Here is a 72,089-nt window from a genome sequence, read left to right on the forward strand (position 1 = left end):
GCGGAGGGAGATGATGGTCACAGGGTGTGTGAAGGAGGGGCAGAGCTGTGTGTCCGACACAAACATGTACACAAGTGGGAGAAAGAGAGACCAAGCTGTCCCTGTGAGTCCTTCCTGGGGCCAAGGACACAGGGCAGTGGACACCTGTGGAGCTTCAAGGTTCTCTGTGAGGCTTTGGGCACTCGGCGGCTCTCAGATGGTGATAGTGTTCCTGCGCTCTGCCCCTCAGCTCTCAGGCGAAGGCATCCGTCCACCCACCTAAAGTTTGCTGCGTGCACTCAAGGAAAAACACCCAGCGAAGCGCAAGGCTCCAGTCTGTCTGCACTGCCGATGACACATCTCTGAACCAGGACTCCCACAGGAAGTGACTCCCTGACCACTGGCCCTCAGTCATTACAAAGGCTGGGCTGCAAAGGCCACACCAGGAATTCAACATGCATACACACAGTGTTACACGTTTTCACATATACCATACAAACAGAGGAGGTTTGAGTGCTGTGAGTCAATCATCACTTGGCCGTGGGTAGTTTTGACAGTGTGGTGTGGTAACAGTCGTGAATCTGACACCACACACACACACACACACACACACACACACACACACACACCCCTCCCTGTTTCTTACTAGCCTCTCCACACACCTGCACACAGGTGTGATCATTATCAAGCAAACAGGAAGAGCCTGACTGGGAACTGGAAACTAATCCCACAGCTGCAAGGAGATGGAACGTGTGTGTGTGTGTGTGTGTGTGTGAGAGAGAGAGTGATGTGATGTGATGCTCACTTCTCATTATCAAATTCCTCCCTGCTTTTTTTTTTAATCGTGTATCTCAATAATCACACTGAAGTCAAATCCTGCATCTAAGAAACCATGTATTCATCTCCGCCATCACTGTGCTTTGGTCACTTTCATGTTTCAGGAAGTAGTACGAGAAGTTCTCATTGTTCCCCACAGCAATAATAACAGCGGCCAAAGTGTGAAAGCATTGCTGGAATGTCTGATTTCCTCCTGCACCAACTTTTCCCCTCGCAGCTTCCTGTAGTATGCTTTTGTGGATCTATTTTCCACAGCGATAGAGAGGGTGTGTGTTAGCTAATCCGTTTCCCTTCCACCGAATGGAACAATTTATCCTGAAAATGCTACGGGGAAGTGGTTTGAATCCAAGATACATGATGTCCTGAAAGACAGAGACAGCAGCAGCAGCAGCAGCAGCAGCAGCAGCGTGTCTGTGTGTAAATGCAACACCACTGAGTGACAATGGACTGTAAAATGAATGACGGTGGGAAGAGGAGCTGTAAGTGGAGAGGGCACTGCCACTCTGTCAGTTAAAATCAGGAGCTAATATGTTTCACTTTTCTTTCCCCTCCTCTGCCTCATCCCTCTGTCTCTCCCCTCTCTCTCTCTGTCTCTCCCCTCTCTCTCTCTCCCCTCGCCTTGATGTGCTGTAAACAGGCTAAAAAGGGCCCAGCTGTGTGGAGTTATTGTTGGTGTCAGTAGGAAGTGCTGATAGCTTTTGCAGCTGAACAAAAGCTGGATGAGGGGAGTGGAGGGGCGCTCCAGACACTGTGGCTCCAGCCTAGATTCTCTCCCACAATCCCTGCACCGCACTCCCATTGTTCTAACCACCCGGCCCTCCCTCCGCCCTCCCTCCGCCCTGTCAGCTGCGACCTAGGACAGAGGGCAAAAAAAGAAAAGTTTTTTTCTGAAGAAAAAAAGTTTTTATGGGCTACTGCAAAAGCCGGGGGAAACAGTCCCAGTGGTAGTGAAGTGGACGGCAGCGCTGACGCTGTCTTTGGTCTGGTGTCACATCTGTGCACAGACGAGCTGCGGCTCTTTAAACACACTTTACATTCCAATCTCAACTTTAACTTTCCTTCATGATCACGTGCATGCAATTGAAAAGCTATCACTGTCATAAACACCAGGTTATTCAGATATTCTAAATACATTTACTCCAATAGTGACGTTATACACCTTTAACCTACGACCACTTTAACTGAATAGGATTCTATTTTCTTATTTCACAGACAGAAAACAGCTGTATTTATTTCACAGCCACAGATAATAATCACGCTCCACATTCTGAATAAGAACAACTATATATTTGTAAGATGTGATGGCTGTAGAATTAACTTTGTTTTTTTTTTTTTTTTTTTAAAGTAGGTTTTTGAATACAAGTGTTATAGGAAAACTTTTTCTTCTTTCTTTCAAATTTCAAATTAAGGGACGAAGTCGTCTCTGAAAAGCAGAAAACCGACCAAAGCAGACGAGAATGTGCAGTTTTGTCGCGCGCTGTCGTGTTTGCTGTTCTCGGAGTGACCGAGTGTCTCTGACCACAACAATCCGTCCTCAGGTGTTTTTACACCTGGACTTAAAGTGGTCAGGCGCTATACGACTGCAATTCCATCACAGAAAATGCGTTTGAATGCCAGGTGTGTGTCCGGGTCTTTTTCTTGTGTCTGTGCTGTTTACAGTCAGGTGGTTTCACACAAAGACACTAAAGCCTAAAACTATCCCTTTAACATGGATTTGTATTTTAAAATGTAAATAAGTAGTAAAGTAGTCAATAGGTAAATCATTATTAAACCCTAATGAGTAAATTATTTTATTTCTGTTCTTGTTGTTTTATTTAATCTTTAACTTAAATTCAGTTTCATTTGTAAAGAACTTTCCAGGAGAGCAGTGAAGGCGCGCTGTGTGTAGGAATGCAGCAGTTACTTTAGTTCAGTGTAAACAACATCCTCCTCCTCCTCCTCCTCCTCCTCCTCCTGTGTGTGTGTGTGTGTGTGCGTGTGTGTGTGTGACAGTGGCTGCTCCACAGGTGCGCTGGGCGGTGACCTTAACCCGCTGCGGTCACGTGATAAATGAAGCACGAGAAGCACCGGAGCCGGTTTGTTCTCAGGACTCCGCTGCGCCGCGCAGGTGAAGAGCGTCGGAGTGCGAGCTCTCTTGTTTGACGTCTCCATGGAGACCGCCCGAGCGGCGCCAGGCTGACAGGCGTCAAGGCTCGCATGAATGGGTGACGTCACCGCGCTGGCGCCTGCCAGTCTGCTTAGGCTTGTTTGGACAATCTGGGGGGAAGATTCAGAGCGGAGCGCGCGCGCGCACACACACACACGCACGCACGCGCGCGGGGCTGAGCACACACTGCTGCAGAAACATGTGAAGGAATCCGTGAAGCTGCTGCTGCTGCTGCTGCTGCTGCTGCACAGAGAAACATTGAGAGAGAGAAACTGTGTGTGTGTGTGTGTGTGAGAGAGTTACAAAGCAGGAAGCTGTGGTGATGAAAAGATTCAACAGTCTGTTCTCACATGAACATGTCATCAGTGTGATCATGTGATAAACACAATAACCTGCTTATCCCTCCAACTCTATACCATACTATATGGGGAACTGGGGGTGCCCATGAGCAAGGCATCCTCTACTGCTGTGTGTCCAAATATACTTCATTGTAATTCTAGAAATAATTACTCCATTAAAGTTCAACTATTATTATTATTATTAGTGATAAAGGGAAATTATTCAGACAATTTTTTTATTTCTAGAAACAATGACATTATATTATCACTTCTCCACGTTTGATAGCAATATTACAAACGTGAGTCTCTAGCGATACTGAGATGAGTCATTTTAGACATTTTAAACTATGAACACGCTAACAACACATTTGTTAGTCACAAGCTATTTTAAAGACATCATTCTCCAAATGTGAAACAAATATTATTCTCCCATAAAGAAGAAATAAACAGCCAACAACATGACTCAGCTAAAAATGCTGTTGACACTTTAATAGTTTGTGCATATTGAGAAGCATGTGATATACAGGATTTATGGATTGTATCACATTTAACATTTTTCTCTCTCTCGTAGCTGATACTGAGTATAGTATCAGCTCATCCCTACTAAAATAGAAGCAGGCTTACTTACTTACTTAAGAAACATTTGGATGTATAAGTATGAGAATTTCACCTCCAACACGTTTTTTTCATTTAATATTAAGTTGCTTCCCTGTTTTCCCTCCATGAAATGTCTTTGTTCACCACTTCACAAGTTCATACACAGTGAAACTTTTCCCACACGTGTTTGGGTTTGGTTTCCCGTGTGTGTGTGTGTGTGATCAATTGATTTACTTTACTGTCTCCATCCACATCTGCAGTGTCATCAACAATGAGAGGCAAATCTAGGCCACTGTGTGAGCCTCATTATCATCAGCCATTCATCCTTTTATTCCTGTTCCATCATCCCACACACATTCTCACAGTTGACACTCAGGCAGCCATTCACTGTCCCCAGGCAATCTACACCTGCAGAGTCCCCAAGCCATGGACAGCTGGATTCCCACATATCAGCCATAAAAGACACACATTTGTTTCCATTTGTAACGCCATCCCTCAAACAGATTGTAAATCCCGATAACCGGGCGAGTCCTGTCATTGGCTGAGAGCGCAGCTGTGGACCCGCCCATTAAGACAAACGCAGCCGTGTCAGTGGCCCAGCGGTTTCAAACAGGAGGGCTCGGACACGCCCCCTGCGCCTGCTCTGCTATAAACAGGCCGAGGTTACTCCATGCGGTTGTTGCGAACTGTCAACATTGACTTACTCACACCTGAGAGAGGAGTAGGAGTAAACGCCTGATCACTGAAACATCCTCCTTCACGTCTATTTCTTGGAAACTACTCGACACACTAATCAACATGAAGGTTCACGGATCTACCTGCGCCCTGAAGAGCAAAGTCGGCGATGACGACATGGTGCGCTGCCTGTCCGAACAGAGCCTCGCCATCTCCAAGTGCAAGATCCCGCTGCTGGACGAGCAGATGAACGTGTTCCTGCAGGACATGAACAGCTGCTACAGCAAGCTCAAAGAGCTGGTGCCCACGCTGCCCACCAACAAGAAGGCCAGCAAGGTGGAGATCCTGCAGCACGTCATCGACTACATCTGGGACCTGCAGGTCGAGCTGGACGAGCCTGAGAAGAGCCGCCAGCATTCCGTCAGCGGCGGCGCCCGCACACCGCTGACCACACTGAACGCAGAACTGGCCGGCATCACAGTAGAGGTAATTATCTTCAATCCTATCATATGACATAATATGTCTCTGTGTTACTGAGGTGCACGCACTTTAATAACGTACGCTCTGATTGTGAAAACACGTGCGTAAAAGCTGTCAGCTCCGTGCGTAATAGCTGATTTTACGCAACGGTTTGCATGCGATCACTGTGTGTGTGTGTGTGATTCTAGTGTATTAATCCTCCTCTTGTCTTGTGTTTTACAGAACGGGTGCTCAGATGACAGGATAATGTGTCGTTAAGAACTCGGGGAGCATCGCTCCGTGATTCTACTGTGAGCAGCACCAAGAACGAACAAGGCTTCCTGATGTGACTTCTCCACCACATCGACAGAACAACCTTGAACTGTGTAGGGACGTTTCAAACTCCCAAATGCTAGAATTAAAAAAAGCGCTGCGTGGATGTTTGTCCTGTAGCGAGGATCTCTCTGCCATCAACGGCTCTCGATTCATCCGAGGGTCCAGAGAGAAGAGGAGCGCGCGGCGGTGTCCAGACAGAGACAGGGTTAGTCAGGGGGACCAAGACAAAGTTCAGTGCAGCCAGCGTCCGCTTGTTGCTTCTAGAGTTTCTAAAAGAAAGTGAAAGTTTCTGTTAACACTCTTGTGTCTTGTGTTTAAAAAACCTTGTAGAATATTCAGAATTTTTGTATGAAAAGACGAAAAAGTAAAAATTCTCAGATTCCTGAGCAACAAACTGTATTGTATATTACAATGAGTCATTATGTGAAGATATTGTTTTCTTACAATGTACCATGTGTATGTGTTTTTTATTAAAACAAGACAATTATTTTTGAACAGTGTGTCACTGAGTATCTGTCTGACAATGAAACATTGAGTCTTAAAAATCACGTGTGTGTGTGTGTGTGTGTGTGTGTGTGGGGGGGGGGGGGGGGGTCACTTATGGGATGTAGTGTTATCACAGTTCCTCTGTGACCAGGTTACCGTGAGTGTGAAGTGGCTGAGAAGCTGTAAAGTTGTTCAGGTAACATAAAACCAAAGCTGCTGTCCAACACATTTGGAGCCTGTTAAACTGCTCATTTGCTTCTGTGTGGATCATTAACAGATCATGTTACCAAAGGTCACCAACTCTTAACATCTTGACAAGTAAAAATCTCAAATAAAGTTTACAAACTTCTTTTATTTTTTAACTTCAGATGATGTTTTTTTGTGATGAGAAAACTCACTGACAAAGAAAAAGGTGAAAAAAAAGGGAAATGAGGAAAAACAATAACAATGAAATAAATAAGATAAAAGTTAGTTTCACTCCATAAAAGCTGCATTTAAAAGTGCTGTTTCAATATGTTCTGTTGTAAATCAGCCGTGCTGCAGTGTCCTCCGGCACCGCAGGGGTTAAATTGCTTTGGCGAAGCGATTCGTTAGAAGATTTATTCTGTCTCCCTGGTGCAATGTTTTTCCCAATTCCCTGCGGTGCGATGCGCACAGCTGCAGCCCCGGCGTGGCCAGTGTGTGATTGTGTTTGTGTGATAGCTTTGTGCCAAGGGCAGGGGAGGGCGGCGGGGCCCAGACTGAGCGGCGCCTCGGCACACCTGGGGAAGTTCAGGTTAAATAGCTCCACATTCCTCAACACACAGCTGATTGAAACATTAACAAACAGTAATCCACGGGCCAGGCCGCAGATGGGCCGGGAAACAAGCCAACTCTCTCTCTCTCTCTCTCTGTGTGTCGAACAGAGGGAGGGAGGGAGAGAGAAAGAGGGAGGGAGGGAGAGAGAGCTGCTCACTGTTACCCATTCTCACAGTACACTCTCATATATATGTATCTATGTACTGTATGTGTATGTATATATCTATATATATATATATATAGATAAATACATACAGTATACATATATATATACAATAACATTTTTTTTTTACAAAAACAGAGTTTCCGAAATGCTTTCACAGACCAGATTAATGAAAGACAAACACAACAAGAAATATATATCAATATCAATAATATTAAAAAAATAAAACAAAAAAAACAAAAATATATTAGCGTAAATGGAACAATTACAAATAAATGTTTAGCCGTGTAAAAATCATAATTAATTTCACTCATTACAAGTATTTATTCAGTCTCTGGTGTTTTCCTCATGGCTCATTGTTGAGGTGCATTATGGGATGTTATATATATATACATACACACATATATACACACACACACACACACACACACACAGTGGAGTGTGTTCTCCTTTTATCATCTATTGTTCTGTCCATCACTATAACACACAATCAGAGCTGCATCTCGTCGTTAATGTTCATCATTCCATAGAACTGATGCTATTTGAATCCATCAGTGCTACTCACTTGTGCTGAGTGCGCCCTCCAGTGTCCGTGACGTACACTGCAGCACTTTGGGTGGGAGGCAAGTGAGAGAGAAGGCATAAGCGGACAACAGCGCCCCGCTGTGGTAACAACGACAGTGAGCTACAGCATGAACGCGTTCAGACGGTCTAACCAAAGCCTAATCCCCGAACTAAACCATAACCAGTAACTTCAGCACTAGTCAAATCTTAGCCCAGAAGTGAGGTTCTGTCTCATTAAGACCAGGTTTTGCTCTCCATGAAGACTTATGTGACCACATTTCTTTACTGATTTTACACACGATCATCTAAACAAAAAAATAAAAAGTCTGCAGCAGTTATATCCAATAACAGGATTTAAGCACATGCTGTAATAAATGCTTCAGAATCTACACTCACTGAAACGTGTCATTGGCAGAAATCTGCATTTTACTTGCATCAACTGTGAATACTGAAGGATTTTTTATTTAATTTTTAATTTTTTAACCTGTCCTGCCCAGTACCTAGGACATGTAATATGGTCGACTGCATGCCTTGTGGTGTCGGACAGGTATGCTATGCGCAGGGCGAGTCTGTGATACTCGGAACTGCAGTATTTTTATTTATTTATTTATTTAATGATTATGTGGTGTGGGCAGCCGGACCGGACAAGGGGACAGGGAGTGGACAAACAAGGGGAGTAAGAGGGAGAGAGGGATAGTAATAGTTATTATGGGTTAGTAACAGTAAACAATTGAAATTATATGAAATAGACAGAAGATACTGGACAAAACAAAACATAAACAGTATTAGACTGACATTAGTGTGTTAGTAACAGGTTAATAACATTAAACAGTTGAAATCATTTAGCACACACTGAACATGCTTGGTAAAACAAAACATAGACAATGTCATTCAGGTACAGTTTCTATAGTAAATGACCACATCAAGAGAGGGTGTCTGGGCTTACAACAGCTATATCAGTTTACTCTATCTTAAGCACACATATCAGTGTATATGTGCAGGGAATGTCATTAGATGTGGTTGGAATCTGGGTAGGGGACTGGGCCAATGCCGGGCCAATGCCGATCCACGCGCCTCGGGCCATTTTTAGGAAAAGGATGACGGACTTTGCATAAGAACTTTCTTTTAGATTAGAATACTAGACAGGGAGCAATATTACTGTGTGATATTATTCAGTGACAAGAATATTCCGTCTAAACATGTATATGATCAGTCTTTCATTCATTAATAAACTAATAAACGGAGGAGTGTGCTACACAGGCTTATATTCACAGTTTGCATGCATCACTGCTCATAACCAGGGTCAGTGTATATTCAGAGAAGCGGAGGCAGGAGTGTTTAAATATAAATTTGTATTTACATTAATATCAACAACAAAGAGAAAAATCTGTAATATACATCCTGTAAAACGACAGCTTATCTTACCTTCACACAGAGAAAAACTCAAACAAACCAAAACCATCTCATCCCTCATGTTGTGCTTCATTCAAACTGTACAAAGTTCCTTTTTCCCCAAAGTAACAAAATCTGCTCATTAAATGGAGTCGTTTACAGAAAAATAGAAGCGATATTGATATGTTTTTAAGTGGATTTCATTCTCTTGCACAGCAAAAACATGCGTTGTTTTCTCCTCTGATGTAAAAACGTGTCTGCTGTGGAGTTGGAACCTTCCACTTCTCCTTTTACTGCACTGCTCACACACATACACGTACAGTCCACCGTATGCAATTACACATCCATATGTACCCATTTACCATCCGAATAATATAAATGCATATCATAAAAAATTTACACTCAAACTATACAGAGAGGTGGAAAAATATCTTTGGATTGCGCGTTTTGAAAAGGTAGATTCAGCGAGTGGAGATTATGTGAAGAACGGACAAAACTGAGGGGAGAGAGAAATCTGTCAGGAGCAGGTTTGTCACTGAAGTGAAACACACACACACACACACACACACACACACACACACACACACGTCCATGACTTCAGATAGCCATTATGTCAACTACCCCAAACCCTTAAACATAGCGTCACTTTAAAATGTAATCTTTACATAATGGGGACTTGCTTTTTCCTCATAATGTAACACACACACATTTCATCCAATTATCAATTTAACATCATGGACAGACCAGTAAGAATTCATCTCCATCACTTTTCCTATGATAGTTTTGACAGTGTGAGGGCTCAAACCTTTAAGTCATAAAAAGTGCCTTACTAAAACATGACTCTTCAGGAAATAAAAAACAAAAACAAAAAAAAACAACAGCATTGAGAAAATGACTGAGAAGGGAAGGAAAACCCAAACATGCCCGAAACATCTGCCAAAAAGGCAAAAACTAACAAACAGAACCGAACACATCTGTCATGACCTGTGGAACACAAACACACTGTGTGCAAAAACAGGCCTTTGAGAGCACGTCTGATATACGTCGTAGATTTACAGTTCATGTTCACAGAGGACACTGGAGACGTCTAATACTGCACAGTACCGTGTGTTTGCTGATAACAGGGTGACAGACACTCAAAAATATCCACGCAATAATTATTGCTCCAATCTGCATGACATAGAAAACTGTGCCGAGCTTCTAATGACTTCAAGAATGAGGCGCATCCGAAAAAAAGAAAAGAAAAAAAAAAACTTTTTGTGAAGGCATTGAATCTCTAGTAAAGGGTTGATGACGAAGAAATATTGCATCAATCTTGATTTTCCACACAGGAGCCTCTGGGTAAAGTGCGGTCACAGCCTGTTGTACCATCATCCCAAACTGCAGCCGGACTGTGACACTGAATACTGTTGGACAGCTGCGGCTCAGTCATGTCTCTCACTCACACACTCACACACTCACACACACACACACTCACTTTGTGTTTGTGCATAATCATAATCGACTTGTGACGTTTCAGTTGGAGATGAAACCTGATGCATGCGTGTCCTCACAGCCCACTTCCTTCTGGATGAGCAGTACATTTGAGTCTCTTGCACCGCTTGTGTGTGTGTGTGTGTGTGTGTGTGTAGTCCCAGCTGTTCTGCTACAGTTGAAAGGCGTCACTTCCTGCCACAGGTCCTCTCCTCAACAATACTTCTGCAGAGACAGAACAACAGTAGAAATGTAACATTTTCCTTTAAAATGTACAGCGTGAAACATGTAGCAAGGGTTTATGAGCAGAAATGAAGTATGTTTGTTGAACAGTAACCCTGATTTAAAATAAACAAGGGTCATGCTCTATATGCAGGCCACCATCTTGTGCTACCGTGTTTCTACAGCAGCAAATGTGTCCGGTGCCTCCTCAGCATCCACCTTCACATCTTTCTCGCACTAATTGAAACGCATCACCTGACCGATCATGTACCGCACAAGCCTGAGCTCGAGCCCGGCCCGAGCCTGTGTAAAATGATAGAAATTCAGATTAAGAAGATTTCTAGTGGGACTGTGCTTAATGAAAAGCTTCTCTAGCTCCCGGAGTTATGCCCAAATTAGTTGGTTTCACAGCCGACTGTAATTATCCTGCTTGTGTTTCATATTTTAAGTTTAAACTGTTGTTTTTTTGTTGTTTTTTTCCCTTTTATTGTTTGGGCTGACCCGGTTCTGGAGAGACTGCAATTTCGATCCCAACTCATGTCCTAATGTGTGTTGGAATGACAATAAAGAATCTTGAATCAGAATCACTCCCAGGTCAAATCACTCTGCAATGCATTTGGGTTTTTATTGGATTCAACTGTGACATGACCTGGGTCAACGTGCTCATTTCTTTTTCATTTTGGCAGGTATTCAAATTCTTCCTTCATTTCTGGTGCAACACTCTGAGGCACATACAGTATATCTACCAGTTATTGTAATTCATTTTCCTGTAAATGGCTTTATATTCACTAAGGTTTTGATAGAATAGGTGTTTGCCATTTCCACACACCATTGTACAGAGTTAAGATGAGGTTGAGATCAGGTTTCTCAGCTCTTTTCTGACAGAAGGTGCAAAGAGCATGTGTTGCTGTATCCTAATGCACCGCCATCTCGTGGAATAAGGTGTCAAAGTACTACCAACCTGATCAGGTCCCATTGGCATTCTACCCATTCCCATGGGGTTCATGCCCATGTGGCCCTGCATCTGTCCTGGCATTTGTCCCATCTGTCCTGCGGCGGCCCCACTGACTGGACCCAGCCCACCCATGGGGCTGTTCATCATCATGGGTCCAAACTGGCCCTGGTTGCCTTGCTGAGGGTACTGCTGCTGCGAGTATGAACTGGAAGACGGGAACAAATGAAAGTAGAAATGGTCAAGTTTTGAGTATTTTGCTAAACTGGTGCCAAGTTGTTTCTCAGAGAGGTTTGATGGTGGTTACTTGTTGCGTGGCATTCCTCCTTGCGGCCAGGCCTTCGTGTCTCCGCTCGAGTACATGGGTCCTCCCTGTGGGTTTCCTTGCATCATGGTGTTCTGAGGAGGGCCACCCATTCGTCCTTGCATCATATTTCCTGGTGGGCTGCTACCTGGAGCCATGAATGATGGGTCCCCCTGCTGGCTCATCCCTGCAAGTACAACAACAAGTACAGCCTTTGTGTTTAGTGTAGTTTAGCAAGGAAATGTCTAAAATCTCTGTGTGGTGTATTTAGCGACAGCACTGCTGAAAGCCGGCAATCGCTGGCGGCGGGCCGAATGCAATCATTCTTTTTGGCACAAGCTCGGGTCGGGTGGTTGTGTGATTCTTGCCGCTCTTCTGTCTCACACACACACACACACACACTCTCCTATGTTCTGCGCCGCACTCACTCAGCGCCACTGCTTTTAAACTCTCAACTGCAGAGGGGCTTCCACCTCCACTGAGTCGCATCACGTCAAAGGTGCTTCGTATCGGATCATTTATTTGCGGCGTGAATCGAGATTTTTTTTTAACGATTTATCATGCAACCACAATTTCAATCATGTAAAAAAAAAATACGAAAATGAAATATTCAAGTCTTTACTTCATAAATAGTGTGTCCCTGAATGAGTGTACACTTTACACAGCAGAGGACCAATATTTTCAATTCACAAATCTGCTCTGTAGTACTAATTTAAACTCCTGCTAGATTATGTTGGCAAGCTAAAGATACGTTAGTCAAAAGTAATGGGACAAAAAAATGGTGATTAAAAAGCACTTCCAATAAGTTAATTAGTCAATCTATATTATCGTTTCATGTGAGTGACTTGAAAACTTGAAATCTAGATCACCAACATAAAGTCCTTGTGATTTACCTTTTAATGTGCCACAGTGGGGAGCTGCACCTTTCACTTATTATGATCTAATTTGTACTGAATTATTTTTCACAAACAAAATCTGTATCCTAAAGTGGTGGGCCAGAGACAACATGGTACGATATTGTCACGACATTTATGTAGCAGCAGTCAGTCACTGTGACCTGAGAGCAGTTATAGTGGAACACACTAACTGGTAGCTGATTTGTCTTTACTGTGTGAAGCAATGACACAGGAAACGAGCTCTGTTTCAGTCAACTCACCATAGTTGCCTCCATAGTTGAAGCCCTGCTGCCCAGGTTGGTTTAAGACAGGACTGACCATGGGGCTGTCCATGCCTCCCGGTGCAGTGACGTTTGGAGGAGGGCTGAAGGCTCCTGCTGCTCCCTGCCCCTGCTGCTGCTGCTGCTGCTGCTGCTGTTGTTGTTGCTGCTGCTGCATCAGCATCATCATCCGCTGCCTCTTCATCTGCATGGTCATCATCTCTCGGCTGCGCTGAGCCATCATCTGGGCGTTCAGGAAACCAGGCTGTGGAAAAACATCAATATTTTGACCTTGACACTGCAGTTGCTAAATGTGACAAGTAAATGCACACTATAGTGGACGTGAAGAAGTGCTCTCTACACACCTGAGTCCCCATGCCTGCAGGCTGCATGCCAGGCTGAATGCCAGGCTGCATGCCAGGCTGCATGCCAGGCTGCAAACCAGGCTGCATGCCAGGCTGCATGCCAGGCTGCATGCCAGGCTGCAAGCCTGGACGCATGGGAGGATTTCCTCCAGGGGCATTTTCCATCTTTATGCCTTGTCGGGTTTGGTTCATAAACTGCCAGATACGAGAAGACAATGTGTTATTTTGATGTTTATTACTGAAATCGAAATTCTATCAAACCATAAGGTGTTTGGTGATCACCTGCTGCCCTTGCAGTCTCTGCTGTAGCTGCAGTCGGAGGGGATTTGCAGCCATCATACGCGGTCTCATCATGTTTGCACGGGGGTTGCCCATACCCCCCATGCCAGGGAAGGCCCCTGTTTGACCCATCTGATTCATCATAGGGTTGAAGCCTCCTGGAGACTGGCCTTGCATTGCGTTGTTGCTGTACCCAGCTTGCATGCCCATGGAAGGGGGACCTGGGGGACCTGGGGGTCCGGGGTAACCCTGGCCATACATAGATTTTGGGTCCATGGCTATGGAGGACTCCGGCCGTGGGAAAGGCTCCGAGGATGGGCGCTGACTCTGTCTTTGCTCCTGGCCCCGCGGTTGACCTTCTGGTCCCTGGTTGTGGAGTACAGTTAGGTTGCATGTAATGCTAGTTTGAACAGAGTAAACCCTTAATGTAACAATAACACTCAGATCAAGTTTTTTGAAATGTGGTTATGTGATCCCATACTGATCCCCCTGCACACAGAACCACAGACTGCTGTACTGTAAACCCACTCACTGTCTATACAGAAAAACAGTGGTTTAACCCACGGGAAGCTAAAACAGCTAGTTGGTGTCACTCCACAGTAATTACACAAAAATAACACATCTGAACTTAAATGACAGAGAAAGCGGTGGATGAACAACTTATATGTGCCACAATGTAAAAATATAATATTACAATATTCTTTATGGACTTGGGAGCAGAAAGTCACTCGTTCAAAAAGGAAAAAGTAAGAAAAAAATGGTGAACATATTGTAAACATTAGGAGACAAGCTTTTTAATTAGAGGCTAAAATCTGGTTTTCCTTGAGTTGCCACTGACAGCCATGTTTTCACTGTGTCTCAAGCTGATTTACGTTCCAGGGATTCTGTGGAGATTCTCCTGCCAGCTCCCTTGTCTAATATGTGATTAATGTGTAAATGTAGCAGGACCTCCTAAACCTGGACTGTTGTGAACACCTCGAAACCACAAACTCCTGAGAATGTCTGGACATGTCTGAAAATGTCTTATGTATATTACCCCATTTCAAAGAACTAGACTTTAATGATAATAATAATAAACTTAAATTTGTACACCACCTTTCACAATAAAAAGGAAAATAAAATTAAAGTCCATGTAATGTAGTCCAAGTAATGTAAATTCATGCAGTGATTTTAGATCATTATAAGGGCTTCTGCTCATTTTGCCTTTCTTATTCCTCACCGACTATTCAAGCAGAAAATAAATAACCAACTTACGTCATACTATTCTGATTTTACACTGTAAAAAGCAGTCACTTAAGTCGCTGTGGACCCTTGGCTCTAACACCAGTGTACCAGTACCTGGCTTACTATTTCAGCGATGCCCAGGGCTCGGTCAATCTCCTGCAGAGCAATGACATCAGCGGTGTTCAGCAGAGAATCCAGTTGGTCCAAAAGCGCTCGCTCATCAGGTGGGCCCTCACTGTTGGCCACAGAGCCCAGTAAATCATCCAGGGGGTGTACAAACGGGTCCCTAAACCAACATAGGACAAACGTGTTGAGTCACGCAGTTCAGATCTGGAATTAACATCAATCCTATGACTATATCAGCACAAGAACACAAATAGCTGAGTGAATCAAAGCTCTACTCGTGCTGCTGTAACATAAAATAAACATTCAAAAAAGAAACCATGTGTTATTACTGTGGCTACACATTAACTACTGTATGGAAGTAAAAAGTGAAACTGCAGCAAGAGAGAGAGATCTTCTGAATGTGTTTTTGTGATCAGAGCAGAAGAAACATTCAGGTGCATTCTAACCAGAAGTTCAATGATAGGACCACTCTGCAGAGGGTCTCCAGGGACATGAGACTATGATTAAACAATAACAATGTCAACTTCTAAATTCAGTCTTAGGTCTAGAGTAGGTTAGAACCAGTAGTTTACATGTTAGAGTTGCTTTGTGGTCTGTCCATTCCCATTGCAGAGTCTGGCCAGGATGGGGACTGTGGTGGTGGTCCGTGTCCACCAAACGGGCTCATCCTCATATTGGATTCATTGGTACCTGCAGATGATTTCACAGAAATTAGATGTATATCTTTTTTTTTCTATTTTGGTCAACACATGTAAGACAATGAAACGACAGGGAACAGTAAGATAAATGGAGATAAATGGAAACAAAACAAAACAACAAACAAGTTATAGACAGAAAAAGTGTAGAAGCACGAGCTTAATACACCCTACCCTTTACATACAAAAAGAAGAATCGGCAGCACTAGGCACACAGAATACAGCTTCATTTGTTCTGGTTTTAATAGTATTTTGTACAGAATGACTTTGTGATTCCAGAACAACCAAACACAGCCTCTTGACATTATGTTAAAATCCCACAACAGACAATGAAAACAAAATAAAACTAAACTAATTTTGAATAATTTCTTTTTAATTTCATTTGGAGTTTCTTTTAAGTTTCTTTTTTAATCAAAGATGTTCATAAATCTAGTTTGGTGTGAGAAAATCAAAGTTTCGTGTGTAGTATGAGACAAAATACTTGGCTTCATCATATTATGCAACAACCATGTTAAGGCAGCAAGCATTCACTAGTTTCAGGTACAACAGAAACATATATGTCACATACCCATATCCATGAGCTGCTGCTGCAACATAGACCTGGTGTTTCCAGGAACACTGTTGGAGCGGTTGATCACCGGTCCTCCCATTGGGCCAGAGCGAGCCATGCCTGGGTGTCCTGGTCCGGCCACAGGGCTGTTCCTCCGCATCCCCCACTCCCCTATTCCTGCCACGGGAGGGCGCTGGGGCATTCCCATACCTCGGCCCATACCTCCTGAATGAAACAAAGATCATTAACATTAAGCATTTGTTGGAGTTTCAGGGCAGATATCAATACCAATAATGACTTTCTAATGAGGCTAATAACAGATATTGACATTAAAAATGTCTGCCAACACTTCGAATTTTACAAACTCCAACACAAAACTTTGTTTAAATGGCTTTAAGGTTCATCCATAATACCAGTTGGTGCAGCAGCTTGAAAGCAGATTGCTACAGCAGAACTTTTTTATTAATATATCAATCAATCAATCAATCAATCAATAATATTGGTGATGGTTAAAATAAAATGCCAATATTGATAATCTGCAAAATGCCTAATCTGCCTGGTCGACCTCTACTGCTTAATGACACAGTGGAAACTGTAATGTGAGCTTATTAAAAGTGGTGAGTTTAATTAATCATCTCAAAAAATATCTAATGTAAAAAAACAAAAACATGCCATCTATTCTATTAAAATCAGATCTATACAGAACGACACTTTGTTAGACGTAACAAAAATAAGAGTTTACTTGGATTTCCCCGTGGTGGACCAACACCGATGCCTCCAGGAAAGCCATTGGATACACCACCAGGTCGGATTGGCACATCCATTTTTTCCTGTTTGACCAACGTGGGACATGGGACGTTCCTTCTCACAGAAAGGCCTCCTCCTCCTCCTACTGCTGCTGCTGCGGCAGCGGCGGCGGCGGCGGCGGCGGCTGCTGCTGCTGCTGCTGCTGCTGCTGCTCCCTCTCCAGCCATGGGTTTGGCATCCATGGACAAGGTTCTTTGATAGACACCATGCTGGCCTAGTGGCACAGGACCTTTCTCTCCTCCTGACAAAAACAAGGTAACAGTGTTTTTGAAGTGTTTTAGGTCTTAATATTTTCTGTTCTGTTACATCAGCAATTTCTTCCTGTTAAAATGGAGTTTATTTTTCTCTCCACCGAGTGAGTGAGTGCTATATAGATTAGATTAAATTGAATAGTAAACAAAGAGACACCAATGTCAATGGCATGACTTATTATTATATTTATATTTTGCTGTATAATTCTTTATTTGACATTTTCCTTACCAATGAAAGTGTCAGGCATATTTCCTTGTTTCCTTCCCACTTCCTTCCCTGCTCTGGAGTCTGGGTCCGGGTAGAAGCCAGAGCTGTTCCTTGGGACACCAAGAATGGTCTCCAGGGTCTCAGTCTGAACAACAGAGAAATAAAAGTGACTGAAAAAGAATGTTTTGAGTATTTTTTTTACTAAATCTAACATCATTTCAGGTGGAAAAACATACCTCATCAGATGGCTCCAGTTTGACCTTTCCATCAATATCTGAGTTAGTGACCCCTGCCCCCTGAGCTGCCCTCCCTTCCAACTCTTCCAGCTTTGGCTTGATATCCCTACTTTCTTTAGAATCATCCTTATTGAGGAGGTAGTGAAGGAGCGCATGAGGCTTCTCTTTCTTAGGGCTGTGCTGCTCTTGTTTTGATTCCGATCCCCTAACTCCGCCAGGGGCCGCAGATCCAGAGTCTGAATTGAAGGTGCTCTTCCCAGTGGCCTCGGCTGTGATGCGAGCCACCTCGTCGGGAGTGTTCCCATTCTGAAGGAGCTTGTGGAGGATCTTGTGCTTTTCCTGAAGTGACTGATTTGATAGATGACCCGTGCCACCAGAGGACGACACAGCACCATGGTTTCCACCTGTAGAGGAGGATACTCCTGTGGAAGAAAAAGGGCTGGTGACGCCCAGTGTTCCGTCTTTATTCTCGGGTGTGGAGGTGGATCCAGAGCTTGGTGTTTGATTGGGGGGTGCCGACTCGTCTGTAGGGGAGGTGAGAAGCTGCAGAAGTTTCTTGTGACATCTGCTATCAGGGACCCTTCGAGTGGATTCGCCCCCTGCTGGGCCCATCTCTCTGCTCACCTGGCTGTCCAGTTTGTCAGGAGGGCCCTCGCTGATAGGGGTGCGAGGGTGCTGCTGCAAGTGCTGATCTCCACCAGCCCCCAAAGAGGTGCCTGGACTCTTGGTGTCAGAGTAGGCCGGGAGGCCTGGTTTGCATGGTCCCCCTGCTGACTGGTTGGTGGAGTTGATGCTTGGGGAGCTGTCAGGTTTGTGTTGTGGGGGAGATGTGAGTGGGGTAGGCATAGGATTGCCAACTCCCTCACTGATGGCTTGGAGGGCGTTCAAAGAACTGCTTGAGAAGGTGGTTCCTCCTCCACCCACTCCAGAGTTACCAGGGTGACTGGAGCTAATGGGGGAGTTCATACCTGCAAACAGACAAACCAAAGTAATGTGAGCAACTCATGAATAAAACAAAAATGAGCAAACATTTGTTTTTGATCTAGTTTTCCTATATGTCAAAATATTTGGTTCATACCACCAGGGGAGAAGGGGCTTGTACCCATCTTGGGGCTTCCTCTGACTCTAGGGGAACCCATGACATTGTGTGGGGGGCCGTTAATCCCTGGACTGGCCTGGGGAGGACTGGTCATTCCCATTCCATACCCTGCACCTCCTGGTCCTCCTCCATGGAACTGACCCATCTGTTGTTGATGTGGGTGCTGCTGGTGATGCATGCTGCGGTGACCCATCTGATTCACTGGACCCATTTGGTTCATTGAGTTCATGGGGTAGTTCACTGAATGCATGGAACTCATTTGATTCATTTGACCCGTGTTGTTCATTTGCTGCATGGGATTCATTTGGTTCATCTGGTTAACGGGGTTCATGCAGTTGCCGCCTACATACGGAGGCATTCCTCTGTGTGGCATGCCGCCCTGTTCAGCCATGCCATAGCCCCGGTTCATACCCATGCCTCCTCCAGGGCCCATGTTCATCTGTTGATTGGGGTTGTTTTGAGGCCTCATGCCTCCACCTTGGTTTCCACGATAATTATTTTGCTCTCTTCAAGAAAATATAAAAAAACAACAATTAAAAACAGAGCAATAGAACGGCTGCACAACTGATTTAAATGATATTCTTGTTGGCTTTAATTGTGAGAGCATTTCTACCTTTGAAGCAAGTGTGTGGACACAAAAGAGTGTGGTTCATTGGGGTTAGGATTTCTGGAGAGGTCACTCCTGGTCTGAGCTGTGACTAGGGTACCATCAGGAAGCGAGAAACGATAGAGTGGAGTTTCTGCATGGCCATTATGGAACGCTAAAGTGAAAAAAATGAAAATAAATCAAACCTCCAAATACAAAAAAGCTGCAGAATATTTCCTAGAGCTGCAACTAACGATGATTTTTTCAACCAATCAAGTAATAGTTTGGTCCATAAAATGACCAGAAAACGTTGAAATTTGTTGGCCAGTGTTTCTCAAACCTCAAAATGAAGATGTTGGGTTTTGACCATTCACTGAAATGATTCAGTTGTAATAATTTATTTAATAATATGGAGCAAAAGAAAAAAAAAATTCACTTTTAAGAAGCTGAAAAATCTGAAAACAAAACACTCAAAAAAATTCATCAATTCATTTAGTAATCAATTAATTACGAATAATCATTGCAGCCCTAGTATTCATTAAGGGTTCGAGCCTTTCATTCACCTAGAAACAACATCTGAACCAACTAAAAAACAAACTAAAAAATGCATCAAATGAGTTGCCCCACCTACTATGTAACCAGTGCAGATGGTTACACAGTAGATTGTAGAGACATACAACATTACATACCTTCTTGATAGTGACGTTTGTAGGACCATGGTTGTCCCTCACTGTGATGGAGGAACATTTGCATGCAGCGCTTTACCAGATCTTCCCAACCTGGGCGCATGGTGGTATGAAGAGAGCTCTGATGTTCAATTTCAATCAGTTTACCTGCAACAGAAGATGCACACAATTCCCTCAGTTTAGTTATATCTTCGTCTGCCGGCTTGTTTTTCAAAATGTATGCATTTGTGTTAACGTTACACTGTTGATACAAACTCAGGGATTATGTTTTACTATAATGGGTCTAAAGGCTTGCACATCCAAACAACGTCAACACTAGTTACAGGGCAGGATCAGATAAAAGATGAAAAACAAAGTGTGCAAATTGTTATTGTTGTACCCACAAAATAAGCTCCGCCTTATTAGCAGCTATCGTCTCTATTCGTCCTAATATAAAAATAAATAAAATAATTTCGAAATGTATTTCCTTAAATAAAATCCAGAAATGAAAAGTAATAACAGTATTCAAAGAATATAATACAGATCATAAACAGCAGATTTTTTTATTTTAGAGTCTATTTACAGTGTATTGTCACTCTCCTTTGAGAATGACAAACAGCCCAAAAGAAAACTCTTCATGCCTCCAGAGAAACAACCTGCGTGCAGCTTTATATCCCAATATATTATTATACTGTATTTCATATATATATTGATTGATTTATTTATTTTAAATCAAATGTCACCAGAGGGGCTCTGTGCAGCCCTATATGTTGCAAAGTGGAAACTTACCAGACAGTTCGTGGCGAGTGCTAAACCTCTCAGTTCTTTCTACTGCAGTAATACGTCGTGCCACACAAATCATACATGACTGCAAATCTGAGGAAAGAGACGATGACATTTTAAATCCACATTGACGAAAAACAAAATACAGCAGCCAAACAAGACATCATGTGTAAACCAATCTTACTTATAGCAGAAATGCTGATCAAATCATAACATCTGCTTTGTTCAATGTAAATGTAGACTGTTGACAACTGTTGTATTCTCTAATTTGACTGAAAATGCTGATAAAAGTGACTTTTACCTTCTCCCTCCTCCATCATTGCCCGGGGCTGAGTCAGAGCAAAACACTGCATGGTCTCATAGCGTTGGCCCCCAGGTCTCTCATCGGACAACCCATTACTCTGACCATGACCAAAGTTCACCAGCATGCGACAGTTGAAGGTGTGACTCTTCTGCCGAGGTGCTTCTCCACCCCACGATGCCCCATTTGGTGCTATTAAAAAAGTAACGTAAAAAATTATTTTGAATGTGTCTGCACCAAGTACCTGTATTCCTCATTATTGAGCGGAACCAAACTAAGGAATTATTTGGAAAAAAGTGATATTGGTGCATGCAGACGTGTCTCACCAATGGACTTGGGTAGATTCTTGTGAAACTCCTCCCTGTCGTCATCATGGATGATCTTGTACACACTGGTGTTGATCAGCTCCTCCTGTTTGTACTGCAGGTACTGGGTCACATTGTCTGACACGAATATGATGCTGCCCTCTCGGTTCACCACAAACAGAAAGCCATCCAAGGCCTACGAACAACAGGGGAATAGAAGAATGCATCTATCACACAGCAAAGCACTGATCCAGCCAATAAAAGAGAAATGAATTGGTGTTGGTCTTTTGCAGATCAGAGATTGTCCCAAAGCTGACCTGCAGGAGCAGCGGTCCCAGATGGTCCTTGTCAATGACCCCTTGACCAGTGGAGGACACATCGGCCTTCTGGACATCATCATCACTACACGAGCTTTTTCCTAATGACAGATGAAGCAAATTGCACTGCTGATGAAGAAAGTTATCATTTTACACGAGTGAAACATGGATTTTACACACTCTATGACTCACTGTGAAAACCTTCTTCCAAACTCCAGGGTTCACACATTTTTACCAGTTCATTTTAAGTTTAACAAAAGTTAGCTACTGTTGTAATTAAAGGACCCAGTAACGAGGCTCTGACTTTAATGCTCTACAGTGTAATATCGTACTTCTTCCGACCACCAGGTGTCAGCACAAGGCATGGAAGCATGGTCAGCATGCCTTTCTATTTTTAAAATAAGCATGTGCTTGATGATTAGTTAAGATACCACTCTGTCTCTACAGCAGGGCCATCTGTGGTGCGAGACTCACAGCAAGATGGCAAATATGTCATAAGGTGGATTTCATTGCATTTCAACACACAACACAATCAAACACTGGAGAAAGACTGGCAAAAAAAAGACAAACAACAAACTGATAACAAAAAAGTGAGGATAAACAAACAAGAAGGGGAAAGCTGTGTTAAATGGACAACAAACAAGACGGAGGGGGGAAAAAACAGTCCCTCCATCATTCCTGTCCTGTAACTATAGCAACCGGGCAGCACAATGCTGTGCCCAGCAATAGCCAGCTGGGACCCTCAGGGGTAGATTTCAGTATGATTGCTCACTCTCTTTTCCTGATCCACTTACCTTCACAGATCTCATCTCAAACAATATCTTCTTTCTAAATATCTAATCACGTCAAATCTGCAATTATTATGAACAGCCTCGGGACACAAGTGTCTCTGATTTTGGAGTCACCAGTGTCAGTCTCCCAGCATACCATAACCACCAAAGATTGGTTTCAATAAATGGCTTTCTTTTTCGCCCAGTAAAAAACAACAAGGCAAAGTGACTGTTGGTCTGAGGCTACATAAAAACCAACGCACATATCATACAAACATACATACAAAAGTTTTCTTGAGATGTTTGAGCTTCTCAAAGGAGAGTGACAATACACTGAAAATATACTCTAAAGATATCAAATCTGTGTACTGTAGATATAATATCGACACTACACTAGGCATGTGTGTGCTGGTGTAAATAGGAAGCCCATTCTCTTCTCTGCAGTTTCCAAAAAAAATACTATCAGTACTAGATCTCGAAGACCCACAGACAACTCGAAGTCTGTGGGTTCGGTTCCCAGCTCCTCTGGTCTACATGCCGATGTGTCCTTGGGCAAGACACTTAACTCCACATTGATCCTGACAGCTGTGCATGGCTGCACATAGATGAGAGTGTGAGTCGATGGCAATACTGCAGTGTAAAGCAGCTTTGACCGGTCATCAAGACTAGAGAAGTATAAATTATAAAAGTACAAAAAAGACCATTTACAAATAATACAAAATGGTGTGAATGCAGATCACTGCATCAAAGTTTTCTTATGTCTCAGTTTCTGCCGTCGACACCAAATGTAGCTGCAGAGCTTTTAATGAAATACAGAGCCAGCATCATTTTTCAAATGTCCGTTTTTAGGGCTCCAAAACACCAGGGCAGTGAGGATGCCAAACATATCTGGAGCAGAATCTGTTTGTCTTTAATCAGAAAATGTAATGTAACAGTGGATGTAGCCTGAATAATGTAGTGGATTCATGTGTCCTGCAGAAGGCTCACTGACATGATTATGCCCAACTCTATTCAATAAGAACATTTTTGGTAAGTAAAGTATGTAACATTGAACATTGAAACCAAACAATGTTCAAACTACATCTTTTCATTTGATGTTTTGCTGCTCATGACCAGGAGTTTACAGTTTGTGTGTGATGTGTAGAGTGGTACTACCTTGCTCTTTGATTTGTCTGATCTGCCTCACAGTCTCCTTGAGGATGGCACATTTGTCAGGCTTGACATTGAAGCTGTCAATGTTGGAGAGGTTGGCAGAGATGAGCTCGGCCAGCTCCTCGATGTACTTGCTCTCCTGTTCCCTCCGACGCTTGTCACACCTGCAGGGGCGCCAAGGGGATTAGATATGTTGCCGTGGCAACCTCACCTCTCTATGCCCCATCCCCATGCAGGCTCTACGGCCGGGTCTCGGAGGCTTCAAGTTGTTTTGCTACCCACAGACGCACGTTTGGAACAGGGAGGTAAGGATATTTACACAGAGCCAGGAAGAAGGAAGAGACCTGATAAACTCACTGACACCAAAAGAGCAGAGGCTGCCAAATGTGGACTGATAACTGCACAATGCATGACAGAATTTACAGCACTTACCCTAAGCCTGGAGTGTCACAGGTGGACAGTTTACGTTTGCGGTCAGAGCACAGCGGCTCCAGCGAGTTGTCTCCTATACCACTCATTTTCAGCACATATCAGCACCTGGAAGAACAAAGCATCATGTCATATATACACACATTAGGTAAAGGTGGTTCAACATGAGGGAATAAACAAAATGGTGTGTTTTTCTATGCTTGCACAGCGTGTGGACAGTAAGGTAGGACTGGGTGATATGGGGAAAAAAAAACATATCATGATGAACGTTTTTATATCATTCAATATCAATATATATAATCGCGATATAAATTAAATCAACCAGGTTGTTTTGTCTGAGCTCATGAAAACTTTTCTTTTGAGATGTTTGAGCTTCTCAAAGGAGAGTGACAATACACTGTAAATAAATAAATGTCAAATAAAAAACAGCTTATTTTTTTAAAGCTTATTTACAAATCCAAAATCTAAGACCATATCTTGTCTCATGAAACATCGATGTAGTTCCCAGCCGTAGCTGTCAGTTATTGATACCAGCACTCTGAAACGTTACGTTTTAATTGTTACAAATAAACACTAAAATAAAAGTCAACAAAATCCCTGACCTCCTGCTGAAGTGTATTATGATGCGCCTAGTGTGTTTGTATTGTGTTTTTATTTGTATTTTTTTGCACTATAAGGAGAAGAAAACCATTTGAAATGTTCCGTCTCATTGTATTTTGTTTTGTACAAAAACATGTTCTATTCAGACAAGATGACCCAGAAAAACTCTTTTTTGCTTTTTATAAATTCAGCCAGCAGTGGCATTACATGCAAATAAGAAAGACACAAATTTTTTTATGGTTTCATACCAAACAAAATACTTCCAGTGTGTATACATTTGTCACAATACACTGTGCATTCTGTCTTTACTTGAACTGTGTATGAAATTGCAAAACTGCTAATCCCCTCAAATCTTTGGCTATTTTTTTGTCCACGGACCGAGCCCAGCTCCTTCCTCATTTCTGCCAGGGAAATGCCCGGGTGATGCCGGCGTAAATGGGCATTCATTTTAGATGTGTTACCGTGAGCAGACTTGACTCGCGTTAAACCGTGCTTGCAGACAGTCTGCGTTTCATTGACAACCTTCGCTCCTTCACTGCCACAGTTGACGATAATAGAGCCACACGGTGGATTTAAAAAGACGACAGTCCCTTGAACATTAGATTTTCCCTGCCACTCGCGATTCTCTGCTGACACCAACGCTGTATTGACGTGTCATTCCTATCATGACAGTTAATTGGGCAGCTGGTGCTGCCTTCATGAACATGGGAAGTCGCATAAAAACACAGTAGTGGACACAATCCAATCAGAATCTATTCATGGAGAACATATATACATTTAATGTACCAAAATATTGCAGTCTACGCCCCCAAACCGAACTGTTTTTTTGCAGTGGAAGAGATGAGCGTTCACTTCTAAATCTAATTATTACAGATTTAGAAGTGTACACTATCCAGTTAGTAAAGCAGCCTTGGTTCCTCCTGAGTGCTTGACAGAAGTGAACGCTCATCTCTTCCACTGCAAGAAGCGACTGATCATGAAGTAGTGATTTGGAGCCTCGGGGGAAATGGGTCATCCTGCGTTCAGTAAGCCTGCCTGACTAGAATGGTACCACACTCTGCCAACAGCAGTGACAACACTCATACACGCTGCATATACAAACAGTTTTGAGTGCACTTTCATGTTCAGACATGTCGCAGTACAATCTGTAAGAGAGACCAGCGAGAGAAGCCATGGCCCAAGGAAGGCACATATTCACCAGTCTGGCTCTTTGTCTGCCTGTGACTGCATAAGCAAAAGAATACACAGTGCTCAAGCTCAGAAGCTATTCAGACAAATCTCCACAGCATTTCTCAGGGACTGGTAAGAATTCTCCCTCTCACACATTCTCTATACTCTGCATTCTCCATTCTGGCCTACATCCATACTTTCTTCCAATAATTTTAACTGCTGTTTCCGCCATACCATGCTCAGACAACCCCTCTCTCTTCTCTCCCCCTCTATCCCAGGGTGTAGCAGAGTGGGGCTAGGGATCCTGCCCTTGTTTTCCTTCTCTGGCACTGCCCTGTGTCTGACCCTCTCAGAGTTCATGATAGAGGAAACCTCTGCAGTCAGTCTCTAAGGTCACGGCTTGTTCCTATTTCCACCCACAAACACACAGACACAAAGCTGTAGCGTGCGGCTGTTTGACCAGATTGTTCTACTACAACTCTGTCCTGGACTTTGGGTCTACGTGTGTGTCTGCGTGTGTGTGTCTGCGTGTGTGTGTGTGTGTGTGTGTGTGTGTGTGAGTACACATGAGTGCTTTTAAACACAGAGTGAGCTCATTCCAGGGTGGAAAACTGTAGAACGGATGAGAACCATTATGCAACCTCCTGCTCCAAAACAGCAGGCTAGGACATGCAGTCCAGTCACCCACCATCACCAATACTACTACTACTACTACTATTAGAAGTGCACTAGGGCTGCAACTAATGACTATTTCAATAGTCGACTAGTTAGATTATGAACTGCACAAAAAAAACAAGAGCTAATTATCGTACCAGTCGAGGTGCGTCTGAATCATCCAAAACCTGTTTCCTCTATAAATGTTCATGCATTGCTGAAGTGGCACCATGGCACACGAGGCTCAGCTTACATTAGGGCTGTCCCTTTTTCCCAAAATGAGTTTGAAAGAATATATAATGACGCAGAAAATATTAGAATTTTAATATTACCCCCCACCACCATCACCCCAATACTCGTGTAACGTCACGGTTTTCTTTCCTTTACAAACAGTTTTAATAATAGTTACATTATTAACAGTGCTGCTAGTCTTAAGGATATTAATCAGTCAGTAGAGAATGATGAAAGAAACACTCTTGACTTGTCGTTCTTTATCTAAAATGTAATAATGTTAGATCCTGTAATGAAACTAATTTTGCTGTCAACTATTAGACAACTAGTCTACTAACAGTTGACAGCTAAAGAGCCCTAAAGAGTACCTAATCTCAGACACACACACACACACACCACACACACAGCAACATAATTCTGCATCGCGTACTTCATGTCAGTCTACATTTCCACACCCCTTTCTAAATCTACCTGTCCCTGTTCGAGCTGATTTTGCCTGCCAGTATAGCCCCCTTCCTTCCTTCCTTCCCTCCCTCCTTCTTGGTTTCTGTCCTAAGGCTCACCTCTGCAGCAGTGGAGAAAGATGACATCAGCCCTCAGTCAGCTTCACATCTTGAAACAGACAAACAGCAGAGCTGGGGGCTGCTGGGACCCAGCTATGCACAGCAAGGTATTATGGTCTCTACACTGGTGAATGTGAGGCAATGTTGAAAACCAGAGTAAATGAGAAAAATGAGTTTTCAACTGTAGGTTTTCATGGATAGATATTAAGAAAACATTTAACAACACAATCTGGTGCGACAGTGTTCTTTAAGGGGCTCACAGACCAATTTTGTGCCCTTAATTGCAGCAGTAGCAAGACAGTCAAACGAGACACAGGTGATTTTCTTCAGAGCTTGTGTTGTTATTAGTCATCATTAAACACCTCTGTGTGAAACACTGGATGGAATCCAATTCCCCTCATTAGTTTGGATATGGTGAAAAACAAAAACAAAAAAAACAACAACTTTGTGCAAAAAAAGAAAACCTGTCCCTGAGGCCTGACTCTAAATGAACCTAAATCAGCTTCATTTAAAAATGCGAAAACAAGCTCACTCCACAAACGGGGTTCACAAACCATCAGGTTCATAAACAACAGCTGCTTATGTGAGGGATTTTACATCTCCAAGTGACACGGACTGAATATTTGGTTGATATGGATTCTCAACTTGGACTGGATCTCTGCAAGTGTTTGTGTGTGTGTGTGTGTGTGTGTGTTACTACATAATACTACATGCTCACCTTGGCCAGTACAAGCCCCAGTCAAGCTCCATTTAGGATGTGGTCTTGTTTTAATGTCGTAACATCTCCTAAAAAACAGAAAGAATAAGTTCATGAACTGTTGCATCCTCTGAATATCTTAACATGACTTGACTTTCTAGCAATCTTACTAAGTGGCATTTTCATGCTTATAAATATTTGCTTTCTCAGAATCTTATGGGAAAAAGGTGATTTCTAAAACTGCACAGGAAGTCACAGCATCCTGTTTGTGTCCTCCCTTCAGCTCATTCCACTGCGTCATCACTTCCCTTTCCTGGATATGTGACCAATAATCCAACCCATTTTTATATACGAAACATCCAGCTAAGTGAAAGTAGAAGAAGTGAGTCATCCATCACAAAACCGAACTGCATTCCACAGTCTTAAATGTTAAACTCGTTTTTTTTAGGCTGGGTTGTTCATGGTTCATAAACCATGTTTATGGTACATAAACATGATTTTGATGACTTTTTCCTCCATCCATTAATCTTCGACCACTTTATCCTTCACATGAGGGTCGATAGGCGGGGTCACACCCTGGACAGATCACCAGTCCATCACACGATATTCATGTGGGTGCCAACTTGGCTCTGACAGAACAGGACAGTGTGAAAATATCCGAACGTTCCAGCAAAAATGAATCAACAGACATTTTATAAAGCTTCGAATAAGTTCGCAAATTATTTAAAATACATCGACAATAGGGTTAGTATAATCTTGAGATTTTGATTGTAATTCAGAGGGCAAATGGACTGGACAGTAACAATCATCAATGCATTTTGATGAAAACATAGTTTAATTAATAATCCGTGATAATAGAACAACGTTTTTCTTAGGTAAAGAGACTGTCTCTAACAGCAGTGTTTAATACAATAATTATTTCAGTTGAATAGTAAATAAAGTAAAAAAAAGTAAAGAAATGTTCCAACTCCTGACAAGGAAAGAAATATGTCTCCATCTAGATTTAACCTCATTATGTCTAAATATAAATCACACCAACAAATAGTCTGTAATTAATTACAAGCCTGCTACATACTCTGCCAGTGTTGGTGTGTGTGAGAGAGATCCTCCAACACAGACCAAGTGCTGAACACAGGGCTGCTACAGAGCTAATGCTGCAGCTGAATTATTTAACACAGAGAAAGAGAGAAAAGTACTCAGTTTCTGTCCAACACAGCTTAGCTTAGCTTAACTCCAAGTTAACTTTTTCCAAAACCAAAACAAATAATTAAGAATCCACAGAATTCACCAAGTACATTTTTCTCATGCTTAAGTTAATTTTCAACCATGAACTCTCAGCTAATATTAAAATATAAATTCCTGTCATTCTGTGCTTGTTTACTGAAACAGACCAGTACAAAACACACACATCACACAAGCGCAGGTCAATTGTGGAAGTGACATGCAATCCAGACGCATTTTTGGTGAATACAGACCACAGGAGGTGGAGGAGGAGTCATGGCAGTAGAATAAAGAGGGCGAGGAGGAGGAGCAGGGAGGGGGAGGGGAAGAGAGTAGCAACACAGTGTAGAAGTGCAGGCTATCATTCAATAAAAATGTTATAAAGTACATTCTAACACAGCTTGTGATTTGACAAGATACAATTTTGTATTTAATTAGTCTAGACATAATAGTATACAGTTGAACAGTGCTTCCCAAACATTCTATAGGGGGGCCCATTGTTATCAAAGATAGAAAACCAAAGTTATGCATGCAACTCCGGTTCCATGAACCCTGGATGAAGCTGTCATTTAAGCACTGGATATTCCATCTCATGCATGTGTAGGTCAAGTAACAAACGTCACATGTGACCATGGTGGACTGGAGAGAAGGCTTATCTTCTGGTGTCACCACAGGATCAGTTCCTTCAGAATCTTCTCGCAAGAATACGAGACTGGATGACCAGAAATTAAGTGTTCAGTGATGTCCATGAGGCTGCAGCGCATATGTGCTCCAGTGGTATGCCCTTCAGGGCTGCTTGTGGAGACGCCCCTGGTAGAGTGGCCAGTGGCCGATTTTCAGCTGTGGCACTGACATATGACCTAAGGGCCGTGACTCTGGCCATCCTCTGGTAAAGGTAACATACTGAGCCAGTTGAATAGGCTGGTTGAGGTGCCAGCATGACGGAACATTTGGGATTGGGCCAGAGTCAACCCTTAGCCAACACAGTTCCATCTAGGAAACTAGTGCCTTGTGTAAATGCCAGTGGTCAGTGTTCCTGACCACATCCCTGTAACTATTCTGGAGTGGCTCTGGCCCTATAGATGTCCCAACTGGGACAGGAGATCCTCCCTGTTAGGAAAGGGCCTCTGGGATCTGCGCATCCTCGCAGGCCTGAAGGGGGCCACTAACAAGAGACCTGTCGGAAGACCCTTTGTAGTGTAGGAACTATCACAGGAGTAGGAAGGAATGCATACAGCAGGGTCTCTGGCCAGGCGTGTGCTAACGGATCATGGCCTAGAGGGCTGTATTTCTCCATTAGGGAGAACCACAGGGGACTATGGGTGGATTCTGCTGAGGCAAAGAGATCCACTGCTGCCCTGCCAAAGAGGGGTTTGCAACCTGGTTCCTCCTCCCCTGTGGATATATTTCCCTTAGGCTGGTCAAGCAGGGGGCTGACCAAGCGAGAGGCTGCCCATGTCAGTAGATCGCGGGAGACCTGCAGTAGCTGCACCTACTTAGTGCCTCCTTGATGGTTGAAATGATAGAGCCGAGGTGCTGTCTGACCGAACGAGAACACAATTTTACCTCTAAATGGGTTGGAAGTACCGCAGAGCTTCTTGTTCAGCACGTAGCTCGAGGACATTGACATGCTCCCTTGCTTCTAGAACAGGCAATTGACCATGGACTGTCCTGTTCTGCCAGTGTTCCCCACCCAGAGGTGCAAGCGTCTGTTGTGTCAGTATCCCAGCATGATGGAATGATGCCCATGCAGACGATCTCAAATAGGCCCTTTCTCTCCACTGGGCCAGGGCCTGAAGACACCACTGACACAACTTGAGCTTCATGTGCCTGTGCCGCATGGGGTCCAAGTGAAAGCTGTTCAGCCATTGCTGAAGAGGTCACAATGACAGCAGGCCCAGAAGGACAGCAGCTGAAGCAGCTATCACTGTGCCCAAAAGGTGAAGATACTTCACATATTGCCGAGATATGCCTTTTCTTAAAAGGCAGAGGAGGGTGAGAATGAATGAAGGACAAGCCCTCATTGTGACTGCGTTCAGAGTTATGCTGAGAAAAACTTTGATGGAGAGTAAGTTAGCTGTTCTCGGAGTTCACCCTGAGACCCAGCTGGACCACATGCATAAGGAGAAGAGCTGTGGCCTGAGATACTTGGATACTTGGACCTGGATGAGGTGCAAACAAGACAGTCATCCAAATAGGGTGGTATCTTAATTATCTGCGACTGCAGTGTCAGCAGGGCCACTCCCACGCATCTGGTGAACACAAATCTTAAATAAAAGATGGGGGAAATTCGACAATTTGTCTACAGCTAGGAGATTGCAGTTTTTAACATCTGTATAACACTCAGGTGCTTGTGTGTGTGTGAGTGAGTGAGTTTATATGTGGTTAAAATGAAGTAAAGTAAACATATCCACATGCTCTGAACTCAGACTTGTCCTGCATTTTGATGCAATATTTCCCACTGCAATATTTTATCACTCTGACCGTGTGGAGGTTTAACAAATAGACTGCAAATGAAGAAGCACTAGCACTAACAATAATGGCTAACTAGCTGCTCTTTTCAGGCCGTCGCTTCTTCCCTCGTCGCCGTTTGTTTTGTCCTACTCCATTCTTGCAATAGGTGCAGCCTTCTCTCTGTTGTGTCTAATGGCGCATTTCCACCGGCTCTACTCGCCTCGTCATGGCAAGGTTTAAGTAGCGTTTCCACTAGCATAGTACCTGGTACCAGTGATGTATTTAGGGACATCACCGGCGACCGTGAGTGGCATCACAGACCGCTGCCGCTGTAGTCTGTGGAGTAGGAGGCTGTACTCCAGTACTCTGGAGACATGTTGACAGAAATCAAGCTGAACAGTGCCGAATTGTAGATCAGTTAAAACTACTTAACAATCCTAAAAACGTGGGTTAATCTCCAACAACTACAGAAGTTTGGTGTAAAGTCACTAGTGTGTGTGTCGCATATAAAACGAAGTCACCGCAGTCTCACTCAGCCGTGCAGTGATGACTCCGCCCACGTTAAGTAGTGTTGTTGTAGTTGTAGTTGAGATGCAACGTAATCGTGCCGTGCGAGTAGAGCCGGTGGAAACGTGCCATTTGTCGGCTCGTCCTGAATTGTGTTTCCACTTCCTCTTCTTCCACCTGTGCTACAGTTGTCATTCAATTACTGCCATCAAAACACAGTGCTGTGTTTAAACGGTATTAAGACACCTTACTTGATGCAAAGCATTTTTTATTTTTTTAATATTATAATTACTCGAGTTTCATGAGGAATCATTTCAGCCGTAGTTTATGTTAAAAAACTGGCAAAATAAGTCGCCATGTAGATGTAAAATTTACTTGCCCAATCTCAAACTGCAACCATTTGGTCCCAGTCTGGAGCACCGGTAAATGTTTCACTAAGCAGATGGATCATGCTGTAAAGAGAGGTGTTCACCACCAGAGTCAAGGGACCAGGATGTGTGTGCGGCTGCGAATGTCTTCCACTCAGTTGGAGCATTATGTTTATGAATTGGCTTGTTACAAGTAGGTGGTAAATGCATTACGAAAAATGTCTTTCAGTAAAAGCCAAATGTTAAAACAAGGTGAAAAACTGAATTGGACTGATGTCCATAGGAATTAATGTATTGAACCACAAGAAATTATATTGAGACATACCTACACCCTATGAAGGAAGTCTGCTTAAATAAAATCAATCATTTCATGGTGATGTTATAATTAGGGTTCTAAATTGCAGCTTGTGTCACAAGTCAGTACCTTTGACGATGAGGATGGGTTTACTTCCTCATATCTTCTCAACATTGCAGCCACACCTAGACCAAACGTATGTAAAAGTATATAAATGTCATCAGTGGCACTCTGATACTATTGAATTGGATATACGTCACATGATATGAATACTTTAAGGGGCCATAGTGATCATGCATGTCCCCTGATTTTTCCTGTGATCTAGCACACATTTCATAACTTGCACCAAACAGGTTTGTCACATGATCAAGCATGTTAGAATGGACTTTGCTAAAGAATACAAACCAGTGCTGTTTGTCCTTGTGGAGCTCTTTGAATAAAGTGTGTAATCTCTTATGGATGAAAGAGTAATTGGATTATTTAGGGTAGTTTTGGCAGTTTTTTTATGACAATTTATGCTACGTATATTCCCACTTGTAAATATGATTTCCAACATGATTTGCACAATGACATAACTTGCATATAAAGGCATTTGGCTAAAGGCCAGAACAGAAGCAATGTCAGTCAGTCAGTCGGGACCAGAATAGTGAAGAGGACATTCCTGCACTGCCTGAAATAAAGCCTGCAATCTGAGCTCCCTGAGACAAAGAGTGACAAACCCAACAATAAACACTGACCCACCCACAACAAAGAGCAGACAATCTGGGCCCTCATACATACAATCGTAGAGCCCCCACTCCCCTGCCCTCATAATCATCTTGACCAAAATTGTTGTTATTTACATTATTATTAGAAAACGTTTTAAAGTCTGCTTTATTTTTTCGCATCACAGATAAGATACGTATTTTTGCCAATATTGTTAACTGAAAAACATGATCCTTATTAATTATAATGGTGCAGTGCCATTAAATAAAATTACTAGGACTGTATAGCCCTATTCGCATCAGCCAGTACAGTTTTGGTACATTGTGGGTTAAGGGTACCATAGTAAAAGATATGTTCCACTTTTTTGGCACCATCCTGTGAGGTACCTAGTACAGTGGTCCATGAAAACAGACACTTAAAGGACTGCACCCAAAATACATATAATTTTAAATATTTAAATATATGACCGCACCATTATCAACTTTTTTTTAACAACATATGTCAGCTTGCAGCAAAATTGACTGTTAAATGTGAGGTAATTTTTTCTTTGTCGAATCCAGTGGCATGTTAGACTGTGTTGTGCCGGTATAACTAGTGATGGGGCAGAACATGGTATTATCACTTATAAGTTAATCGATTTTATATTCAGTGATTTATTCATATAACGTGCCATGTTTCTGACCACCATAACTGCAGACAGAAGGCTAAACCCGTTTAAGAATCTTATTTTTGTCAGGGTAATTGTGATGGGAAATGTTTGTATCGCTCCATGCCTCGGTATGATGTTGCACTATTTTTCCAGGTTAAATATTTCAAATTTCCCATTAATGATTATCCCAATAACAAATTTACCACAATCAACTTCTTGTGAGTACTTTTTATCTCCCAATAAAACTGTATATTGTCCAACAATTAAAACCCAAACAATGTAAAATACTATCAAATCTATCTTTTCAAAAGAGTTCCCTCACTAGTTCAAAGCACAGAGACCGTCACAAACACAGGGTAATAAAGTAACAAAAAGGTGTCCACTGGAGTGTAGGACATCAAGTGCAAAAAGGAAACAAAAGGACAGAATTACTTCCTGTTTGATTTCAAAGAACGTCTCCACCTCCTGCTGAGGATACAACCAGCAATGCACTGGGTGTAATTGCTCACCAATCACAACCTCACTCTCTGCATTTAACAACACTTTTTGTTTAAGGTTTTCATTAAACAAAAACATTAAAATGTTATTCAAATAAAAATAACATTAATTATGTAAAAATAACCTGATATTGTGAATCATATCGTGAATCATATCGCAATCGCATTTCAGTCAAAAGAATCGCAATTAAATGTTCAGCCCTAGTTCCTGATATTTTACTTCATTTTGGGGTTTGGGAAACAGGATCAACATTGCACTACATTTTTTACACAAACCAAACAACTAAATGACTAATTGAGAAAATGAACATTTTATGGACCAAACGATTACTTGATCGATCGAGAAAATAATCGACATATTCATCGATTATGAAAATAATCGTTAGTTGCAGCTCTAGTTGAAATCCTTTTCACATCCGTCAATACATGAAGTTGTCTGGAAAAACCAGAAGAAACATTTGGTGCCGTAGGAGACTGGAAAATGTTGCAGTACTAGACTATACTGCAACTGATTTACCGATTCATCCCACCCCCTCCTGTCTGTCCTCTCGTCAAGAGACACAAATAAACTCAAGACTGGCCGAAGGCGATTAGAGTGCTGAGTACAGCTTTGGTGATACCGTCGAGGTTGAATCTCTCAAATTCTAGCAGCAGTGCTAATAAAGTAACAAAGATTAAAATTTATAATAAAGTAATGAAAACGGTGATGTTTGTCGAGTATAGGGGGAGCAGCAACAGCAAATCGATTTTGAGTCATAATAGATAGAACTTATTATTATTATAAAACCTGACAGCCCTAATACTATGTGAGCACAAAACTCTGTGAGACAGAAGGAAACACACTTGGTTGTACTGAGAAATCGATACTCAAATTGGAGTGGGTTAATTCATTGTTTAATGCATTCCATGAACTTTTCTCTTGTGTTTTCAGTGTAAGGAAAAACACTAGTACAGAGGCGGGGTAGACAATTACCTTTCCTGATGTCTTCCCTTCAGTAACTGAGCAACCTGATGAGGACATATGTGACAGATAGGATGTATGCATGTCCCGTTCCAAAAGTGTGTTCCAGTGTGTTTCTAGCTCATGGGGACACAGGAGCTGCTGGTCTACTGCTGTCATGTTTGGTAAACCTGTGTCACTTGGGTGAATCTAAAGGATTTCAAAACACCAAGATCACAAAATAACAAGATCTTACTGATGGAGGCAGCAGTGGATCTACATGTACTGTGTACCACAACACACTGACTTGCAACACAAACTTATTTTACTTGGAAAAGGCTCACTAACAACAAGATTAAATATCAAATATTTTCCTGCCCACTGGAAGCCACGTTTTCAGTCAAAGCCCATGCCAGTGTCTCAAGCAGGGTTCCCTTCAAGGGGGCCTGCCAGGGGCTCGCTTAGTGCTGTCAACACTAATGGCGTATTTCCAACGGCTCTACTCACCTCACCTCACCTCGGCACACCACGCCACACCACGGTTTATATAGCGTTTCCACTAGCATAGTACCAGGTACCAGGTGCTCCAAAAGTAGGTACTATGCAATGATTGGTCAGACTGCCGGCCACTGACTGGCCAGAGTGCCGTCACAGGAAGCGACGTCCCACACAGAAATCAAGCCAAACAGTGCCGAAATGTGGATCAGTTAAAACTACTGGTTTTAAACGGCGTGGTTAATTCCTAGATTCCACCTTTGCTTTCGAAGGTCGAGATTGTCGTTTTGATCAATATTTGATTTACAATCGAGATTGTGACACCCCTAGTCAACACTGATTATGTGTCATTACTTTGTACAACCACACTTAAAAAAAACTGACCCGTCACCACAAAAAAAATTAAGTGTTCTTCACTGTTGTGCTCCAACTTGTCCGAGATGGTTTATCAGTTCTGCATTGTTGATGAACAGACTATTTAATTCGATTTTCATTTACTCTGTATCTTGAATTAAAGGTCAACTGAGGAAATGATACCAATTATTCACAGCGTTTAAAATGCAATCTCACTACACAACAAAACAATAGAGTCAGGGATGACATTTTTGCTTTTGCTTCATATAATTTAGAACCAAATTTGACTTTGGTCTAACCAACATTTCTATATTATGGATAAGGCAGTTCAGAGTGGGCTTACTACCCACAGTCAAATTTCATATTGCTTAAGATGTGGTGTCCATTCATACGGTGGAAAAGTCAAAATTAACGACATACTGAAAGGCTTCCACCCCAGGTATGTGCTACCAAGCCACAAGTATTTTGCCAAAGTTGCCTTGCCTCACCTGTACAAGTGCACAAGTGAGAGATAGAAGAGATGGTGTTTTACTCCACTACAACAGACCTATGGTCCAACCACCCTTCATGGTGTAACAAATATTTTTCTCCCCAATAGGAGAAAATAAACAGCCCAAACATGACTCAGCTAAAATGCTTTTGCTGATATTTATTTACATTTTTACAGTCTGTGCATTGTGAACTATGTGATATAAAAGGATTTTTGGACAGTATTGGATTCTAAATGGAACGTGGCACAGCAGAACACTGCTCAATGGAGGACTCTTTCCACCACTCTGATTTACACACACACACACACACACACACACACACACACACACACACACACACACACACACACACACACACACACACACACACACACACACACACACACACACACACACACACACACACACACACACACACACACACACACACACACACACACACACACACACACACACACACACACACACACACACACACACGCTGCTACCTCTCTCGCACTCGACCACCAGCGCAATACAAGCACAAACACACACTCAGCTGCACCTCTCGCACTGGAGCACTCACTCCAGCATAAAAAACACCTTTGTATACCGTGAAACCGCTGAATGTTTGAAAAACACCATGATATAAATGTTTGGTTATACCACCCAGCACTTGGCTATGTGAAATGTCTTCCTCCAAAGAAATGACTCACTTGATGACAACAAAAGTTACAATTGCAGGGCAATGCTATCTGTGTGTTTTATTGCACTTTTTTTTAATCATATTAATCAATTGAAATTGTTAATTGAAAATTGAAAAATCCCTATTATATTAGGGATGCCCCACCCCCCTTGAAGGTCAAGTTTATTTTGTAAATTTAGGTGCCAAGGCATTTGTTAAATTTCAGCAAAGCTTAGAAAGCCTTAGAAAACAACAAAGAAAGATTGTTTATGTATTGTGCTGTTTCCATGTGAATGTGGCCTAATTGGATTGAGAAAAGACATGTTTCTAATATTCATCGGTAATAATTTACATACTTTTGTGTATTAACCCGCTCAACTATCAGTTTAAAACATGAAATTTGCAACCCCAATGAGGGGTGTCTGAACGCTGCTTAACAATATGGTCCGCTGTCACTGTAAATGAGGTACAGATGCATCAACATAAATTATCTTAGAAATGTCCTCACAAAATTCACAAGGGCACATAAAACACGAGCAAAGGGCAGAAAAATAAACACATAACAGCTGTTTGTTTGAGCTTTCCCCTTTACACGTGCAAAATATGGTGACTAAGAAGGTAGTTCAAAAGTAGAGGGAAAACTGCCTACAGATGGCATCTCCCGGTTTTTCTCACACAAACATCAACATGCAGAAAAAAAACAAGCAAAATGGATGAAGGTGGAGACAAAGACATGGCAGATTCCACTGTGCGTCTGTGCCACACACAGCATATCAAACACAATCCATCATTAATATGGACAAAGAGCAGAAAAGAAACAGGAAGACTCCCACACCAGAAGACTTAAGTTGCAAACTTATTGCACAGAACCAATGAAATAGTGCTTCAACTCTGTCAATCCATTTTCTATAAACTGAGCATGAAGGTGTATACAGTGTAGTGGTAAGAGTTCAGAAACGACAACCGTCCAAAGAATCCAAAGTATTCAAATAAGATGCAGGCGCCTGTGATCACTCAGGACTAATATTATGGAAATGAGTTAATTCATCAATGGCTAAACAGCCTTTTATCTATGATGCCAGAGCTCAAAGGCCTGATCAGCAGGCACACTGCCCAGTTTGATAACCCTCACATCTTCACTAACAACTGAGACAGACGCATTAGAAGACAAATCTAATGAAGCAATAGATAAGTGTGTGTGGATATACTGTAATTACTCTTGCCAATATTTTTAAATGACTACACGACTGTGATTTTCGTGTAAACACTCACATTTCAACTGAGCCACTTAAAAAGGCTGATATTCATTTTCAGACTGCAGCGCAGCTATGACAATCTTGTCTATTCCCTTCCTCCCTCTCACTCTTGTGCCTTTCTCTCCTCCCTCTCTGTGCTCACCCCAACCCCCCACCCCTCCTCTCCCACCATTTCTGTTGGATTGGTTGGAGTAAACACAGGAAGAGAGCGGGCTCTGTTCCACCACACCAGAGCTGGGGCTGGGCGTTCCTGCAGAGCTCCTGCGCTGGGGTCAAAAGTTTACTGTGGTTTTCATTTCACCTTTCCTCAGCCAATCACGGTCCCATACTGCAGCGCCTGAACTCTGACCCCCACAAAGAATTCTACTCAAAAGATGGTCTGATGCCAGGTTCACAACTGCACTGCCTCCCATCTCTCATTTTTCCCCTGACTACCCATTTTTCTTTCTTTCATGTGTTGACAGAAACTATAGGTAAAAAAAGGTAAGGGGCCACAGAGAGCAGAAGCTTGCCTGGGATTTTAAAATTCTCACTATGATACCATCAATAAGTGTTATATTTCATCTCCCAGGGTAATAAGCTTTCAACCATGGCAAAGGAAAAAACACATAAAATAAAATAGATCTTGTGTTTACGTGTTAACTCTGAGAATCAGATAATTGGCTAACAGTTCAATACATGCTTAGATTAAGTTGCTTTAAAAAAAATAAAAACGTATTTGTATATTATAATATATTGTATATTATTATTGGAGTTTGCATGTTCATGTCACGTTCAGGTGGGTTCTTTGCGGCTTCATCTTCTAAACATTTATAAAAAGGTATTCATAAGGTCTACTGCTGTATTCGGATTTCCCTTCTTTAGGTTTCATCATATCCTGCTTTGTTTTGTCTGCCACATGCCACTAATTTCCGGGTTACCACTATCTGAACTGTGTTTTAATGAATTATGAGGACAGGCTGGATATAGAGGTCATGAGGAGCAAGTGCTGAAAGATAGACGGAGAGGTCTATCTTTGGATCGCAAAACCACAGAATCGGGTTGAGTCAAATCAAAGTCTGACTGGACACAAACATAACCACAGCACATTCACTTCCCATCTGCTCAGTTATTAAGCCAGCAAGAAGAAGGACAACACAGAGACTGATCAGACCAAAACATACAACACAAACCCTCATAGTTTTGATGGAGCAAAGCAAACATTTCGGGCCAGTGTTCCCTCAGATCCATACTGCTGCACATGAAAACTAATTTGAGGCGTTCAGAGATGCGTTCAGAGATGCGTTCAACAAGTCATCAAATCAGAAGTATATAGAAAAGAACATACATTTCAGCTTTTTGTTGTATTGTAGACATCGGAAATTCTCCTGTAGTGTTTTGGCATGGAACGATACGAAAATGTCAATGTTTTTATTTTGTTTTTTTTTTGTTGTAGAAAGTGATGGAGCCTTCTCCATATACCTTAATACACAAATAGGAATTTGTACACAAAGGAAACAGATAACATAGCTAGTGTTCCAATCCAATCCTGAAGCACTTTAAAAACAACCACGGTGAACCAAAGTGCTGTACAGAAGAATATATAAAACACTATGGAAATGGAAATAACATCAACAACTTAAACAGTGTCAAAGGCCAATGAAGAGAGGTAAGTTTTAAAAACAGGCAGGAAGAGGCCTGTCTGATGTGCAGCAGCAGATCATTCCACTGTTTCAGGGCCACAACAGCTCTGAGTTTAGTTTCTGGCCCAGTCGGGAGCAGCTGATCAGCTGACCTGCGTGAGCGGGAAGGTGTGTGAGGGTGTAGCAGCTCAGAGAGGTAGGGTGGGGAAAAAACAAACAAATGAATTTTCAATTGAATCCAAAAATGTATGGGTAGCCAGTGGAGTGAAGCAGGGGGAAATGTGCTTATATTTACGAGTGTTGTAGCTCCTTGCCAGTCGGCAGAGTTCCTGGGGGGGTAGGCAGCTGGGGGTGATTCTTTATTCATTATGTAAAGCACAATTTTTTGTATACAAATTGCTCTATAAATAAAGTTTGATTGATTGACTGATGCTTTGCCTATTGAAGAATAAACAGCAGTCCTCTAGTTAACCTGCTTATATTCAAACACTGTTTCAAATGCTATTACACGGTCAGCTTAGTATCCAGGATGACTTCTGTTATGCTACTGTAATATAGATAGTTGGTGCTACTAACCTTTATTTCTCCTATTGAAGGGGCCATACACACTAATATGTTTAGGTGAATCCACTCACATTTATCATATTGGCTTTTTATCTACAGAGGAACGGCATTTTGGGAGTCCTGGAATGCTTTTTAGAAAATGTGAACAACCAATGCGCTACTTTGGGAAACACTTGCATTCGGGAAACACTTGCATTCGCTGTTGCTTATCTTTACCATTGTCGTCTTCCTCTTCTTGTGTTTGGAGACCGTTCGGTCTGTTGATTTGATAATTTATTTTCCTTCCATAGTCAGCCTGGCTTTCTTCATTCCGTCTCTGTTTCTGTGATAGTACACATTGTATGCATACTTATCAGTATAAAGAATTTCCACATGTCATCTTCCACATGTTTCTGGTGCAATGGATACTGAAATAGTGGACTCATTCATTTGTGAATGTCTGGTATATGAACTTAGTTTTTGCCTTTAAAGCTTGGTGTGATGTGGCAAGTGTTACCTTGGCTATTCTGGAAAGAACAGTAAGCTCCAGAGCAGCAACTTCTTGATTGAAGTGTTTCCTTAACGACAAGCCACATCAACAGGGGTGACATCACCAGGCAGAGTGAAGAGCATTAATGGTGAAAGGAACATTTTCCACTTTATGGGGGGTGTCCAGTCCAATTAAGACATAAGTGTTATGGAGAAAAATGGGATTATAAATTATCTGAGGCATGCCTTGCCTGTGTTGACATGCTGCAGTAAGTCTGGCGCCTTTATTGATGACGTGGTAGTTTTACTTGACTTTTCTTTGAACTCAAGGCTGCAATAAAGTAGAAACCCCAGTTGTGGAAAATCCAAATTGTGTGTAGTACAGTGCTGTGAGCAAAAGTGTGTACAGCACACTTGCTGTAACCAGGTGAAATGTATGGTCTCATTTCCCCTTATAGTTTGCTGCAGTGCTGTGCCAGCCACAGCTGCCCATCAGTCTGCACAGACCCAGAAACTACACCCAACTGCATTGGAGTCCAGCATCAAACTGTTCTGTGTTGAAGATGAACAGACAGAGAGGGGAAAACAATGTAAACAAAGGAAGGTACTACTTTTTTCAGTTCTTAGAGAATGTAAGGAACAAGAAAAAGTAGGGAGAAAATGGTTTTCTATGCAGCAGAGAGCTGAGAACTGATGCCCCTGTGTCTCTCTTCCCTTCTTCACCAGCTTCTGCGTCTCTTTTCACCAAATAACAGACAGCAGAGAGAGACAGCATCTGGTAGCAGTTATCTCACAAACCAAACTTTTTTTCACTCTTGCTGTCTCTCCTCCATAGCACTCTTTTTTTTCCCTTTTCTTTTCTTTTATAAAGGGGGCCCTAAACAAAACACAAACATGGACTTGCTAACATTTTACAACGAAAACAAAACTAGGCCAGGGAGCTACCCTCCCACTGGTTTGTTCAGGTGAACCCGTTTTACAAGCATTCTTGAGCTGGGGGAGCGAAAGTTAAAGGGGGAGTTGAAGTTAAAGAGGAAGGGCAAAGTGGGGAGGGGGACAAAGCTCTTGGCACCCCCTTCCCTAATAAAACTTTGCTTTCATCCAATGAGCGAGGACTACAGAGAGGGAAATGTTCCAATTCCTTGCTGGTTATAAAATGGAACTGGGTGCAATGATTGCTTCAGGCTGCCTGTTTGCCTTTTAGAAGTGTGCATGGCTCACATATGGCCCAACTAGCGTAACACTTGGGTATTATCTCAGAGTTGAAGATGAGGGGACTGAGGGAATTAATGAGAAGTGACTTCAAATACAAAGACTGTGGCTTCCTCTGAATAAAAATCTACTTTCAACAGTTCATCGGACTTCCACTTGTTTTAAATGAAGTAGCAGTAAATAGTGAAGCAATTCAAAGACAACATTTCTATATTTAGCTTGATACAAACGGGCAGCAGAAAATATCAAGCTGAGATCTACCACACCAATAACAGTGTGTGAGACATGCATCTAAACAAATAAAGAGGATCACTGTGATTCTATCAGTGACCTTGAGAAGCGAGGACTAAACGGAATGTTTTACACAGCTGGAGGCTGACCACTGGAAACTTCTGTGGTCTTAAACCGGGTTGTAAAACAGCCTCCAATGACAACTCAAGTCAAGTCTAAGACTACATCCACACTACTCAATTTTTGTTTTAAAAACGCATAAATTCTGCCCCATACACGCCTGCCGTTGTCATGTTCTGGCCGGACAATAGAGTTCTATTCTATTTTTATCAGCAGATATTGAATACACTACCCACTATAAGTGTACAACTTCTTTAAAATGAAAAAATACTTCAGGCAAGGGCCTTGCTTTACACAGGCTGCCATCTTGGGTCACTATATTTTTTACATCAGACTAAATGGACAAGTTAAAGTGCAACAACTTCCATGTATATCATCTTAACTAGGGAAGACCAAGAGGTGGAAGTTAAAGAGAAATGCCATTTTGATTGAATCATCCTTGATTGATAAGTGGTAGTATGAAGTCGAACTAGCACATAAATCTTGTACACCATAATTACCATGTATGCTCTTTTTTTTTATATTTATAAGACATCTAATAGAGGTGATTGCTCCTTTTTCTATTTCCAGTAGCAGATTGTTACATTTTTATTTTTCCTGGTAATGAAAGTTCCTGGATATGTTGGTGGAAAAGGGGCTACAGTGTTTTAATAGTTCACACTTTCAAACACTGCCAATTAGAAGTGATTAGCCATGATTTGGGCTACTCTACAACTACTACTCATCCACGAGGCTATTACTCTTAACTAATTACTCAATACAAATGGGAAGAAACTTGAAACTAAACTAATTATCTCCGCCTCTTAGTCTAACTTAAGGTACACAGCCTGACGAAACCCTGAAGAATGCCATCTATTCAGACACCAGTGATGTAAAAATGCAGCTTGACAAAGAGACTGTAGACAGCAATCAAAAGCAGCTCTGTCACACTAAGTGCCAAACTATCAATTTGTTCCTTTCGGTCTGAATAATAGCATAAATACTCACTGGGTAGATCTATTTGGAAAGAATTAGGCCGACTCACCACGGTCAATGATCCAACATGTCATACCCTAAAATAAAAGGGGCTCATCTGTGAAAGAACAAGATTGCTGATTACAAAGGGTTGAATCGTAACATAAAGAAAGGAGAAAACAAAACTATTTTTACTCGAATAAACAATACAGATAAGTGATTGTTCCACAGTCTGCTGCTCTGCACGTCCACAGCTCGTCCGTGACTCTGTTCATGTGCTTCTGTGTGTCCGACTCTCCGCCCGCAGTAAATATAGTTAGATGGAGCTCACTCGTGCGGCACAATTGTGCATTTCCTTCTCGTAAAGTATTTAGATTTATGACAGAAAGTCGGTAGATTTGTTGCTAGTTGCTTTGTTTTAAAAAAACAGACCAACCACATTTTGTCACATTCTGTCTCTTATTACGTCTTCTTCTTCCCGGTTTTCGGTGGAGTGTTACAGCACAACTTCCAGTCCTGGCATATGTACTACAGCCGACGGAGATATCTGCAGACAGACTTTTTGAAAAGGGCAAAGAAAAAGATTGTGTGCCGTTTCTGTCTGGATGTGGCCTCAGTCTCTCCCTCTTGTTTATCGCTCATCTTCGGTGTGGTGTGTGAGGAACAGCATGTGTATAGGGGGAGGGGCTGACTGCGAGCTGACTGCTCAGAGAGTGAGTGAGAAAAAGGAGAGCAGAGCAGAGTAGAGAGCCAGTTCAGATGCTTTTCTGAAGCAAAACAAAAGTTGAACACATTGCACGTCCTGCGATTGCACATGCACACATCGTGATGACAATGCTCAAGCAATACATCGTGCAGCCCTAAGTCACAGTATAATTTATATACCATAATTACTCAAGCCATTTTAAAACTTGCATGTATTCGGCACTTCTGTAGCATTACAAAGTTCACATGATGCAAGTATTAACAAAATATCTGCTTACTAAATGTGTGCTAATTTGATTATCAACCAAAAATATCTGCCCCATGAGAAAAAGTGATAAGTTAATGAATTATTGAGAGCACAGCAGTAGCAGACAAAAAAAAGCAAAAGCCACGCATCCCATGCTTCTTCACTCCATCTGCAGTCAAAGAATCCCCCCAAAGATTGATTCATTGTTAACACCGCCTGACACCCTGTGTGTGAGGGAGAAAGAAAATGGGAGATAAAGAGACAGAGAATGGGGGACAGGGGGGCTCCATTTGCCAAGAATATGAGCAGAAGCAGTTCATTGGACAGGTTCCCACAGTGGCCATTCTGCCACTTACAAAAATACCACATACACGGGATTGAGTAATGACATTCCATCAGACTCAAAATAAAGACAAGTTAGCTCATCTGTTGAATGAAGGACTATTCTCTCTGGTTCATGTCCCAGCTGCAAACTATTTTAACACCTACATTGCTAAGACATCACAAACCATTTAAAAGTATAGTTACATTTTTCAGTCAGCATTTGTACGAGGTATTGGCACAGTCAGTATTGACTATGTTGTGTTCCCTGAGCTTACAAAAATCAGTTTCAGACACATAGGCCCATATTTACACCTGGCATTAAAATGCATTTTCTGTGATCAGATAGCAATCGGATAGCGCTTCACCACATGTATTTAGACCTGGTATTAACATCTGTCTCCAGTGTCCACATATAAATCTGATCGCTCTCCGCCCCCTTATGTCACCTCCCCCTCTGTGCGCTGCCATATCAACAACAACAACATTTATCGCACTATTGAATGGACTCCTCTTTTACAAGCGCAAAACCAACAAAAACAGACAAGAATGTGCAGTTTCGTCACCTTTGTCACATTAGCTGTGCTCAGAGCCACCAAGTACCTCCACGTCACTCAGTTGTTGTGGGTGGAGGGGAGACATTTACACGTCTGTTTAATCTGGTCACAATGCAATGGCACGTTAAAATGTTAGTCCGCCTAATATCGAGCTTGCCTTAGTCAGACTAACATACCTGGATAATGCCATTCGTAGCCGATTGCTCCTGCATGTATATGCTTAATTGGACTGGAGTTGAAACACTTATAGAGAGATACAGCACAACCTACGGAAGCAAAGTCAAACGGACAATAAATAGATTTTCTCGGCGATCCTCGGCAATCCGCATGTATACTCGGACCCTGCAAGTTGTCCAATTGCCTGCGTTAGTTGGACTATGGCCTTAGCTCGATTTAATTGAGCATGTAAACATACTGAAAGATTTTAAACAGAGCACATCTCTGTAGGTTTAGATGATGTGGCTGAAATATTATTAAGTGGGCATAGATTTTATTAGATGAGCTTTTTGTAAAGTGGCTAAACTTTGTTTTCCTTGTATCCCCATGAGCATGTCATACAACAGTAAAGGGAACACACTTAACTATCGCCAATCAACATCATGGTTTTCCTAAATTAGTGCACTGGTTGTCTACATAAATTTGCAATGGTTGTGTTTTAAGATTTTACCACTCTGGGACCTGTTTTCCATGCTCCCAAATGTTGTTTCCATTCCATTTCCAAACGTTGATCTGTATTTATATATTGCTTTCCTAGTTTAAACTACAGAATTTGCCATTGACCCACTCACTCACATTCATACAGAACATCCATGTGCATCTTATATCACACATCTTTCATACCCATTCACACGCTGCTGTCAGGAGCAATTTGGGATTAAGCATTTTACAAGGACATATCGGCTTGTCGACTGGCACAGCCGGAAATCGAACCCACAGCTTTGAAAGACAACTTGCTCTACCGCTGCACTACTGTCACCCGATAACATACAGCCGCTCACTGCAAAGTCAACACTGACGGAAATCACTTTAATGAGTGCCCTATTTACAACTCGAACACCGAGTTGTAAATGCCTGGAATTATTAGGGAACCACCAACCATTTAGATGACTGACTAATGTACGTCCACTCATCATCCTGCACACTGTCCAAGAATGTGCTTTTAGCACATCGAATTCTGAGCATTCAGTTTGCACCAATACAAAGCTGGACTCTACCTGAACTCAGCCAGTGGTCTCTCTCAGTCACTCACACACACACACACACACACACACACACTCAGCTAAATATGATTTATCAGCAGTGAAAGACCAACATCCATCATAGCACGATGGGCCATTATATCAACCATTACAGTCATGACTACGTAATCTCACTACAGCTGTGCAAATAAATAACAGATGCTGTGGATTTTCCACACACTGAGCTCGTCACTGCTCTCTCCATCGTCAGCACCGTGTCAGCGGTGCACTTGTAAACAGGAGGTAGTAGCCACTGAGAAATAACATGTTTTCTGACAATCTTTTCTGATTCCACATATTTTCAATTCTATGAATTCACTTTGTTGCCATGTGTTACACGCTGGTCTATTTCGTCTGTCGAATTTCAACTACATAAAACATTCAGCAAAATGTGCAGGGGCAACAGCCTGTGGCCTGAGCTGAGAGGGGGCCATGAGAGTGTCTTAAGAAACACACAGAAGTGCAATTTCATGAGAATTCTATCAGTTGTACCGATCAATTGCTGCATGTTATATTTGTAAATATCTTTTTAATAAGATTCTAATAATGTCCACTAATATTCCTCTCTAAAACGGTCTGTATTTATATGGTGTTTTACTAGTTTTGATGACCACTCAAAGTTTTGCCATTCACCCATTCATAGAGTGCCTTTTCTACCATACAGCTTTCATACCCATTTACATGTTGCCGACACAGCAGCCAGGGGCAATGGGGGGTTAAAGTGTCTTGCCCAAGGACCCATCGGCTGGGAATCTCACCCACAAACTCCCAGTTGAGAGTCAACTCACCCGACCACTGAATAAATCAAAAATATGAAGACATTTAGTGAAGGAATATTTAGTTATACATAATTAAAAGTGTTTAGGGATTATCAAGTGATTATAAAATTAACCCATCAACTCTTTTGATAGTCGATTAATCAGTTCTAAGATTTTTTTAAGTAATTAAAACCAGTTCTCTTCACTGAACAATATTGGTTTGTGGACAACACAAGCCATTTGAGAACATCAACGTTTCACGGTTTTGAAAACAATGGTCAAGGTTGTCTGATATTTTATTGGCTGTTAGTTGTTAGTGGCAGCCCCTAAGTGTGTTTTTCCTGTGTCTGTCTCTTGTGAAGTTAAGTGTAGGTCCCTGGACAGTGTTTTCATGCCCTGGCCCTCAGTGTCCCTGAATATATGTACATCAAGTGTAACTACCTTCACAGTGGCAGCTCAGAAAGGAGCTTTGACCTGTTGTATTTTGATTTTCCAGAAACTTACACTGCTGCTGTGAACGACTCCCACAGCACAGCTCGATCGAAACTGAAGCAGCTCCCACCGTCTGCTTTAATACAACCAAATGTAGCCTAGTATGCTGGAGCTTCTGCTTGTGTGGAAAGTGAACAAACACACACACACACACACACACACACACACACACACACACACACGTAACGACTAAAACAACTTCACACTAGTGTTTTCAAACTTCATCGTGTTCACTCACGAGCACACCATTGCACCTCAGCGAGTCAAAGAGCCCCTGAGCGTCTCGTAAACTTTGGAGCTCGTGGAAAAATTGACATACATGAACGGCAAACCTTTGAAGAAGAACAAGCTGTTGACCAGAGTTATACGTTAATTATTACCGTACGTGTTGTTAACGTGATTTAAATACAACAACCCATACTCCCGGACGAATGTGAACGTAGTAAGGTGGCTCGTCGTATCACGGTAGCTTACAAAACCACAGGCTGCTCGGAAGCGGAGCAGCAGCAGCAACTGCGACTGAGACCGATTTGCCAGTTCCAGCACAAAACAGCACCAGTCTTTTAAAACTCGCTTTGAAACCTAAACGTAAACCCGTTCAAAGAAAACTCACCGGCTTCGACGGTTTCATTGAGCAGAGCAGTTTCTTTGACGCCTCTACAAACTCACCGCCATCTTCGGCAGAACGGTGTTTGTTTAAATGGGAAACACTCCCAGAGCGGGGGGAGCCAGCTTGTAGCACAGCCACGGGGGATTCTGGGTAATGTAGTTTCTTCTCCTGAGCCGGCCCACATCGAATTGTCGTGGACGTTCTGCAAATGGACTACACGTACACCAATACCCGTAGGTGATACACAAGCAGCGGTCACTGATATTATTAAAGGAGAGATTTGAACATGTATTTATAGGCTGCTGGGAGAAAAGCAGCTTTATGCAAATGACTGATCGCATCCACAGTGAATCACATCATTATGTTCTTCACCGCGTGCTTAGATCTGTGCGCTATTGTCACTTAAAGGCACAGTGTGTGAAATGTAGCAACGTTTATTGATAAATGTGCACCTTGCAGCTGAATATCCCTCACCTCTGCAATCCCTTCCAGGTGTGTTAGAGAATCGATGTAGCCTTCAGTTTAGCATAAAAACTCTAAAGATGTTTAGTTGTAAAATACTGTATATAACATATGGTGATCCAAAATGACGGTGACCGTAGAGCTGAGCCAGTTCCTATAAATATAAAAGGGTCAATGAAAATAGTATAATTATTTTATCTTTAAAATTAATTTTTGCCAAATGAAAATTATTCCACCTGAATTTTACACACTGGACCTTTAAGAAAGCAAATAAAGTGAAAACACTGCATAGTTACAAGTGTGATCTGATTGGTTGATTGTTTACAAATATTACAGGTAATGCTGCAATGTTTGATCAATTAATACTCAGTTAATACTCAGAATCAATATTCAGTTGCTGGGTTAATCATCAACTATGTTTAGAATCTGCTAGTCACTTTGAATGTTGTTTTATAGAATAAAAACAAGTTATATGATTCAGCCTCTTTAATATGAGGTTTAAAATGCTGTGACATACAGTATAATGTCACATACTAAGCTCCATTTGCAACATCACACAAAGCACAAGAGATAAGAACAACGTAAATACTGTTAATCACATAACACACCCATATGATCAATGAATGGCTAAAATAATGAACCAGTGTACTGATAGTGTCCTGCAGGACTCCTCTGTTGAATAGCATTTCTAATTCATGATGTTTTTCCACTGTTGTTTGTTTGGGTCAGTACAAGTGTCCTGGCCACATGGAGGGATCACATGATGTATGTCTACACTGTTACCTGAATAAGCCTCATATTCATGTCCAATCATGCTGTATACCACTTTTAATAATCATCAGTTGACTTCCTATTGCAATATCTTTTTTATAAATCGCTACATATGTTCAAACGCCACCAAAAAAAAAAAGAAATACACATATGTACACACACATAAACCATGATATATGATCAAAGCCCTTCTTTCTCCCTGTACCTGGTGAAAACCATACGTGTGATATTTACAGATGTGAGTGTGGAGCAGCCACAGTGGATGGATGGAGCTGTCTGTTTGTTTCTGTTTACTCTTTCTGGTCTGATTATACTTTTCTTTTTCTATCAGTATGAAAAATGATATAAAAAAGAAAGGATTTTATACAGAAGGAAAACATCAGACAAGATTTTCTCGTGTAACTAATCCTCAAAATGTACTCACATTACCTGTTGTTGGCAGAAGATGGTATTTTTTTAACTAAAGCAGTGTTTCCCCAAACTCTTTTTATGGGGACCCCCTTTTAAACAATTATCTGTATCTGTATTACAACGTCATTATATGCATGTTATTTACGAATAATTCTTAACTAAAAGGTTGGTAAAAGTCTGCAAATTTGTTTGGGGACCCAACAATAAATCTCCTGCAGCCCATCTTTGGGCCCTGACATAGACTTTGTGCTAAAGTATGCTACACTAAGTAACTATAGATAATTATCAACACTATTGCTGCAAACCATGGATGGACAAATGTTTGCTAATATTCAAGGATTCTTGATGCTTGATGTACGATTGCCTTCCTGTGTCTGTCAATGCAGACCCAACGAGGGGCCCTCTGCTTTCAACCCCTCCCCCACAAAACATAGCAAAGTGACCTCCCCCCCTCCCCTCACCAAGTGTGAGACATTTTATCCCATCCCCACTCCCCCGCTTTACTTTGAAAGGACAGGAGATAACAGTTTGAAAGGACAGGGGATAGCCCCATAATCATTAATCCATTCAGATGGGTTTACCTGCAAACAGCTAACAGCGTGTCTCTCTTTGTTCAAAACACATTTCCATCCCCCAACTTTTCAACACTATGCAAATGCAATAAAAAAAAAAAGCCAACATCTTACCATTAACCAGTATTAGCTCCAACACAAGTTATAGCTGAACAAGAGCTGTGGACTTTCATTTTTGAGATGGTTAAAGAGCGGAGTCATCGACACTACTACACTATTATAGTGTGTTTTTCAACGGTTCAGTAACACAGTAAAGATTGTCTTATCAGTGCAGAATGTTTTTTTTTTTTTTATGAAATTTAATTTTACACACAAACACAGAAGTTAGACCTGTAACTTACTTTGTGTGTGTGTGGGCAATATGGTACTCCTATGGTTTGCTGCTATTATATTATGCTTCATTATTGTTGTTGTTGTTGTTTTGAGTATAACTAAATGTGTGTTCCTTTATTTAGTTACTTCCTTTCTTAGTTTCAGGTGACTATATATATATATATATATATATATATATATATATATATAAAAACACCATATAATATCTACATTAATAGTAACAAATTAGTACAGTATTGTATTGTTACAATGTCATTACTATTATGGCATTGTTTTTACTATATTATTCAGAGTATACTACATTCATTGTATATTATATGTATAATTGTATAACATGATATATTATATCATGTTATACAATCCTTATATTATTAATATTATTATATTCTCTGCTATATTCTTTGTGTGTATGTCCTTTTATGACTCATTTATTGTATTTATTCTTTGCACCAGTGCAATAGCGCTCCAAATTTCACTGTATTGTTTAAAGTACATTGACATTAAAGGCATTCAAGTCAATTCCATTCCGTGCTTGGGCGACTGTAACACCATGGATCAGTAAAGGACCTTAATAATATTTAATTCAAAACATTCATGAACGCTGTCAATGTTTTTGTAACGGTTGTACAGATGATTAGTCCAGACAGCATAAGTACAAGTTTGATAATAAAGCAGAATACTGTATGTCCCAAGCACTGTGTAAAGGGGCATTTAATAAATAATTAACTGATTCATCACTTATTAGCACAGACTTTTCACACCATGCTGTTTCAAGGACAGTTCAGGTAAATGTCAAGGCTGTTTGTGTAAAAACAAAATGTACACACAATTAAGAAGTGACCGTTATTCTATGTCAATAATAGATGGAGAATCAAACGAAACCACAGTCACAGCACTGACACTCTAAATGACATGGGCATGAGTGAAAGTCTGGGTAGGGCGCCATCTTGAGGACTGTAGGCTCAGTGCCAGTGTGTTTCTTTCCATTTTATTTCTCTTATTCTAGATTGTGTCCTTTTCAGTTTTTACTGTCTTATCTTCATTTAATACTTAAATTTGTCTCTCTAAATATTTTAATCTATTTGGGTATTTTGAGTTATTTACTAACCAATGGGAGTTCACTCAACCAGTCTACATGTGCTTTGTGGACTTGGAGAAGGCGTTCAGATGTGTTCCTCCGGGAGCATGTGGGTCTGAACCCCCTGATAAGAGCAGTTCCATCCCTGTACGACCGGTGTCAGAGCGTGGCAATAAGTTGGACCAGTTTCTGGTGAGGGTTGGACTCAGGGGCTGCCCACAGATTCTTGAGGGGGGTCTGGTTTGGTGGACTCAGGATTGGACTTCTCTGCTCAAGCTGCAAAACCTGACCTCGTATAAGCGGTAAAAGATGGATAGATGGATTTTATCTGAGTGGTGGGATGATTATATCTTCTATGTGGGAGAAGTATATTTGTTTAAAAGTTGGAGAATTATGTCACTGAAATAGCTTGAACTGGCTTTTTTTTAGTTTGAAAGGTCTCAAATGGCTGATATCGGACTGACATCGGAACTCAAGTTTGTGATATCAGTATTGGTATTGGACATAAATAAGTGGTATTGTGCCATCCCTAAATGGAACCCAGCATTACATGGCAAATCTACATCAGTGGAATGATGTGAGAAGGAAGTGCAACAGCGTCAAATGTTGTATGGATCCATTTACAGTTCTTCAACAGCACAGTCGCCTATAAAAACAGTGCACATTTGATGATTGGCGTTTTTAAATCCTGGTCCATATAGTGGGTATGGGGCGTAGAACTGCTTATCACATAGACCATACCACTGCTGTGTACCACCTGATTCACAAATTCTCTAATTAAGGAGTGTGGCCTTTTATTTTTGACCACACACACACACACACACACACACACCTCTACATACATAAGCATACTCAAAATCCGACACACTGTACATGTGCATTTGCTGCATTCGCACATGTACAACGCCAGAATGCGGGTGAATGCTCAGTGGTTACAGGTTTCAGGTGAGTTACAGGTAGGGTCTACATCTGGAAATACAATTGGGAGAGTTTGACCTTTGAGAAGTGAAGGCGATGCAACACCTAAAACTAAAGTATGGGCTACTCCACACTGTTCTGGTCAAATAATATTTCATATATTTTGTGTCCTATTATATTTTATTACTGGACAGTTGTTTGTTGTTTATAATATAATGTTTTGAATACCTTTATAAATGTTTAATATGCTTTGTTAACTTCTCTTTATTAATACATGATATTCCAATTTTGCTTTAATAGTTTAATAATGTTTGAAAAATGTTCAGTTCTTCTTCTAGTTCTAATTCTTTCATACACAACATTAATCTGATCTTTGATAATTACGATCATAAGCTGCACAAACTGGTAAATGATCACTAATATCATTGATTAATAAGCCACTTTTTATATTATTCTCTATCATATTTGTAAAAATATTATCTATTAAAGAGGCACAATGTGATGTTTTCTAATGGCTCTTGTTATGTGCAGTCTGCTGTTGTCATGTCTTCCCAGCAGAGGTCGCTGCTGCCTTTCTTCTTGTCATCGAAGAGCCATTCAATAACCTTCAATATACAGCCTAAAGAGATAATAGGTGACAATAAATACAGATTAACTCTGGAAAAAAACGGTTGTCTTTGTAAACCACTTGTCACAATTACATTGAATTAATATGGCTATTACCATGTCATTGTGTTATCATTGTGTTTTTCTCCCCCACACACTAAGAATACACTTCTTTCTACCTCCCTGTTACACAACACTTCTTTATGTATGGAGGAACTGCACGTACACAATTTAAGCACGAGTTCACCTGTTTATATAACGTGTCCATTCGGGCTGTTGCAGAAACATGGCGGTGCAAGATACAGTAGCTTCCATGTCCCCGGCTGATTGTCCACACACAGTGCAGTCTAACACACTATGTACAAAAATAATCATTATTATCAAAAATAATAATATCTTGATATTTTTTTTGGGTATTTTGACGATAACAAAATGTGTTGATATCCTTTAAAATATTATTTTAATTGTTTAAGTCGGTGGTTCTGAAACTTTTTATACCAAGTAACTGAGAAAATAAGGAGCTCTTGAAGTGACACCATTATTGCCAACGATATCATCCTCCTCTTCCTCATATATATAGATAGATAGATAGATAGATAGATAGTAATAATAATAAAATAATAAATACACTATGTATAATTAAGTAAAGCTGAAACAATAAGCACAAGACAAAAACACTTCTAAAAGGACAAACAGGTTCAGAGGAAATTAGAAAGCATTGAGAAAACATTTGAGTTCAGATTGTGAATTTTGACCTGGTGTTTTTTCCCCATATTTGATACACAGAAAAAACCCAGTGTCCATCATTATCTTTATGTCTTTACTCTTTGTAGCATCTGTCAAATGTAAAACCTATTTCATCTTTCTAGATTCACAACACATGTGACATTTTGGGTTGTTTTGAGGTCCCGTCTTTAGAAATGCAGGAGTGGATGGAAAAGTAAAAAAAAGTAGAAAAGTTGAACCATGTAATAAAACCAGTGTTGTTTTTGTCAAAGATGACGGTGACGAGATAAACGTAGATATTTGATGACGAAAACATGACAAGACGTGTGTGAGTTTCGTTGACGAGACGAGATTGGCGTAAATAATAGTGTGTGGTCTGTCAGACGTTCAAAATGCATGACATTTGTGCTTATTGTGCGTGTAATCTGTCAATTAAAACCTAAAAATTCCATGGTCTGTGTTTCAAGACGGGTCAGGTGGGTTGCCGGCATCGCCGCCGACCCCTGGCGCCCAATTTACATGGGCCGCTCCCCGCCCTGGCGGCTCCACGTGGTTGGGGCGCGCTGAGGACAGTCCGCTCCGATTGACAGTCGCGCCAGGGGCAGAGGGAACCCCTCCCTGGGTCCACCGACAACCAAGCCGACCTTACTTATGTGTGACACTCTTGTATGATGAAGTAGGCATCAATTCATGAAAAAAACTGTCGAAATATGTTGGGAAAAAAAGTTGAAATATGAAGATACAAGGTTTCTGCCCAACAGCAATCTCCAATAGACCCTTTCATTGTTTACAAACATTCCAAGCCTAGCGAGAATGCACGTGCAGTTTGGGGTCAGAAAACGTCACAACAGGTAAGTGAATAGCCTGTATGTCCATGGTCCTCCACCGAATAATTCTGAATATGTTCTTTTGTTGTCGACCGCTAACAATACCTAAATAAATTAGTACTAGCCGATGGCCTGACCCAGCTTCCATAAAAGATTGGGTAGATGATATTAGCAAGTGACCAGATATCCACTCTTACATTATAGATAAACCTTAGCCAGCACACGCAAGAAAGTCTATGCACATACACGTCTTACAAGGAACGTTTTTAGTCACACGCCATGTTTACTTGTCAATGCGCTAGCCGGCCAGCAGCTAACTACAAGCTAGCTACGTCCAAGACCACAACATAACTTTAGGCAGCATAGGTTTCATATACATGTTTGCATTCACACACACATGTCTGTGAAATCCAGGCTTTTCATCGTAATCTAACAGAAAGAGCTGATAAATGATAACTTCCATGAAAGGAAGTGAGCGCTACAAACGCGAGCCTCTTTGACTGCAGTAGCATCACCCCAGTCTTCTCTTTTTAATGCTTGGAGCCACAGACTATGTCTATTTCTTTTGAAAGTGATGAGATCCTGTAGGGATTCTGAAGAACTTGCTTCTATTTTCACAGCCAACTACGCCACAAGTCGGCATCTTATGTGTTGGACTGTTGTACAAGCTAATGGTACGAGTGTGTTTTCTGAGCCCAAACTGCTCGTGCACATTTCTGTGACGTAACTGGACTAAAACTATCACATATAGGATTAAAATTTGACTAAAACTAATAATCATTTTAGTCCAAAAGACTAAGACTAAATCTAAAATGGCTGCCAAAACCAACACTGAATGTTGCTGAAAGACTCCAATATGTGTTGGTATTAATTTATCTTACCCAGTTATTGAAGAATTGAACCACAGTTTAAACACAATAACGTTTCACACGACTGGACAGAATCCAGATTTTACACAAAAAGTACAATAAGATGGTCAATGTCAAACTGGTTTAATTATTCGAGTTGAAACAAACTCAGGACATTCAATAACATCAATTGGGCTTTATTCTACAATAACTAATACCTTTTAGCTCAAAGCTGCTCAGCATGTAAACACAACAGTGGTGCCTTTCCTTTCACATTGTCCATCTCAGATATATGGCTTTTATCTTTTTTCTACTTAGAAAAGTGTGATTAAAAACATCATTATGTACACAAATACATTATATTCATATTTACATAATGCAAATGGTGTGTTAATCTGATGTATTATATAAAAAATGCTTTGAGGCAAAGATAGTATGTAAAAGGACTCAGTGACATGTTCTACACAAGCATTTTTTTTTTGTTCCTTAAACATAATGAACTGAAACCTTTGGGGGACAGAGATAATACAAACATGGTCAAACTTTATAGTAAAAAGTGAGGAAATTAAACAAAACACAGAGGTGATTTTGACTTGTGGGAGATTGAAGAGTGTTTGAACATAATTAGGAAACATTTTTGTCATTGTCAGTTTTATCACTCTCCTTGGCTGCTTCACGCTTACTGTCCTTTCTCTCCTCTCTCTTTTCCCGACTTCGGCTTCTTTCCCGACGCTCTCGGTCTTTGTCTCGGTCTCTGTCCCTCTCTCTCTCCTTGTCACGGTCTCTATCCCTCTCTCTCTCCTTGTCACGGTCTTTGTCCCTCTCTCTCTCCTTGTCACGGCCTCTGTCCCTCTCTCTGTCTTTGTCACGGTCTCTGTCCCTCTCTCTGTCCTTGTCACGGTCTCTATCCCTCTCTCTGTCCTTGTCACGGTCTCTATCCCTCTCTCTCTCCTTGTCACGGTCTCTATCCCTACCCCGATCTTTCCCATGGTCACGGTCCCGCTCCCGCTCCCTTGAACGTTCCCTACTTTTGGATCTGTCCCGCTTCCTGTCTCGCTCCCGATCGCGACGTTCGCGGTCTCGGTCACGTTCACGGTCACGCTCAGGCTCACGGTCGCGTTCAGGCTCACGGTCGCGTTCACGGTCACGTTCTTTGTCACGGTCACGTTCTTTGTCACGATCACGTTCTTTGTCCCGGTCACGTTCTTTGTCCCGGTCACGTTCTTTGTCCCGGTCACGTTCAGGCTCACGGTCACGTTCAGGCTCACGGTCTCTGTCGCGGTCACGTTCAGGCTCACGCTCTCGGTCCCGATCACGTTCAGGCTCACGGTCTTGGTCCCGATCACGTTCTTTGTCACGGTCACGTTCTTTGTCCCGTTCACGGTCTTTGTCTCGGTCACGCTCTCTATCGCGGTCACGATCATGCTCACGATCACGCTCTCTGTCACGGTTTTTTACTCTTTCACGGTTAAAGTCCCTTCTGTCAGACTCTCGGAGGGCCCTGGCCCTGTCTCTCTCATGGTCTCTCCTCTTATCTGTCTCTTGATCCCTAGGTCGCTCTCCCTCCGTCTCCCTCTGTCTGTCGCCTTCCCTCCCTCTGCTGCGGTCTCTTTCACGGCTTCGCTCATGATTCCGGTCCCTTTCTTTGCCTCTGTCCCATTCTCGCTCTCGGCTCCACCTCTGTACCTGCCCTCTGTCCCATGATGGCCTGCCAGCATGGGGGACCTCCCGCTCTCCTCTCCTGCGATCCTCAGACAGCTCCCTCTGTCTCTCATTGGAGGGTTGCGATGGACCCATAGCTTCCCTGTGGCCTCCATCAAAGCGACTAATGTGATCTCCAATACGGGTTTCTAAATCTTCTTGAGTTGAGCTGCTTCTCCTCCTCATTTCAGGAGAGTGGTGACGCCAGTGGTCGTCCCTGTGTAGGTCTGGACTGTGGGCTCCTATGCGACTTGGAGGGCCTATGGAAATATCTGGAGGAGTTGGCAGTAGTGGCCCACTGTGACGAACGGGTCTGGGCTCATCTGAATGCCTATCAAAGCGGTAGTGCTCTGATCCTCCAAAAGGCTGAGATGAAAGAGGTCTACTCTCCTGAGGAAGAGGAACTCTGAGGTCATCGAAAGATCCACGGTGTGGTGGTGAGGGGAGTGGTCTGGAGCTCCCATACTGGTTATGCTGATTATAGTGCTGTCCGCTCATTTCCCCACTGGGAGGTGGACCTCTTCTATCCTCATACTGACTTGTTGGAGGTCCCCGGTATAGTGGACCTGGTGGAAGGGCCTGATTGTCTTTAAACATGCGGTGAGAATTTGGATTCTGGTCCATATTTAGCTTGTAGGAGTTGACGGTGTCTGTGTTGTACTGCTCTGCAGGACCTCGAGGTTGCTCTGTCATTGGAGGTTGGGTTTTGAAGTCACCGTACTGAGATGGCAGAGCTCCTCTAGGTGCAGGAAAGTGGGACGGAGGAGGAAGCCTGTTATCAAAGTGTCCAGGGGGTGGAACTGTGAAAGGTGAAGGGGGGGGGCCTCTGCTTGCAGGGAAATTAAAAGGTGGTGGTGGACCTGTGAATCTTGGTGGGGGTAAGGTGCTCTGTCTATCAAAAGTAGGGGGTGGGGGGAGTCCAGGAGGGAGGCCTTGTTGTCTCATGTGTTGATGGGGAATGGAGGGATCAAACATTTGAGGAGGGCCTCTTTGGGCCACAGGAGGGAATGGTGGTAGTGGTGGTCCTCTGGGGGGCAGGGTATTCTGAGGGGGTGGTCCAGGAGGAGGCTGCTGCTGCTGCGGCAGTGGTTGGGCGCCTCGCCACTGGTTCTGATAGGGAGGATATGAAGTTGGTGGTGGACCATATTGCTGACTTCCGTCACCTTGCATAGGAGGAGGAGCACGTGCAGAAGGTGGAACGTGGATGGGTAGTGGGGGTCCCTGCATAGGAGGGGGCCCTGACATTGGCGGAAGACCTTCAATGGGTGGTGGCATAGACATTGGTGGAGGCCTCATTATCAAGCTTTGTCCTTGCATTGGATGGGATGCGGGAAAGGTGGATGGAGGGTGAATGTCAGCTGGAGGTCTGTACTCGCTATCGAAGCTAGAAGCTGAAATGCGATGTGATATGTGATGGGGCTGAGTCTCAACTATTGTGCTCTGAGTAAGTACTGGGATTGCTGAAGTTATTGTGTTGTTAGTTTCAGTCTCTTTATAAAAGCTTGGGATTGGTGTGTCTCTGCTATTCTCCTCATGATCAGAGTCATCGGCGGCTTTTAAAATGCTGGCAGCATTTGGCCAAACACTGAACTTGTCAAACTCCTTTTCTGTCTCAACTGGCTCAGCTTCCTCACTTTTTTCTTCTTTCTCATTCATGTAGTTGACTTCCATATCAGGTCCCACCTCCTCGCCTAATAAAGGAATAGACACCATGTCTGACTCCATGAAGGGTAGACTCTCACTTTTGACCTCCTCTTGAGGCTGTGTTGTCTCTTCAGCTCGAGATGAGTCTGGGAGGTCAGGAACATCAGGAAGCTGTGGCTCTGAAGGAGGAGCAGAACCTTTCAACAGAGCAGGCATCTCTTCTTTGTCCTCAGGTTCATCAGCCAGTTTCAAGCCGGTGGATGTCTGGTGAGGATCCCTACTCTGGCGAGGATCTCTCCTTTGGTTGATTAAGGGAGCAACTGTTGAAGACTTTACTAGTGCCTCCACCTGTTTGCCGAGTTGCAGTAGTTGACTACTGGCCAGAAGAGATTTGGTAGGTGGGGGTATTAGTGTGTCTGGCAGTGTCTGTGAAACACCAGGTGTCTCTATGGATAAAACGTGTTGATCTCCCTGGTTCTGGAGTGTCTGATCCCCAATCTGTTTGAGGCTGTCCAGGATTTTTTGTGGATCAGGTTTACATTCGAAAGCAGTTTTAGTTTGACTTGAGACAAGAGGTTTCACATCATCAAAAATGGAATCATCCTCTGGGTCATATGCCACATCATCTGCTTCACTTGCTGCTACCTCAGGCTGCTTGAGATATTCGGCTTTAGTTAATAACTCAGCAGACCTCTTGGGGACATTGTAACCTCTACTGGGGTCATACTCTTCTTCTGGGTCATATGGTCGGTCATCTTCATCCTCCTCCTCCTCCTCAGGTGTGTCTTTAGAAGTCTGTGCATACTGTTTGACAATAGGGTCTAGCATTGTGGCTGATGGTATGGAGAGTCCCCCACCCTGATCAGATGGAGAGTTAGAAGCATCCGAGTTGTGTGTTTTCTTCCTAAAAAGAGTGTTAAGGATGGTCTGAAGAGGATCAGCCACTGGTGCAGAGGAAGAAACCGAGCTAGATGAAGGTGGGGAGTCCCTGCCAGCGGTAGTGAGGATAGATGGAGCTGTAACAGCAGCCAAGAGGGACTTGACTGAAGAGGTTGTCACAATACCACTTGAAGCTTCCAAGGAAGTGGATCGAGGTGATCCTGGAGGAGTTGTGCTCAAAGGGATTTCCACACTGAGCCGTGTGTTTCTTTCTGCTCTGACTGAGACAGGGGGCTTTGGAAGACCAATGTCGTCCACTTCTTTGGTTTGAGCCTTGAAACGTTTTTCCTCAGTTTCTAATGAAGCACCACTACGCTTTCTGTCCTTCTGGCAGATCAATAGCCCCAAGAGGAGGTTGGGCCGAGCTGGTTCAAGCCCTGCAAGATGGAAAATGTATGATTCTTTCAAATAAAACTACAATTTTCCTAAGAAAAAAATAAGCTAAACGAGAGCTTATACATTTTTTTTCTATAATACATTCACAAAGAACATATAGCATATACGTATGAGGTGTTATTTAATATAAAACCAATATTCTTTCAAATTCAATGTTTATACCACAAATGACAAAGGTTCTTCTCCACATTTGAGCAAAAAGCCAGTTGACATCATTGTGAATATGAGAAAATTAAATAAGTAAAACAACACTTTTAGTAAGTGAGCTAGGAAGAAGTAATGTGTCCATAAAACCTTAATACTAACAAGATGGGAACAAATGTTTAACTATAATAATGTTCTGACAGACGACTCCATCTTTAGCTGAAATATGACATTACTGGTCTTTTGGAATAAACAATGGCACATTACTGATATGGTGTTTCTTCACTTAGATTCAGCATTTTGTAAAAACAGCAGCAACATTATATAAAATGATTGACAAGTTACCTTTTCATTACTCACTTATTCACTTCCGTGAACATAACACGTCTTATGTCTTATCTATAACTTATAATATTTTACAGGTCTTAAGACACCTGTGACGCAAACTTCCTTTAATAGAAATGTGTGATACAAACACAGAGCACAGATGTTTTCCAGGGGAACTCAACAGGTTGGTGAGCCCCCGAAACATAACCCCACTTCTGACACCATGTTTGACACTGTTTACCGTGCATCCCCAAGGTTTATTACCAACTGTAAAGTGTCAACACAACATTGTGAGTTATATTCTCGGGTGCGATGGCCTGCTCTGGCCACTTGGAGGATCAGTCATTGGTACACTTTCATATATAAGACAATACTCAGATTACTGCCCACCTACATTTGTACCTTAATTTCACTAAGAAGTGCTGATCCTTACTTTTTCCGGCCACAAGATCAATAGTTGCTTTTTGTTCCATGTGCCCGTACCCAACTGGGTGAAAAGGCTTTTGTCCATTCTGCACCTTTTCCATGGAATATTTTGCAGAAAGACAGAAAGAATTCTTGAGCCTGACTCCACAATATGCACTTGTTTTTGATAATGTGCTCGTAAATTTAATCTGGATTTGTGTTTTAAATGTGTAAATGTGTAACTGGCGACACCCTTGAAAAAGAGGTTCTTAATCTCAATGGGATTTAAATTAAATAAATATTGTTTAATAACACAAGGGAATAAAATCTATCTTTTATTGTCTCCCTAACTGAACACTGACATACATATCAACCACTGATACAACTGCCTGGCACCAAATAATCAATCCACGATCCACAGATCACTTCTGCAATATACTACAATGCTGACAGGACAAACCCATCAATCAAAAAAGCTCTCATTTCAACTCGAGTCGAAACAAAAACGTACAGAAAATACTCACCTCATGTACACAGACAAAAATGAAAATGTACAGGAATATTGACATTAAAAAAAGATTACATACAGAGAATGACTTGCGTTTCCCTAGAACTGCTTACCTGGACCATCAAACGGCAGAAGTTTGGAGGGTAAAGGATCCTTTGAGCCCAGTGGGATAAGATAGAGGTCTTTGATGCGGCGGTTGTTTTTGGCCACCACACCGAATCTTTTCCTGCTGCTGAAGTAAGAGAAAAGAGACACGTACGCCACCTCCTCTTCCTCTGTAGCTGGGTGGAAACGAATTAGACACAGCTCCTGTTTAGAAAAAGCAACCAAAAAAAAGAGTTTAAGTGATGTGAGTATTAAAAAAAAAAAATGAAGAAGGTGAACACCCTTCTAACAAGGTATTTTCAAACCTTTGAGAGTGAAGTTTTCAACTTCCCGACATAGTCCCACACTGTATTTGGGGATATTCGTCCTTCTATGAGAATGGTGTCTGGCAGATCCTGCACGATGTTGACAAAACAATGAATACAGCGTTTATATTCAGTGATAATTCAAACTTTTGTCTCCTTTGATAAGCAAAAAAATTAATTACCTCCTTCAGGTGTTCAAAGGATCCGGAGACCAGGTAAGCCTTGGTCACAAACTTAGCCACCGAATGCATGTTGATAAATCCTTTCCAAATCCTTTCTTGACCATGGAGGAAAATGGCCGTCTCTCCCTCAGGAGGAGGCTCAGATGTACTGTCAAAGCAAAAACATCAAAAACTTATCTTTAAGGGGAGAACATTGAGTCCTGTGCAGCATTTATACAAACAAATGTGCTTTAGTTCGAATTCATAGTTTGGTTATAATTTTAGTTTGTAGGGTTTTTTTCATAGATACAAAACATAGGTGAGAGGTGCAGACTTAGTCTGAAGCTATTAAAATCCACCTTTTTAAGAAAAGATTTTATATTTCATTACCTTGAAATAGGGCTGCAACTTATTTTTTTCATTGTCAACTAATTTGTTTATTATATATATATATATATATATACATATATATATATATATATATATATATAATATATATATATATATATATATATATAGAGAGAGAGAGAGAGAGACAGATTTATAGATATATATACATATATGTATATAAATATATATATGTGTAGACATATACATATATATATACACACATATATACATATACATATATATGTTGTATCGCACTTCATTGCCACCACACAAATGTTAAACACCTGGTTTTGGATGATTTTAAGACAGCCGTTGATGATGGTGAGGCTGGGGGCATGGGCAGCGGTGCCTTAGGAACAACCTCCACTGGAGCGGGAACAGGAGCAGGGAAAGCTTCAGCTATAGTGTTGGTGGGCTTTTCTGAAGGAGTGTAGGTAACAGTCACACTGGAACTGTGCCTGGCCATGCGTGGGTCTCTGCGGGTGATGCTGACGGAGGAGACAGTGGAGACAACAGGGACAGGGGTCGGATTTGAAGGGACCAGTATGCTTAGGTTCTCCTGGTGAAGCAGCTGCTGCTGTTGCTGCTGCTGCACTTCAGGGACATCCATGTTAGACTGGTATGATGAAGGGAGCGAGTGTGGATAGGCTAAGAGTTCTTGTTGCTGGTAGGCTGTGGAGTCCTTTGGTTGGACCCCAGGAGAGGCATTGTCAAACCTGGATGTATCTTGTGTTGAAGGTCTAGTTTCAGGCTTCTTGGTCAGTTTGGCTTTCTTAGTTGCTGGCTCATCTTCTGTCCTCTGACCTGGAGGGCAAGGATGAAAGAAGCGCAATAAACTAGAGCACTCAGAGAGCTCAGACCTCAACCGAGGCTTAAAAGCTTCACCTGTCACATGCATTCTGGATCTGTATAGAACTGTGATTTACCTGTGCATATTTTACAGTTGAGATCGAACAGATGAGCCCTGTGTTCTGACGTGGTGTCTTTTAGCATGCTACTGAAAATATCTAGCATGTTGTTGGCACCATCAACAGCCGACGACTGAGCTGAACCTGAGGGAGTGGAGCCGGATTCGTCTTGGTCCTGAGGACACGGAAAAGAAGATGATGGAGAAATATTTAATGACCTGGGAGAGATGATAATCACTCGGTTTACATTTATACAGGGATGCAGTTTGGAAATACTTTAAGATAAGCAATGAGCAGACTGTAACCTGTGCTCTGCTAGACTGTCAAGAAGAGGAGGAGAAAAGCAGCTCCTTCAACACATCGTTTGATTAAACATCTCAAAAGTACACTAAATATGAAGTGTCATTCATTTTAATCCAATTCAGGTCTATCTGTTCCTATACTTTTGCTCACCTACAAACCAGGCTATCTTCTAAGCTGTTTAACACATCTGGAAATAAAAGTAAATTTCCAATCTCTTGTCTTTTATGTATCTTATGCAAAGCTGTTTTATTAAGATGTGTACCAGTGTATTTTGTGCAGGGCAGATAAAAGATTGCTTAGTCACAAGTAATAAAGGAACATGAAGCATCAGAAAGAAAGAAACTGAAGAACAAGGTGTTATCTTAGCTTGTCTGTCTTAAGCCACTTTCAGACATGCACTGAGGTTTGCACAGGAGCTGGATGTGTGAGATACTTGTAAGATTCTCCTGCCAGCTCCGAGTGAGTTTAGGAGAGAACACAGCAGGAACAACTCCAGATAACGAGTCTCCTGCCTCCTGCATCTACCTGTATGTGGTGAACACGTTACCCCGGCAATCTGGGATATGTGGACGGCAAACTCTTGGTGTCTGAAGATGGCTTAAGTCAACAATGCCAGTGAAAGGTATTAAAGCAAGGAAAGAACAGCATGCCACCACTTACTGCAGCAGAAGCCATGCGAGATGAAGTGGTGGCAGCGATACATACATCTGCATCTGACGTCGGCGGAGCGTCCTCAGAATCTATGCTGTGAGAGCTGGAGTCATGCCTGTTGCTCAGTTTGGATTGTCCTGAATGAACTCTAGTACTGAGGGACTGGGCCTACAGGGGACAATCACACAGCACATTGCAGCTTTATGCATTTATGCTTGACGTGTTACAAAAAACTAAAAGATTAAAAGATTTAAGGCCTCTTTTTAAGCTGTGCTCATTTGGTAAAAAAAAAAAAAAATCAGTAACACTTACCTCAGGAGCATCAGGTTTCCTCCACTCAGAGATTTCCTTGGACAGCAGTTCCTCGGCACTTAGCCTCACCAACCTAAAGGGACTAACTTCACCACTTATCACCCTGTAGAACAGGCCCTGGGATAAATGTATGACAAAAATGTGTTATTAAAATGTCAACACAATGAGCTGCAGTCACCATCTACATGCTCAGAGAACCAACTCACACAAAGACCCAGATTTGTGCTGACTCACTTTATTTTTAGGATCTTTCAGGTTGAACATGAGGGACCTGTATTTGTTCTTGTACTTGCTGTCAGTGCTGAGGCAGAGGTTGAACATCTCTTTCTCAATTCCAACAGCCAACCTTCCCACTTCACTCTCAGTCATTTTCAGATCATCGCTGTCACTCACCCTGGAAGTAGGGAATTAACAATTGGTGTTTGAATGTGTTTAACTACATATTACGATCACTTGACATTGAAGACATTTGAGTGACCTGGAAGTGATGAGACACTCACCTCTTGTACAGGATGTCTGTGAGCGAGCGGCGGATGTTCTGTCTCATCTGGTTGTTGGGTGGAGGCGGCATGGGTGATGCAGCTGGGTGTGAGGGTCTAGAGGATGAGGACGCCTGAGTGGAGGAGGATGAAGAAACTGGAGATGACGAGACTCTAGATGATGAGGAGGATGAACTGTGAGAATGCGAGTCCGTTTGTTGAGGCTGCTTCTTAGGAATGGTGAAATTAGACTTGACAACCCTCAGGGCTCCTGTGACGTGGATGGGACCTGGGGGGTAAGGAGATGGGGCACGGCTGGCTGATGGGGCTGCTTTCTTGCCCTTTGCTGCAGTTTTATTTGGGGGCGACTCGGGTTTCTTGGAGGATTTGGAGCTGCAAGCTCGAGCAATGTGCCTCCTGCCCTTTGGGGAAACCTTGGCTGCCTTAGTGGGTGTGGATTTTTTGTTTGCTGTGGATTTCTTGTTTCTTGTGACTGGTGCTGGGGAGGCTTTTTCAGAAGCTGCAGCAGGTTCTTTGTCTTTCTGTTCCTTCTCACTCGGCTTCTCTTCTTTAGGAGGGGCTGAAAATCAAAAACAAAAACACGAGATTTAAAAAAAAAAAACCTGCAAACTTATACTCCACAGCAGTTTTTGAGTATTTTATCAACACTATAGATCACCACTTTCTATGTAAACTTCAGACTAATCATCATCTGTATTCTATTGTTTCAATACAATCAGATTACCAGCAAATCCTTTAAATGTAAAAATATAAAATACAGTAAAAACATTTAATGAGTAAAAGGATAGATCACATCACTTGCTTGTACACATTTCAAATACATTTATCAGTGTGTTATGAACACATCAGTGGAGAACACTGGGTACATGAATAATCAGTTTATTTTTTAGCAGTGACAACACTGACCTGCTTAAGTCTATTTGACATTAAGGGAAAAGTATTTCCTTCTCAGTGACCCGAGTTCCTGATTGGACAGAAGCTGCTGCTGCTGCACTAGCATGTTAAGCTGACAAGATTTTCACACTTGAATGTGAGACACATGCAACACCGGGCAGTTTACTGGAATACTTCTGACCTGCTGCTCAGTCTACTAAAGAACAAGAAATGGTCTGTAACCCTGCATGCACTGATCAAGTCAAGAGTAACCAGCTAATTTGGTAGTAAGTTAATAACCTAGTCAGCTTAAAACTAAATCTACAATTTAATACTAACAATTTAGCTGGAAACACTATCACTACTGACAAAGGGAAAGAAAACCACTCGTAATAAATCATTAATAAAAACGCAATTGAAAGTTCTCAACCATCACTATCCAAATAAGTTATAGTGATAAATATATTCACCGATTTACACCAATGTGATACACACACCCCTCAAACTGTTGCCAGTGCTTCCTCTGTCATGTTAAAGCTGCAACAACCTGAGCAATAAATCCTCAACACCAAACAGGAGAATATCTGAATCCACATGGTTTTGTTCAGACCCACAAAACTAGAAACAATTTGAGGATCAGAGGTCGTCAGCCAAAGCATCGCTCAGCAAAATATTTTCCTAGGAGTGAAGTCAATGGGCCATAATTTCCCAAACAACGCACAGAAGCAACACTGATCTGACGCGTGCATTTACATTAGCATGCATTATCTGTTCAAACAATCCTAATAACAGCCTTCACAGAACCGGTGATGAAGTCCACACTTTCATTGCAATAAATCTCATCGATTTATGACACTTCATGAGGTGTGTGAGGGTTTTGAGGCTGGGTCTCCCTCTTCTGAATCTGTGCTCAGCCCTGGTCCTCCATCTTCTGCTGGGTGGTCTGGTCTGGTCTCTCGCTGCATTGGAGAGTGGTCAAACCAGAGGGCTCTTTATTTCTCAGCAGTTGTGGGGGGGCTTCTGATGGTCACATCTCCACAGTGTGCGTAGACTGATGCATTAAACATGCATGTTTGAGATGAAGTGGTCAGAAAAATCCTACAGACAGCCCACACTGCTCACATAATCAATCAAGGCATCTGAAAATCTGTTATATCACCTTTTATTTTTAAGTTAGTTTCCCATTAAACGGGGATGCATCATTCTTTTTTATATAAAAAATATAAAAACTTTTACCCATAAAATTAAGGGTAAGAAAACACAAGGTTGTGCTTAATGGCTGAATATCAGCCGAGTATGATGTACAGTATGTTGGCTCCACATTAACATGGGGCAACTCTCACCTACCTGCTGGAGAAAAGGAGGGAGGGACCTTTTTAGGGCCAAAAGCTGAGGTGATGAAGTAAAGACTCATACACAAGCAAATGAAGCAAGTAATATGAATTCACACTGAAAACACACAAGTGCCATTCTATTCATCACACTCACAGAGCAACAGTCTGCTGCTAAGCACTCAGACTTTGAGTGATCAACACCCTTCTGTCTCCACTAATCCTCTCATCTACTTATTTGCATTTGAACTGTACCCACCTCTAATTACACGAGGCACCCGCAAGAGGGAAAAGTGCATAAGTTTAAAGTGTCGCGATAAATGCAGCAATAACGAGGTATATATTGCTGTCAAGACCCACATCTTTCTAAATGTTGCCTCTAGCTTGTAACCGACTTTGTTTAAAGGCCAAAGCGGATTTTACAATCCAGACTTTACAAAAAAAAATCTCCTCCAGAGCCACAGAGCACACTGTAGAACTGCTTTCTCAAGCATATCTACTCCTTCCTCTGTCGTCCGATGATTCTGATGTGTGCAATCTACACAGGATTGCTGCTAAAATAAGTCTTTTGGGATGACTGAATACTTACCCAACGCCACACTTTCAAACCTTTACACAGCTGCCAACATTTCATTTTGAAACAAACCTTTACATTGATTTAACTCACAGCTCCTTCACAGCTCCTTGCAAAGCAGTCAAAGTACAGATGAGTTCATGTTCTCCCCAAAATGTACCCATCATAAACGGATGTTAGAATGATAGCAACTACATTTATCATGGGTGAACAAGTGTGTGGTTTGAACAACAACTGAAAACCTTGAGAGAGATACATACACTTTTTGTTTAACACTGTTGGTGATATGGATGTAGTCTTTTCTGGTGTTACTGCAATGTAATTATGGTCACTGGACCAGGATGCAGTGGTTGGCGAGGGCGGGTGTTCTTCAGCATGCTCATCTTCATCGTCCTCATCTGGATCAGGACTGTAGTCTTCATCAGAGTCCGACTCCTCCCGGCTCGCCTTCCGCATCTTCCTTCGACCAGAAGCACTCCTCTGGGAGGACAGAAGAAAACACACATTCACATTCAGGCCTTTAAGCAACGACATTCAACATGGTCAAAAGACACAAATGTCTGACATGGTGCCTTTTGGAGGTGAAACTACTCTACTCTTCGAGTCCCAAATTAATGAGTAAACCTGGATAGACATGAAAAATGGACACTGTGGGCCAAAATGACAGTGGGGATGCCAGGTGTCGCCATTGAGCTCTCTCTATGGCGAGACGTCGACAACCCAGTGCCACACTGCCCGCATTAGTGGGGCCATCAATCAAACACCAGGGAAGGAGGGTGCCCCCAAATGGGCTAAGTGATTACCCCCCCCAGCTCAAGATGACAGAAACCAGTGCCAACATCGAGTGCTTAGAGGTCAATAAACTGCCAGGTAGCTTTTACTGGTCTGGGATAGGGAGCTAAAAAGCAGTAGACTGTATGAATAGACTGTGCTACTTCCTTGACTTCTATGCTTGCAGAATATGTTTATATATCTCTGCTGTGACACAAAGTTGATTTCACTAAAGAAGAAACTAAATGCCCTCTGTAGTTAGCAGGGAAATGAAACTGCATAACCCTGCATAACTCGTAAGAAGCAAATAAGACTGGGAATGTGAGCAAAACACACAAAATAGAAAAAAAAGGAAAAGCAATACACAGAACATTCTAAATGTACACGTGTGACACCCTGATATTTAAAAAATGCACAACAGTTTGAAGCTGATGTAAATGTATTAATAACCACATTCATGATCATCAAAAGAGCAGAGGTTATGTGGGGACATTTATTCACCTAATTCACCAATAATACCTGATACAATTTTTATAATGTAATATTTGATATTTCATATTTATGTATGTTGTTTCATGCGTGTAAAAGAGTCCTTTGTGTGCACGGATGTGACTGTTGCCATCAGTGACGGAACCTAGTCTTCATACACTGTGATGCCTTTGTGGCAGCCGTATGCTGCATAACTCTAACCTTACACATAACCCTACTAGAGCTATACAATTAATCTTTCTCAAATTGAAATTGCAAACAATGCAATTAGTAAATCTCAAAGTTTGCAATTGAATTGTTCTGTTCTGAGTACAGTTATTCATATTTTGATGGTGTTGTGTGGTATTATGTCATCATGGTTAAATCTATTACACTGTGAATATTCAACCCAAGCTTCGCTTCACAAATTAATAAATTGCAATCACAAAATCTTGTCAGAAAACTTGCAGTTTACATATTTTCTCTAAAATCACTCAGCCCTGAAGCTTACCCGTATTAAGGTTAAATAAGTCTCACTACTGATTTTCTGACTGATATCATTTGTACCATTGTTGTACGCAGGGAATGATGAGTCATTTTTCCAGCGAGGTCACAGGTCAACAGCCATTTTGATTCTAACCACTAAAAACTAACTTTAACAGTTAACAATGTAAATGGTTTACTTGGGGTTCATGACGGTGAGAAATTAGAGCTTCTGATCAATCTCCCGTCTTCTCCAGTTAAAGTCAAAACATGTTAACACCAGAAAGTAGAACTTGCCAGTTACCATTCATTATATATACTTAGATGTAAATACCAGCATTTTAATCAATCAACACTTTTTAATCCAGTCAAAATATGAAAAATGACAGGACACTTAACACTCATAGGCATTAATCTGTGCAATATAAACATTAACATGTTATATGTGTAACATTTTATTTATTTTATTGAATGATCTATTCTTGCTGTTTCATATTATATAATTGTTCTTATTTAAAAATGACCTTCAGTTGTAGCACCCCCTGATTTTGTTATATGGGTCTCTGTACAAAAACAGGCTATTTTAAAATGACTTGAATGGCATAATTATTTGCTCAAATTTTCAGCTGTCACAAAAATGCAGGTATTTGTACATTTTCATATATTGCCTGTAAAAAAAACCTATGTTCAGTGTGCTTAATGCTAAGCCATATTAATACTACACTAACCATTCAGCAAAAATCAAATGCACTTAAGGAAAATATTAAAATGTGAATGAAACATGAGATGACTGTGGCCCCAAATGCTGTTTCTGATTAAGCTACACCACGTCTTTCGCTTGCTAGGTAACATTCCTGCTTCAAAGACGAAAAAAGAACATTTCAGGTGCTCCAAGTTACCTTTGGTGTGCTTTTCTGAGCCTCTTCCTTCTGTGTGGGCTCTTTGACATCAGTGATTAACTTCATGGCTGCAGCGGCGTGTCTCAGGATACAGTCGTTCCCACAGTAGACAGAATCAGGCTGGGCGTTACTCTCACAGCCGGGCCCGATGCATTTGGGAAGCGAGGACTCCTCCACCTTCTGCTGCTGCTGCTGCTGCTGCTGTTGTTGTTGTTGTTGTTCCTCTGCTATGAGTGAAGTTTTCACCTCCACGTTTGATGCCACTTTCTGCTCCGTGTCAGGGAGCGCCTTCTGCTCGGCTGTGGGCACTGCCTTCTTCTCCAGCATGGCCTTCTGCGCTGCTTTTTGTGGGGCAGTCTGCTGCATTACCTGCTTCAGTTCAGTGCACAATAAAAAAGCTAATGACAACTACTGACATTATTGTCACAATAGCAGAACTCTTTACACACCTGCTTTGTGACTTCAAGCATTTGTTCGTCCACATAGACATTTGTATTTGACAAC

At 41.9% G+C, this 72,089-nt stretch overlaps 3 protein-coding genes across 8 annotated transcripts in view; 1 reads left to right on the top strand and 2 right to left on the bottom strand.

The window, feature by feature from the left end:
- The first annotated feature begins 4,560 nt into the window (after positions 1-4,560).
- On the top strand, positions 4,561-5,862 carry id1 (inhibitor of DNA binding 1, HLH protein). The gene is made up of 2 exons (XM_058630582.1): positions 4,561-5,058; positions 5,275-5,862. Exons 1-2 carry the CDS (start codon positions 4,696-4,698, stop codon positions 5,308-5,310), a joined length of 399 nt encoding a protein of 132 aa, XP_058486565.1. The 5' UTR covers positions 4,561-4,695; the 3' UTR covers positions 5,311-5,862.
- A 2,851-nt stretch (positions 5,863-8,713) lies between these two features.
- Positions 8,714-49,045, bottom strand: ncoa3 (nuclear receptor coactivator 3). Of its 3 annotated transcripts, none has more exons than XM_058631509.1 (23): positions 48,939-49,045; positions 27,962-28,029; positions 24,029-24,133; positions 23,600-23,760; positions 21,675-21,775; positions 21,379-21,553; positions 21,053-21,244; positions 20,758-20,844; positions 19,993-20,136; positions 19,331-19,478; positions 18,697-19,223; positions 17,619-18,586; positions 17,404-17,527; positions 16,859-17,164; positions 16,135-16,341; positions 15,444-15,561; positions 14,869-15,031; positions 13,525-13,887; positions 13,243-13,437; positions 12,878-13,142; positions 11,725-11,908; positions 11,427-11,625; positions 8,714-10,468 (listed from the first exon to the last, which is right to left on the bottom strand). In XM_058631509.1, exons 3-23 carry the CDS (start codon positions 24,112-24,114, stop codon positions 10,457-10,459), a joined length of 4,725 nt encoding a protein of 1,574 aa, XP_058487492.1. In that variant the 5' UTR covers positions 24,115-24,133; positions 27,962-28,029; positions 48,939-49,045; the 3' UTR covers positions 8,714-10,456. The 3 variants fall into 3 exon arrangements, with proteins under 3 accessions (XP_058487492.1, XP_058487490.1, XP_058487491.1); XM_058631507.1 differs by having other exon boundaries at positions 14,860-15,031; XM_058631508.1 differs by lacking the exon at positions 27,962-28,029 and having other exon boundaries at positions 14,860-15,031; positions 48,939-49,031.
- A 7,570-nt stretch (positions 49,046-56,615) lies between these two features.
- The window catches only part of dido1 (death inducer-obliterator 1), a 24,853-nt gene continuing 9,379 nt past the window's right edge, over positions 56,616-72,089 (bottom strand). For 2 of the 4 annotated variants that reach the window (XM_058630717.1, XM_058630720.1), the window contains 12 exons: positions 71,586-71,957; positions 69,225-69,444; positions 66,187-66,745; positions 65,921-66,080; positions 65,687-65,803; positions 65,384-65,542; positions 64,439-64,595; positions 63,797-64,316; positions 63,144-63,291; positions 62,962-63,051; positions 62,665-62,860; positions 56,616-61,148 (listed from right to left, as the gene is read on the bottom strand). In XM_058630717.1, the coding sequence (XP_058486700.1) occupies positions 57,112-61,148; positions 62,665-62,860; positions 62,962-63,051; positions 63,144-63,291; positions 63,797-64,316; positions 64,439-64,595; positions 65,384-65,542; positions 65,687-65,803; positions 65,921-66,080; positions 66,187-66,745; positions 69,225-69,444; positions 71,586-71,957 (6,735 nt within the window). In that variant the 3' untranslated portion in view covers positions 56,616-57,111. The remainder of the gene's footprint in view (positions 61,149-62,664; positions 62,861-62,961; positions 63,052-63,143; positions 63,292-63,796; positions 64,317-64,438; positions 64,596-65,383; positions 65,543-65,686; positions 65,804-65,920; positions 66,081-66,186; positions 66,746-69,224; positions 69,445-71,585; positions 71,958-72,089) is intronic. The other 2 variants (XM_058630718.1, XM_058630719.1) reach the window with 2 other exon arrangements.

Source organism: Solea solea, chromosome 6 (assembly GCF_958295425.1).
Source record: "Solea solea chromosome 6, fSolSol10.1, whole genome shotgun sequence".
Taxonomy (NCBI): domain Eukaryota; kingdom Metazoa; phylum Chordata; class Actinopteri; order Pleuronectiformes; family Soleidae; genus Solea; species Solea solea.

What these genes read in the sequence shown, in the direction of transcription:
- id1 (XM_058630582.1), top strand. Translation starts at nt 4,696, where the DNA reads ATGAAGGTTCACGGATCTACCTGCGCCCTGAAGAGCAAAGTCGGCGAT. An exon ending in TGGCCGGCATCACAGTAGAG is followed by an intron (nt 5,059 to 5,274) that starts GTAATTATCTTC and finishes TGTGTTTTACAG; the next exon opens with AACGGGTGCTCAGATGACAG.
- ncoa3 (XM_058631507.1), bottom strand. Translation starts at nt 24,114, where the DNA reads ATGAGTGGTATAGGAGACAACTCGCTGGAGCCGCTGTGCTCTGACCGC. An exon ending in TCCACCACGGGGAAATCCAA is followed by an intron (nt 16,342 to 16,858) that starts GTAAACTCTTAT and finishes TGTTTCATTCAG; the next exon opens with GAGGTATGGGCCGAGGTATG. An exon ending in TCGCTGAAATAGTAAGCCAG is followed by an intron (nt 13,888 to 14,859) that starts GTACTGGTACAC and finishes CTCCACAACCAG; the next exon opens with GGACCAGAAGGTCAACCGCG.